Raw genomic sequence first — 72089 nt, 5'->3', positions numbered from 1 at the left:
AGGAAATTAAAGGTGAGAGTTGGTCAAATTTGTATTGAATATTGTTGCAAAACGATGGCGGCGCATTTAAGATTCCATCTTTCTGACTATCAGGATTTTGAGATAAGTTGAGAAACTGTGATAATTGAATAATTCAAAATTTCAAGGCTTTCCACGAAAATTTATATACGTTTCCAAAGGTGATTGCTGCGTTTGCTTCAGGGTTCAGATCAAAGTAGCGACAGGCCAAAAGGGCTAGACTTGAGCAGGGCTTGACGATTGGATCAGCTTTGCCAACCGTGAACACCAGAGCTTGATCTGTCTTAACTACAGGGGTATAAGTTCTGGCAACAGCCACACATGCTCCAGCTTCTTTCAGATTGATGATGGGATCGTGAAGGATCCAGTCTGTGCTATTACTGAAGCACCAATTGAACTGTCCTGCACACCCTTGCCGCGTCCCACTCGTCCAGTACACGCCAAATTGTTCTAAATTTCAATAGAAAATTTAACAACAGCTCCTTTTGCAATATTTTATGATTTTCTGAATTGAAACTTGTCAGTTTTACCTAATTGCAAATTATTTTGTTGTCTCACATAATAAAGTGTAGGAATGGAATTTCGTGCGTAAGAAATTGGACGCATCCCTAAAGAGCAGCACGTTTTCCAATTTTCGTTCCACGTCACCTATGTTAAAAAATTCCATTACTGCCTTAAAATTACGGAGAAAGAGATAATACCCTTCTATTTCCTATCAAATATATTTCATGACTTTCATTCTTCTTCTCTGGTCTCGGCTTTAGAAAAACTCCAAAATCTTGGGGGTCTATTCGGCTTAAAGGTAATAAATAACATTTGAATTTTCTTTTGTTACTTTTCAGCTGCAATTTGTTTTCACCAATTTTTTGAAACAAGCGTGTCTGAAAAAAATTACTTTTATTTTAATTACTTAATAGAAAAATAATTTTAAAAAGACATTAATTTTGCAAAGAGCTTCATTAGGGCACAACGCTGATTTGCAATTGTACTATAAATTAGAACAAGTATTGAAATAATTAGTTTTCTAAAGATTTTATCTTATAAAATTGTAGTTACTTCACATAAGAATTTGAGTTTTTCGTCACAAGCTAAAGGCTCCAGAGGCTCTGTAGGAGAAGTCAAGTTTGGCAAGTTAACAGCGACACATTTATTCCTTTTTATAAAAGATGTGTTGCTTTGAAAATTGTACTTGGAATACTTTTTCTTCGAGCACCAAATGACTTTGTTCAGGTCAGAAACAACTCCACTTGTCCAAAACTCTAATTTATGATCGTTAAAATTAGGTAATAATTGTGAATTTGAACAATTATTTTAGATACTAGAGTCTCTTCCAGGATTCAGTGGGCGATATTCCACAGGCAATCCACCTATTACTCGCCCTGAAAATAACCGAAATTTTTACTGAAATAATTCATTTAAGAATATCAGCCAGTTATTACTATCAATAATCCAAGAACTCAGATATTCGGAAATCGTATTTAATTTCTCTTTTAAGTTTCCCATAGATATGAGCTCCATTCTCCGCATCAAGCATATTTTGGAAGCGTTTTCATAAGTCATCTGTGATTTTTTGCTTTAAACTGTTGCACTGCCTTCTAATTTAATTACTTCAATATCTCCTTTGTAATACACACGTCCTCCCGATTGGATTTCATAGCCAGTTAGACTTCCTTTTGAAATCAAAAGCTGCGTAGCCCTCGCTTCATTTTTATCATAATGATTATCATATTTTTATTGCGATAGACTGTTCTTACAATTTTGATCTTTGACAAAATCTAGATAATACATAAATTCAGGCGGATCCAATATTAAATTTGCATATTATATTCAATAAAATTTAAACATCACCTCCTGGAATGAAATTCTGTGAAACGTCCTGTTCATGTAAAAAATTAATTTATCATTTTGATTCTTTGAAAATTTAATTAAAAATTACATTTCTGATCGAGTTGTAGACAGAACAATTGGCATTACTTGGTTTTTTGGTACTCGTCTTCCCTTCAATGGCCTTTAACATGTACCAAAAATGTCATGTTAAATTACAATACCTCATATTTCGAAAGATTAACATACCAATATAGTTGACAACAAACCCAATATAATAATCTGCAATAGTTTCATATTGAAGGAATTGCTGTTGTTAACTAAATTGCCACGCAGCTGCCTATTTAGCATCAGTTGAAGCGTCGGATGTAGCTGATGTTTTGACGTCCACACACAATCATACTAAAATTTATTGCTACTTCCGTTTTCAATTGACACAGGAAATCAATTTAGTAGTATTTATGCTTTTGCGTAGTCAACTTTAGAAAATAATTCTTCATATGAATAGAAATACATAATTGATATAGAAAAAAATTATTAAAATATTATTAAAAATCGTAAATTTTTTTCATAAATATATTGACATGATGTTTGAAAAAGCTCAAAAATATAATAAAACAGACGCAAATTTTGAGTCTTTTGTAGTGCATCCGTTGTACACGCTCTTCCGTTCTGGAGTTTTGAAAGCCAAATGATACAGCCACGCAGTTGTTTTCAGTAGAATTTCTCATTGTTGTTGATATTATTAAATTTTCTGTGCTTTTTCATTATAAAATTACAAAAGTTGACATATATTTTTAATAATTCATTGCCCCGTCTTTTTACTTATTTCTCAAAGGAAAAGTTTCTTTTCCACACCATTTGATACCTGCAGTACCGTATTAAATACGGTAAATTTTACTAAAAGAAAATTTTGGAACAATTCAATGTTAAATAAATTCATCTTGCAGATTCCAGTCTGTTTTGTTTCTATTTATCCCAACAAAATTAAATAGGTTTTATTCATCTTGTGAGTTTAAAAAAATTCTATTTATTAATTTAAAAAAGTATAATTTGTATTCTCACTTGAATCGAAGCCGTGATTATATATTATAACATTATGTTTTTAAATTTAAACAGACCTCAATTACTTACAATTTGATGTCGGAAGGTCATTTATCTCAGTTCACTCACGTCTCATTCAGAATGGATTTTTAATGAGGGCTAAAAGTTGTTCGTGATTAGCGTGTTGGCGGGAGCAAGTTGGCCGAAGCGCGCACCTCCATCAATAAAATTCCTAATGAACCGCGAGCGTGTCTGCCTGCAAGGCTCTCCAATTTATGACTTGCAGAAAAGGAAGGGTGGGCATGTAAGAAACCGCCGGCGGCTCATTTGAAAATTCGTGTGATACTTTCTGTGCGGGCGCGACAATGGCGAAACTCAATTTCCTTGATGAGGCGCAACCGACTCGTAATTACTGGATGGCGAAATTGACTCGTCACCTCATAATTCAGACGCCGCGGCTTTGTTTTATCCCAGAGTATAGTCGATAGGACCAGAGCGGAGGATAAGAAAGAGGAAAAAATCGCGTTTCCCCGGGAAATCAGTCAAATAGAGTGCACGGGATCAATCTATCAATGCCGTGGCGATTCTCAAATTCGTGCCTCCGCCATTACGTCAGGCCCAGAAAATCCTTCTCTCTCTTTTGTGCTCCTCCTGCGAAAAGGCAGATGAAGTAATCGAGCCCCGACTCGATTTTTCTTCCGCCCTGGTCTGATTGTAATGAGGACAGCCAAACGTCAGCCGCGTCTGAAATATTGCCGAGCCAGAAGAAGTATGTCGGCCGGTGCTGCTCCCAGCAGAAAACGAGTTAAACTGTGCTGAGAGAGCGAACGAGACGGACGGAAAAGAGGAAAAGAGAGACCAAATGACATGCCAGAACAGCGCAATTACTTCTTTATTGCCCTGCCAGCAGCGCCCTCGTCTCGTGAAACGTTTATTGGATTTTAATTTACAGTTCTAAAACGATTGCACTGCGCTCGAGAATTTTCCAAATTATAATAAATTAAGAACATAGGAGAAGGTTTCAAAATATAAATGAGAATGAAAAAGAAATAGTTATGAAATTGGTAAAATTGGTGCAAAGTAAAGAGGGCCTCTCATTACCTATGAAATAAAAATAAAATTATTTCTACTTGGCATGCGTTTTCTAAAAGTACACTTCAATTATTATATTTTTCTAATTACCTGCAAAATATGTTATTACTTTTGAGCAAATATTTATCTCGGAATAGCGATTTATTTTGGTTTGAATATCAACACACTCCAAATTTTTTTTAAATTCTTACCATATATAATATATGTGAAGATCTTAAGGTATAAGGTAACTTACTACCGCGGACACTTACTACCCGGTATTTTACTACCCGCTGTGGGGAGAGGCGCTGGCGATATGGGCGATGTATCGTTCAGGTATCGAATCGTTAGCGGCGGATATTTACTACCCCGGGGAATACTTAACAGAAAAGTTAAACTTAACAACTTTCTTTTTGTTTTTTATTTATAATAATACATGTTTTGAACTCGTGAAAAGTAGAAGTGTAAAATATAAAAAAAATTTATAATTGACAAAAATAAATTTGTTTCCGGTTAATAATAAAATTTAAATTACTAAATGGGACCAAAAATTAAGCAAAATTTACATTTTGCAGTTCTTCGTCAACTTTCAAAATCGCAGGACATCCAATTTTACCTGCATAAAGCAAATAATAAAAAGGCAAACGATTTCTGCTTGGTAGCGGCATACGTATATAATGCAATCCTGCAAAATTTTGTTGTACACGTACTCGTAATTCCTGTAGATTAACTTTGGCCGCCCTTTCGTCGAGTTAATCACCTGCAGTTCCATTTTACACACTCACCTCTCACCAACTGGTGCTTAAAACTCTTGGATTATTCCAAGCAGCCTTTGTAAAATTATAAAAATGCAATCCCCTGCGAATCTCACATTGTCCATACATTTTCGAACGAAACCGTATTTCACAAATACCTATACACTACAGTGTTCGGTAATTTCAACAATTTCTTCTCTCCTCAGGAGTAATATGCCTTCTCATCAACATATTCATTCAAAATTATTTTCAAAATTTTTTATTATTATATTTTATATTATTACAGCACTTAATTTATTTAAATATTTCTTACTTCACATTTAGTAATTTAAATATTTATTATTATTAATCGGAAACAAATTTATTCATAAAAAAGAAAATTGTTAAGTATTCCCCGGGGTAGTAAATATCCGCCGCTAACGATTCGATACCTGAACGATACATCGCCCATTTCGCCAGCGCCTCTCCCCACAGCGGGTAGTAAAATACCGGGTAGTAAGTGTCCGCGGTAGTAAGTATCAGCAATCCGATCTTAACAGGCTCAATTTATTTTTACCATTTTATTTTGTATTCAAAAGAAATAAATTTTGGACTATCTGCTATCTGTTTTCCTTTCCACCATCATAAAATTAAGTTAATAGTCTACTTTTTAAAGTTCAAAAAAGGAACTTCAGAGAAAAGCACTGCTTTTTCATAAAATGATAATGAAGTAAGTTTCAGTGTCAGTTGAAGATTAATTAGAGTTGCTCTAGTTCAGCACCATGGAACATGAAAGCCTCTCGTGCATTTTTCTTTGGCCCTCGTTCGGTCGGGGCCAATAAATCACGTTTTATCAAAGGCGGCGTGTTAAGGAGAAGAAGAGAAGTTCGCACGCAGAACACACTCTCACTTTCTCGCGCATAGACTCTTTTTGTTCACGCTGCGGTTTCATTGTTCGGCGCGAACGCCTAGATGCTACTGTACAGTGTAATTAGCGTCAGCGGAGAGGACAAAGTTTGTGTGTGCGTTGAATTCAATTAGCCGCGCGATAACTCAGCCGGTAGGCCAGGCCCCAATAAATATGATCACGTGCCCGAATTAATTTGCCTACACGCGGGATCTTATCTCTCGCACGCTCTCTCTCAACTTGGATATATATTTACACCAGAGGGAGAGAGCAGGCCTTAATTGCCTGTTATAAGTCAAGGAAAGACGGCGAGATGCACGTATATTGAATGCATGTATCGTTTAGCAACACTGTAATAAAAAAAAAAATCTGCATCATATCATAACATAACGATTGGGAAAACGTGTGATTTTTTTCAAAGTTACCTTAGTTTTAAAGAGGTTAAAGAGATGATAATAAATTGAGATATCTTGAATGTTGAAGGTTAGGGGAATAAGTTTTTCCTTTACAATGTTGTACTTTATTAAAAAAGGCATGATGATCTGAATTTATAACATTCTCCAAAAAGTGGGGAAACGGTGTAATTTTCGAGTATTCATAAATCCCCACTATTCCAAAAATGTGGACTTTTGACCTCGCTTTCTGCATCTATACCTCAGGAAGAAATGTTGCAAAAATATCTTTCGAAAAAAATTCATAAAATTACTGATGTATAATAAATAATATTTTATATGAATGAGTCAAAAATATAATTGATGCAATTGTAGGTTAAATATTTATTTAGTTTAATTACGTTAGAAAAACGTATAAAACATTATTAATGTTCATTTGCATTTTAACTCCATGTAAAGACCGTTTTAACCTTGGGTGTCGTCGAACGGTACATGGATCCAATATGGGCCGACGGGATCGCAACGCAATTAAACATTTTCCAAGGAAGAGAGAGGGCCGAGCGAGCGATTTATGGCGCGACACACAAGAGAAGAAGGCCTCTCCGCCGAGAGAGAGAAGGATCGTTATTGCTAAACATACATATAAAATACATACACAGGTGGGTGGCGCGCCTTTTAAACGGAAATGAGCACAGTTTAGAAAAGATGAATGCGACAGCAGAGATAACGAGAGAGTCGGGCGAGCCGAAGAAGAAGAAGAAAAGCCTCTGGGTGCACTCGCAGCAACGAAATTTAGTGCCATTTTATTTGTTTCTTATCTGGCCGTGTGTGTGTCTCTCACCTTCCACTCTTATCTGACAACTCTTTTTGGCCCCCTGCCACCAAAAGTGCGGGGCAAGAGACGCGCAATTTTTGCTCGCTCGGCCATAAATTTGAAACCTGTGGCGGCGCTCGGCGTTAAATTTTAATTCATCTCTCTCGCCATCATAACTCCTTTTATTTTTGGCTCGACGCTCGTAAAAATAAATTGCATTGTCATACGGAGGTACAGCGAGCAAGACGTGCAGAATTTCACTTTGTACGCAGGGCGATGGTTCCTCCGAGGATTGCAGCCCGAATCGTTTACGGCCTACTTTGGCCTGGCCCGCCTCAATTTTTGGCCCTGCTTGTTTTGCTGAGGAAAAATAACAAAATGCACTTGCTTGCTATTCCCTGATACGCACCGGCAATAAAACTCGGGCCCGGCCTAGATGGAATAGGTGGAATTACAGCTGGTGTGTATAAAGACGCCCACATCTCCCATTTATACCCTTCCGCTGAGTAACACAACAAATAAAATAGTACAACGTTGACTTTCGATTAGAAAACAAGCCACGGTGCCAACAGCTAAGAAAACAATATTTATAAATATTGAATTTAAAATTTGTGACACAAGTAAACGTTAATACAAGCACATTATAAATTAACAATGCATTTATAATTTGAAAAATAATTTATGAAGTTTTGTTAATATTTTATTTGTTGTTTTTATTTAAGTAATTTTTAATGTAAATGAAAATAAGTGTATATTAAAAATAAATCAATTTGTCTAATTTATATATTATTTAATAAAAATATAATAGGATTTTAATATAATAATTATGGAAACGGGATAAATAATGATAATAATTTTTAAACATACACTGACTTATTAAACTGATGGGTTTTGCTTATTTCTTCAATTTTTAATAAATTAAATATTAAATAAGCAAAAATTTAATGTAAAATGAATAAATATATAGGCATTATATTTAATAGTGACTAAACTTAATAAGTACATATAAATATTTTGTAAAAAGGCCGTCGTCAATTTAAAAATTGAAGCATTAGTAATATATTAATGTAAACAGTTCGAAATCCAAAATTTTACTTAACCTACACTCTGCAGAGATAATTTTGAAATTTCTTTTGATATCAGTTTTAACAAAAGTGGCAATACCGGTTAAGTTGAGCGGCAACCTGTGCCCCCCGAGCGTGTGTTGGGAGTATTTTGGTAGAATATAGACTTCCCTTTCAGCGTGAGTGACAAGCGGATTGCATAATAAATCAGAAATAGGCACTCGCTCGCTCGGCGGCGGCGGTGCCAAAGTTTGCCACACGTTTGCAAAGTCGAATGTCACTCCGTACACCGAGACCGCCGGGTAATAACTCGCGAGTCCATGAATAATTTAACAGGTGAGAAAGAAATAAGCAGTTTTATCAGGGCTGCTGCACCGCTGGAAATGACAATCCAATTGCCGAGCGCAGCACACAATAATAACTTATTGCAAAGTGGGTCTTTTGCTGCTTTTTCTTTGGCGAGTGAGCGCGAAATGCAATTTCTCAGCCGTCGACATCGGCCTGTGCACAGATTGCCATCGGGCCGTGTCAAGTGAGCCTTCTTCTCCGCCCTCGCTGCTGCTGCTTCTTCTTCTTCTTTTTCGAAATTTCATTCTGGTGTAATGGGGCGCGATAAAAAAGAGATCTCTCGCCCGCCCACCCGCGCGCAAAACGAAACGTCAGCCGCAATAACAGATATGCCAGCATTTTCACCGCGAGCGCGCGCTCAAGTAATAAAACCCTATGAAAAGTGTCATGAATGTTTGTTGACAACACACCGCCTGCCTCCACACAACAAAGTTATCATTACGCGTCGCGCGCCAACTGAGCCCCGCCATCTTTTTGTAATTATATCAGTTTAAATGTCAAACTTTTATTTTCCGGCGTCCCCTCGCTTTTTACGACTTCAGAAAGTTCATTTGTATCCTTGGTGGAAAGGTCGGCCACGCTTTTTATGCCATGCTCTCTATGCTGCAACTAATTTGAACTCGAGAAATGTGTGTTTTTCAGTTATAATTGAAAACTTTTTTTATTTAAGTACACGAGACTGTTAGTGGGTGAAAATATTGAAATAATACAAGGTGTGATTAGTAATACTATACAAAAATGAATCTTAGTTTTTTTTTTATTTAATAAGAGTATAAACCATTATTTTATGTAGTATACATAGTAAAACAAAATTATTATATATTTGCACAAAAAAAAATCTTTTTAATTTCAATTGTATTTCACTTAATTTAATCGATTTAATCTCTTTTAAATTAAATTTTGGAAATATCTATTTTTAGCGATAAAAAAACATCAATTAGTAGTTGATTTATTTAATATTGATCAATGTATGTCATTCTATTTTCATATAAAATAATTAACATAGATTTTCCTGAGGTGAGCATTATTATTTTAAGTTAAAAATATGGATAAGACGCCGCTATAATATGTACTTGTTTGCAATTGTGAAAACTTCAATTTTAGTTTAATTATATATTGTTAATGTTGAATCCCGATATTAAAAAAATTATAATAATATATTATAAATAATTATTGAGCCACAGAGAAGAGACTAGACATTTTTATCACATTAATTGAAAGAATTAAAATTTATTGCTTATATTTAAAAATAAATGCATAACTATGTCGTTTAGGATATGAAAACACACATCGTTTACTCTTGAATGATTTTGTTGTGTTTCAATATTTAAGTATTTTACAAGTCATTTTAAAATACAAAATTTCACTCTGCATAAATTTCCAGAATGATTTTGACGCAGAAGGTGTAAATTTTGTTAAAATAAATTTTATTGTTTGTTCAAATGGTTTAAGGTTCCACTTTCATTCTCCGGAAGGGAATTAGAGCGAGCCAGCCATCAGCTCCGGGCACACCCTTATTATTTTGCCACCTTTCTGTTGATTTTGCACGATTTGCCGAGGTGCGCGCCGCTCTCTCTATCATTCCGGCGAGCAGGAATATTTGTTTGGATGTCGCAAATTGAGTTTGCTCTGCATCATAAGCTTTTGTTTGGATTTGGCAGTAGCGGAGGCAGCGGGTAATGGGAGTGTGTGTGCGAATGCCGGGCGCCAGTCGAATGGAATTTTTAACGAGCACACGAGAGAGATGGAAAGAGAAAACCTTTCTTTCTCTCTCTCACCTCCATAACAATGTCAGATGATTGAGTTTGCCCCGTGAAAAGAACATAAAGTTCGACAATCTCGTCACGTGCCATAAATCTTAACCATATAGTGTAGCTCGTGAAAGGATGCTGTGAATAAGTAATGAACGCTCTTATTATCGCCGAATTTTATCCGCCGCTGCTTTTATGACTCTTCTGCTCTTTGTTTTCCTAAGTGGGCGCACACACGCATTTGCGATCCGCAGTTTCCTTGTAGCAAAAATCTCTCGCCGTTGTATTTTCATAGTTTTACGACAGCGTGAGCCGGCTTTTATTTTACGGCCCTAAACGTAAAGTGATCTCAAAGTCAACTCTGTCAAACTCGTTCATTAACTTTGATTAAATCTCGAGTACATCGTCTCTTGTTTCTTTTGTCGCAAGCTAATTATAATAATATCAAATTTTTGTTGGCGTCCAAAATTGGACGGAAATTTTTTTTTAAATTTTTGTTATTATTTATAATTGACGTTTAATTTATGTTTGTAAAACATTATATAATTATTACCAAATTATTTAAATGGCGACATATTATTTATTTTAATAATTATATTTATACAATTTAAATTAACCGTTCACTTTCTTTAAGGTGACTTATTTTAAATAAATTTGGCAAATTGAAATTTTGTATTGTAAAGGCATTGACTTTTACATTAAAAACTGCTTCAAGCATCCTTGAATTCCTTGTCTCTACTCATTACGTGAAGTCAAAGAGAAATGAAGATTTTGAAAATATTAATATAAAAATTTTTGGTAGCCAATATATATAACGAATGGTTTTTGTTTTAGAATTATGATTGGTTGATAATATTTTTTTATTAAATTTATTTATCATAATTTTAATTACACTAATATCAAAACTAGTATTTTTTTTTATTAATTTCAACCAGCGTATGTGTCTCTCTCATTAATTCGCGAGCTAGAGTTTTACGAGGCACATTATACAATCTTTTTGACGCCGTTCTCGTCGAGATTTATGAGCTTTCGAAAGCAAAAAGTCCCTAGCCGAAAGGCAAGGCTGCCTTCACTCATCTATCCATTCATTATGCAGCAGAGTGAAGGAGTGAAACTTTGGGTGAGAGAAAAATTGCATTAATTAATTATACAGAGGCCAAAAACAAAACAAACGGCGGCAGTGAGAGAAAGGAGCGAAAACGAAAAGAGTTTTCGCTGTGAGTGGTGCGGCATTAAAAGTGAAGTATGAGATTCAGCAGGTGTCAGGCGAGCAGGCGAGCTCCCTTTTGCTTCTTTTCATCTCGATTTAATCACTTCGTCGCCGCTTTTCCCCTTTAATCCATCTGCGTGTGTCTCTTTCTCTGCCACGCGGCGGCCGCCGGCGACACCCTCAACTTTCCCAGCTTAGAGGTGAATTAGCTGCACATTAGGCTGCCAGTGGGAGATGCCAAGCAATTTTAATCAGCGCCGCACCCGCGCCGACCATTGTGCCGCTCCTGCCAAACTATTAATTAGTGTTGACATTTTTTATTAATTAAAAAAGTTGCTCCGACCCCGCATCAATCACACCCTCAAATTTGGCACCCTCTTCTCCCTTCAATTCCCCGCACTCTTCACAAAGTTGAGAGTTCAGAACTGTAAAAATTTTTGTTTAAAAGAGGAAAATTCTACTTTTTAACCTTTTCATATTTGAATGATTTTTTTCTTATGATTAAGTTAATTTGATCTTTTATTTTGCGTGTGTCCAAGATAAACTTCATTAAATCATGTAATCTATGCTGAAATTATTAAAAAATGAACAAATATTGACTAAATTTAAGAAAATGAAATTTACATTATAAATGAGAAAAGCAATATATTTATAACTTAGGTAATAAATATTTTTAAAGCACTTAAAAGATATTTAGAAGCACCATAAAAATATCTATCTATCATTGAATTGATATAAATTCGGGGAAAAATATTCATTAATGCAGCATCCGTTGCCAACTGTGGTCATGTCACGTCCGATTAAGCCGATTCGTAATCGAATGACGCGCCATGCCTTCTGTGTACGAACGAAAAATCAGAGCTGCACATCACCACACACGCGAGTTACTTCCGCTCCGCCAACCGCATGGTCGAAATGCATTTTTTGCCAGCGGAAGCGACTCGTTTCGCGAAAATAAATTGTCATCCACAGGCAGCGCGCGGGCGATGGGGTCGAAGGAAAGTTTGCTAAGCGACAATGACGCGCGGCTTTTCCATGCATTCGACTGGAAACAACAACAACAATACTCTCTCTGCTCACGCATGCATGCATGCATTATTAGAAGAGCAAGAGAAGAAAGGGCCGACACATCCATAATTCATATCAGCCCGCCATGAATATAAGTTTCGAGTATCAAATGTAGTAATATTGGCCATTAAATGTTATATGGGCGCTGGCAGTGCATTATGACAGCTTTGCAGCGCGATATTGCTTTTTTCCAATACATACACACGCAGCAGCGCTTTTTTTCTCTGGTCGGTCGAGATTGCCTGCCTGGCTCGGAGAAAATAATGTACACATTGAAATATAACCTGCCAGCCGCGCGGCCGGTCTCTTTCTTTATTCATCTCTCGGACGAGGGATTTTCTTCTCGGAAGTGGATGGGAAAGACAGTCCGACAAGCTGCAACCCTGAAAATTGCTTTGAAATGATCTCGTTGCAACCTCAAGACTGCTGCTTTATCATTTTTTTGTTTTTCTGTTTGATAGTTTGTGATTAATTGATTCCGGAAAGTCTGCTCATTGCAATTGTATCATTAAAACTAATATGTGAGAGAAGCTTTTGTACGATTTGACATAATTTGGAACACTTTTTTGGCCAGTTTCTGTCAGTTTGACAGAAACTGACTTTTATCAAATAGTAAGCGCCAATAATGATTACAATTTTTATAATTCACAATTTTATAAGTTTAGATCAAATAAATAATACAAAATAAATCACAGAAAAATTGCCACTCATCGAAATTTCTCAATTTTGATAATTCCTCTTTGACTGCTCATTAAAATCTGTAATTTGAGCACGGTTCGTAAAAACCAGTTTGTGGTGAGCGAGAGCAAATATATCATTCGGAAAACATTTCCGGGTCGCTTTCGTTTTTGGCGTACATACATGAGCGAGCTGCCCCTGTTGATCATCAGATTGGATTTGCCACTCACTGCGTGCTGGACACTCGCCCGAAAGGTCGCATCGACCTGATTGAGTCGGCGGGGGTGTTCGTCGGCAGGCGCACGCAAACACAATCCATTAATTCTGGAAACCGGCGGGTGGGTGGGTGGGTGGGTAGGTTGTTGAATCAGCGCCGAGCTCCTCCGTTTCCTTTATCTCGGCCCGACCACTCAAATATTCATACCCATCCTTCTCTCTCCGGTTCAAATGCAGAAAATGACGAATGCGTTTCAGCGGAAAAAGAAAATCATGCCGCCGCGCAGCGAGAAGAGAGAAGAATGGCAGTATGGATCGCTGCCGACGATGATGGGTATTATCCCTCGAACAGGAGCACTTCTTCTCCCACGTTGATGGGTTTAAGTACATTTCAATGATCAATATTTGATTCTGACAAACTGCACCTCCCTCGCACTCAAAACACACACAGAGCGTCTCGCATTTCCATCTATATACGTTTGATCTTGTTTCCTCCTGCCAGAAGCAGATATAAATAAATCTAGTAAAACACAATTTGCAAAGTAGTATATAATTAAAAATATTATTTTTTAATTGTTGGCATAATTTTTGCTGTGGATAAATGAGAACGACAGAAAACCAATTCAGCATAATCATTTCATTTGTCAATAGCTTGAATTGAGAATACGCGCAAACCTGGCACAAACTATTTTTGAGGGGTTTTCACAAGGTTTTAAAGAAATCTACATGGTATGAATAAAACTTTTCAATTTTTCATATCACCATATTTTTTAACCATTCAAATCTTTTCAATGAGAATTTTATAAATAATTAATATCAAATCGCCATAAATTGCAATCAAATATTTTCTCTTGAGAGTAAATTACATCACCTCAGTCCTCATCTTGCATAGATGAACAAATTTAATATAAATTATAATTTTAATATAAAATAAGATATTTTTTATAAGATAAGATATTATGCTTCAAGCTCATAAACTACAATTATAATTATTAAAAAAAGGTTATTTTGCATATATAATATTGTTATTTGAAGAATATAAATGAATAAAATAAAATAAATTATATAATTAATATTTTTTATCAAATTGTATAATTTTAAGTTATATAACAAAGAATGTAATCGCGCATTTTTTTTTTTTTTTAATAAATAACGACTTTTAAAACCAAAATAATTGGTTTATTCTGCTTCATCTTTGGCATTTTTCACACTTTCATTTTGAATCAGGAATAACAAATCTTAGAACCACGTCAATCGGCGTCAATCTTCATCTCGCTCACTGGTAAACAGACAGATGGAGTTTTCACGTGTGGCATGCCACTTGATCGGGAAATGAAAGCGTTGCGTGGAACAGCAAGAGTTACAAGCGCGCGCGCCCTTTCACTTCCTCTTTGTCCGGCGCCGCGCCCCTGGTCATATTGACACTGCGAGAGTGATGGACCACTTTGGGGCAGCCCTATTTGAATAGAGCTTTTAGCGCGGGACACAAATAAATGTTATGCACTGGCCGGCTACAAATCAATTATCCCTCCACTTTGGTGTGTAACAACGCTGGCCCGGGGGTGAAATTTTTCCATCTCTCTCTTTTGTGCCGAGACGAAACCCAAAACCACGCGAGCAAACGATATTAATATCACACACAGGGAAAACCTCCCGTCGGTCCCTGCCATGCACAATGCCTGTCAATAAAATGTATAAGAGAATTATCATGTGTTACATCGAATTTTCCCCCTTTCTTATGTATTGAAATGCCGCTCAATCAGCGGATCAATTTTGAGAGCTTCTGCGTTGAGTGCCCGGTCTGTTATATTTGGATGGGTCGTTCTCCTTCGATTCTTCGCCAAATTGAAGAAGAGGAACTGCTTGTCAAACACCAGTCAGGCAAAAATAAAATTATCCAAACGAGTGGATTATGGCTGGCGTTTTCCTTGATCATTAATAAGTATTCCGTTCTCTATTGATCCAATTTTAGAATAAGCAACAAAGCAACAGATTTTCCTTCAAGAAATCTGGAGCTGTCAGCAGAATGTCAACATAGTTACTAAAAAATTACCCCCTTTATGCCTTCCTTTTTGTATTTCGCTTATGCTATAGGGAAAAAAAGTAGTAAAAAAAATGCACTCCACGGGATTTAATTTGTAAAAATGGCGTTAGAAAACAAAATTAATTATGTATAAGTCCCAGAAGTTTTGAGTCTGAAATTTAGTTTCATTATATAATAATATAAATTAAAGCACTTTTACATTTGATTTACAAATACATTCCCAATTTTAATTCTACACCAATCGTCAAAAAGCGTACTTGAGTTTTTTAGTACATAGTTTTTTTAATACATTTGTAGAGTATGGTGTCTTATCTTTGCTACGTTTAGGTATTTACGTGGTAACGCTGTATTTTTCCCAATTAATGTTTAAAAAATTGATAGAATTAATGAAATGTAAATATAAATCAAAAGGATATATCTTTGGAAATTATGCATGAATAATTATTTTTGTTCTTTCACTCTGACCGATAAAAGCATTTAAAAATTTCTCTCAATTTTAATCTCCCGCTGGTAATTTTCATCCGGAAAAGGATTAATATTCGCTCTTTGACAATGAGGCTGGTTGATCGATTCGCTTTGAAGGTCAGAGGCACACAAAAACTGATTCATGACGGGGCAAGTGGTTTTACGTGGTCGTCCGCTCGCTCGCTTGCTAGGTATAAATATATAAAACGCGGTGGATGTTGCTAAGCCAGGCGGAGGGTGGGTGTGCTTGTGTGGCGAGCCGGATTTTTGATGCCGCTAACCAAATATCAAACAGGTCTCTCTCTCTCTCTCTCACACACACACACACAGAGAGCAGAGAGAGAGTTGCTTGCTTTATGTATGCTTTATTGGCCGGATAAAATCTACCTGTTAGAATATTATTATGCCGGCGCTGAAAATTCGCGGGAGAAAGTGAAAAGCGTCGTGTATAGAAAGAGAGGATTTCTGCCGCCACCTTCGCCACCCTATTGATTTAGGCCAGCTTGATGCGAAATTGAATGGTAATGCCCCTCTCGAATATGGGGAGCTGGAAATTTATACATGCGTCGGTGTTTGCGCATATTGGACCAGGATTTTGAACAAACAAACCGTTCAAACGCAAACGTTCAGCGAGCGCGCCTCAATCGGCGTCAATTTGCTTTGTGACGATAATTGGACTGGGTGTGTTTGAACAAAAATCGCCGTGTTTTCCCTAAATCAATCAATTAATTAGAAAATGATTTTCTGCCAGCGAGCAAACCTGAACGTATGCCCAACTCAAAAGGGTCGGCTTGCGGGCTTGAAGCCCGGAAATCAATATTTCCTGCGCGATTGAAAGAATTGTTGGTTTTTATCATCTAAACATCACATTCAAAATTGTTCCTGCTAGGAAAATAAAATAATATAATAACCATTTAATTTTAAAATTCTAAATTATTATCATGAACTTTTTCATATCTGGAAAATTAACGGAGCAAATTTAATTTTGCTTGCTACCTTAAAATTGTACACGGAAATTGCATGGATGGTTGCTCACAATCAGAAGTATAAATAAAAACGAAAAAACATTAAGAATCTAAATTATTTGGGCAAAATAAGTAGAAAAATGGATGATTTCTTAAAAAAAACTGCAATGTTATTTCATGCATTGTTAATTAACTAATAATTAATTTTGAACTAAACTAAACAGGATAAACAAAATACTGTGTAAACAAGAGCTGCAGGTGCTGGAAGACGTAAAAATATCAATTTTTACATTCTTTTACACGATTTTTCACAATATTATGCTATTAAATTTGATCTGTTAACTATTTCCTAACTCTTTTAAAGGCGTCGTTTTAATAAGGCAAATGGTTTTTAAAATAATCATTGTATTAAAACAATAATAATTATTATTGATTGATGCTACTTTAATTTGCATGTAATTTATATTCTGTTATTCTTGTGAGTTAATAATTTTTACAAAAATTACTTGTCTTCGAAAAGGAATTATTGTTTCGATTCATCATTTTTATTTTCAATAATTGCGCTTATAAAACCTTCCTAAAGTTTTAAACGAAATTAACATAGAATATCCCTCTCGAGGTGAAAAATTATTAAACTGCAATTGTAGTCCCAGCAAGCAACTCGTATTTTTGTAAACATGGTAACAAGTGTTTCCAACAGGTTGGAAGAAAAAGTTAAAATAACGCAGATCACTTTGGCTCATTTGAATCTGTGTGCAGCGCAGCAATTGAGTCTTTCGCTGACCGTCAAAATATATTTTATTTCCATATATATGGTTTATTATTTTTTTCAATAATGCGATATCGGGAAATTGGAAAATGGGAGGACGCTGCAGGTGGTGCGGCCGACGGTTGTTATCACGTAGAAAATTAGAGGCTCCTAAGGAAATAGGCTGGCCACACCCTTCGGCGGTGTGCAAATGGTCATATATCATCAGGCGGCCCTTCATCATCATTTCTCCACCGTCGCCGTCGCTCTCTCGCTCGCGGCGCGTCCGATATAAAAATATAACGATCAATAACTAATCGGTGTACACACTCGGCTCTCACACACACACACACACGCTCTGCTGACTGTGATTTACGTCATGTACGAGTATTGAAAGAAGAATGGACGAGCAGGAAAATCCACCGCAGGCAGAATAACAAAGAACGCACATTCTCGCACACTCACAAACACACGCGATGGAACGTTATGCGCGCGTGTTTTTGTGTGTGATTTTCTCGAAAAGCCAACAATAGCTTTTTGTGCAGCGCAGGCTCACGCCATTACCGGAAAATATTTTCGATATTAATGATTGCCCTGGAGATCGTTATCCAAGGCATCATGACATTCAACGCTGAAATTTGCATTCGACGTTTGTCATACTTCGTTGCTACCGGAGTGATGGATTTGAGGCGGAAAACACATGTGTAATCTCTTTTATTATGGTTATTATACTGAATTTTAATATTTATTTTTTAATAAACGTGGGACTTTTATTTGATTTAAATGAGGGAAAAAATTATAATATTTTTGATTTTATTCCTTAGTAGCACAAATGGCTTAAAAACTTGCTATTTTAAATAATAAACTTTAATATTATAATAATATCTGATTATATTTAAAAAAAAAAAAAAATGATATATTGTTATTTCATAAAGGTATTTAAATTTTATATATTTTTATAAAAAAAATTTTATTTCTTTAAAAGAATTATACCAATTTAAGTGTTAGATTTTTTATTTTCGCAAATCATCAACCAAAATTTTACAAGAAGATGATCTATATACTGAATACTGATGTTAAACACACAATTGATATAAATTTACTTGTACTACACATTAACTAGAGCTTATTATGAGCAAAACTAAAGTTCAATGTCAATTTCACTACTTTCAGTAAATAATAAATTTAAGAAAGTTAATATTGAGTGATATAAACCTTCGATTTATTAATTCAAATTTAATAATTAATATGAGACATATTTAATTTTAGTTTCACATTAATGCTTCTTAATAGTTTTAGTAAAATAGCAACTGTTTCCACCAGGCTAATAAATAACAAGAGTTATAAATTACAATTATTACTATTTTTTTTTATCTTTCACAGGATTGACCAAAATTGCTAACTGCCTGAATTTTCAAATATTCTCACAATTTTTTTATTATTATTATTGTTGATTATTTGTCCAAATTGTTACATCACATTGTTTACAAACAAATTGTTATAATTAAAATTTCTTATAATTAAACAATTTTTTTTCAGCAAATTCAGTTTTTAAAAATATGTTTGCGATTATCTAAATTAAATAAATTAATATGTAAATTACAGTCGCTATGGGATTTTTTTAAATATTTTATTTCTGTTGTACAAATTTTACTCTTCTATCCCTTGCCTGGGGGCTGAATAGGGCAAGCTACACTATGGAGGCAGCTTCTTCTTAAAACTGGATCCTATAACATGCTATAACACTGGCATGCGTATCAGGGAGGAGTTTCCGGAATTTAAACAAAAAGTAATAAATGCAGATAAATTGCAAAGAAGAATTATGTATCATTATTTTTTCAATTGGCATTATATTTGAAGTCTATTTTAGCATATAATAGGAATGATGAATATAAAATTATATTTATTTATTGATATTTGATTCTAATCCTGTACTGAATTTTTCAATTATATTAACAAGTTAGCTCAACTTTTTTACCAATCAATGTCTACCTTTTGTATTGGTTGAAAATTTTTTATTGTATTAATATTTAGGTTTAAAAATTGTTTGGAAAAAAAACTATTTGCTCTAAAAAAGGAGGGGAAAAATTCAATGTGACCTTTTTGGTAGCAAGAATCACAGTAGCCATTTATAAAAAAATCCAAAGTCTAATTAAGCCATAACGGGATGCAAATTGCGCCATAATCATCCAGTCACACGAAAAGATTCTATCAAGCGGCAGGGCACATAACGAGCTGGTTGTGAGTGAAAATTGGCCAGGACGCAAAAAGCAGCAGCAGTAATGTGCTTATCAGCACCACTAAGTAATTTCTCCCGCCACAAGCGTATAACATGTGTGTGATTTATAATAATTCAACACGCCCATAATTACCTGGAGCCAGAAAAAAATGCAAGGAATTCGTTAGGGAGGGATGGAGAGAGGAAGATAAGCTCGGGAAAATAATTACGGTGGGCACGCGGAAAATTAATTTGTCTCTAATTTTTATTTCGCGTTCGAAGGCGCGATTACGGGGTGGTGCGTCCGTGAACGAATTAAGCCGGGCGGTGCTGCCCCTGCAGGGTTGAGCACCACCGGCTTTACTTCGCGAAAGCACAGTGGCACGCCATTCATCGGAAAAAGGTGGAACTATGGCGGCGCATGCAGACGCGCCCAGGCGGCCGCGCTCTTCAATTATTCGTGACTCGACTCACTCGTGCAATTTTTAAGCCGCAAATTTCAAACGCCCTCTCGTCGCGTATTTTGGCAAATGAGGGCCGGCCAAAGCGGCACCAGAGGACCGGCCGCCCCAAATGCAGCTCGCTCTCGCTAACCAGCAGCTCATCTCGGTCCAAATACGAGGCAACAAGTGGCCACTTTTGCCAACTATTTTGCTCAATTTTGGGAAAACTTGGGACTGTTTGAATGCACTATAGGCGTGTATTTTGCCGGTTGAAAATTATGAAATTGTCAAATAGCTATTTCACAATATAATTCAATTTTTTCACTTTATTATAGAAGTATTCAAAATAGGATTTTTAAATCATTTTTGCTTGATTTTTTTTCCAAAATTATTTGTGGAATAAGTAAAAACTTTGTGTAAATAATGATTTATTGGGTGACCTTTTTACTCAAATAAATTCTTCAAAAGCATAAAAACCCTTGTTTGTCGCAGAAAAAAATTAGAAAATAAATCAAAATCTGTAATTCTTATTGTTAATTTGTACAAATTTTCAGTATTTTACGGTCATACCCAATACATAATTTATTATAAAATTTGAATAAATATATATAACCCTCCTATACCCTAACCCTCACACAATACAGTATTTCCGTGCTGTAATATTCTCTTTCAAAACGTCTGCATTATTAATAAATAAAAACGAAATAATATATTGGAATGTTTGCTTAAATTTGTAAATTCATTGCTAAAAAGAAACTCGATTGATATTTAAGGGCTAAATTCATTAGATATTTCTAAAAAGAATATTTGTATTCATAAATTAAACGTTAGCGTTGCGATCTAGAAACAAATATTAAATTCAGAACTATGGGTGCATGGGCGTGTCTTTTTATTTGTTGTATTAAAAATTTTCATAGCCTTAAACATTAATTTACAATGCATTGCGAATGATTCAAATCGTAATTACTAATTAATATACACTGAAGAAAAACTATTTAAGGTGTTTTAGATTTACAGCTAAATAAGAAAATTAAGTACAATAATTTATAGTTTGTAAAGAAATATGCATACGTAAAACTATGCCTTTTGATTTTGCAAGGTACAACGAATTCTAAGATAAAAATATTTCTTTTAGGAATATAAAAAATAATTTATATAACTAAGTTTAATTCTTAAATATATTATATTGCATTAGAAAAAAAAATAAATGAAATGAAATATGTTATTACTTATTAGTGTTCTTCATATTTACAATCATAGTATTATCCTGGGCCATGCTGTCCAGTAAGCGCGAGTCAACTTGTTAAATTCAACAATTGACAACAATAAAAAAATTGCAATTTGATGAATCAATAATTTTCACTTTAGAATACGCTGCGACTTGAAAAACGGCCCGTCTTCAATTTGAGAGAAATTGCGCAAAAATGGGCTGGGCAATTGCGCGTAACGCAATAAATAAATAATCGCCTCTCGGTGGCTCGCACGTCGGTAAGCGGCTCAAAAGTTATTTCCGCCTGGTGGACCGGAGATAGAAAACGCTTGGCCCGGCGGCGGCGGCGGCAGACTTAAATGCATGCACATAACCTGTGGAGCACTACACTGATGATGACTCGCATTTATACATATTTTATATCGGTACTTTGCTCTCGCGCAATCCTCTTTCACCGCCGATGCACGCGGCTCTGATGACACACGGCAATGATGAATTGCTGCGCAAACGGAACCAAAGCACGTCAAGTGAAATTGCACTCTCGCGGCAGCGGTGGCGGAGGACGCGGATATTACGTGAAAATGAAGCCAGACCTCGACGCTTGTGTGTGTGCAATTCATAATGTATGACGTGCGCTTTGCAAATGCCGCGGATAATAACTCCCCTCCGAGCATCGAGCAGACAGCACACATGAAAAATGTCCTCCTGCGCGCGACCAGCAAGAAGTCGAAGCACTAAAAAAGCGGCGGCTCTTAAATTTCCTTCTGTTCAAAAGCCGACCGTTTTTGAAATTGAGGAAGCAAACCTGTGCCGGCCTCTTGTAAATTTACGTGAATTTCTCGAATGTCTATATGTCTCACTTATTACTTGAAATTGTATTTTCATAAATTTCTTTCTATAATTTACATTTTTATAATATCGACGAGTGAGAAATTAAAATTAATTTGGTTTCTATTCATTAATTTTAATATAATATTATGATACACGCATTTTAGTACAATGCTTAAAATTTGCATTTTCATTCAATAAATACTGTATTTATAAACCAGTTTGAATTTAAAATTAAAATATTGTTTGGAAATGAAAATAAACAGTTCCAGCAAACCGCTGAACACCTTTTGGAGATCCTTTCCTTTATTTCATTTTTAATTTATATAATAATTAAATATGTACTGGCAAAAAATTGCCTAAAAATTGGATATGAATTACAATGATTTTTAAATATTTTTTTCACGACTTCCCAGTTTCAGCGTTCTTTTTTTATGCTTTTTATTTCATTTGCTCTTTGGAGTGGCACCTAGCTATGCACTTAGAGAATCAAGTAAAAATAAGACAACAGATTATAATTCGGAATGTTAAAAGTAAAGTCAAGCAAGTGAATAATGTAGAACTATGTACTTGAACCAACTTACTCAATATAACTTTATTTTACGAAAAAAAAATAATTAATATTTGTTTACTTTAACAGTTTGAAATTGATTTAGTAGAAGCAAAATAAACTTTAACCGTCCCATGGTAAAAAATTGTATTGCTCGTTACCAACGTAAATCAAATTTCACTTTTCATGCAACCTAAATTGTTATCCCTGCCTTTCTCATGTATCTCGTTTTGCATTCATATAATTGATAGCGCCAACTTTCTCGGTGTCACAAGCGAGCGCCGTTTGCTAAAGAGACGAATGCCCTGCGCAAGAAAAGTTGGGGCTAAACCCACAAGTTTCCCAGCAACGCATAAAACCGCCGAAAAACTATGATCGTTGCGCGCAAATTATATATGGAAGTGCTTCAATGCGATGAAATATTCCCGCTCGACATCCAACTTTGAACGAGAAAACTTTAAAAAACACTCGCGTCCCCAAAATTATTACCGCGATAGAAAAAGAGGCGAGGGGTGCGCAAAAAAAGTTTTTTGCCTCTCGTGTGTCTCAAGAAGTAGTGTGTTTAGATTTATACGTAATTTCTTGAACTTTCCTCCGAGTTTCGTTCGTCGTAATAATGTCATCAGCAGCGCGCGGTTTTACCCCGGGAGAGACGTTGAATATTTATAAAGGCACATAAATGTCTGTGTCGCGACGCAGAGACTCGTGTGATAGATGAGAAGTTGATGCTTAAATCACATTTATTATTACGACCGGCACTCTGCTAGGGGGAGCATGGCCAGCCACGTTATTTAATAAGAAAACTGTCAACAATAAAAATTCAGCAGCGCAGCCATACAATATTATATTTCGGTCCCAAATCGTTCCTGCTTCTCCTCTCCTGTCTTTTTGAACAATATTTTTAATAATTCCCACTCCGTTTTTTTTTTTACTGACGATATTTTAAGCGGCCTATTTCGTGATGAATTTCACTAAAAACGCCTTCTGTTGCTAGCTGGCTGTTTATGCAAACCGCCGAGCACCGATGACGCGCGGATTGCCTAGCCTCTTTTATTATTTTCATAAGCGTCACCGCCACAAGTTCCTCTCTTCCATCCCATCGCATGACGAAATAAATCACTGAAAGATGATGGGAATTATATTTAGAAAAATATATCTTTTGTCTATGCAGATGTCTGCCGGAATGAGGAAAAATAAATTCTAAATTGTTGTTAATGGGCCAGTCGAATTTATTGCCAGAACGGGTGCATTAATTTGAGATAAAATTATTTTGAGAGCGACCCTTTGAATTCGTTTTCAGAACTTTTTAATGGTAATAAACCCACCCAATTGAGATAACAACTTGAGGATTATGCCTCCATTTTGATAAGTTAATGCAGAGGGCCGTTTTCTACATTATGACCGAGAGAAAAAGCATTTGTGAAATCAATTTTAATTTAAACCTAGAGATAAGAAATAAAAAGGACTTTCATGACTACTTGTTCTCTTTGAATTTCCTCCGTATAATTACGTTTTCATGTCTGTCTGACTTGTGATTTTACATTTAAAAGAGGGTAAAATGTTGCATGTACGATTAGGAAAGTTAAATTTTAGTGATTTCCATTGTAGATTATTAAGTAGATTTGTAACTTCCATTTCATTCGGCAAGTTTCTTGAAATAATAAAATTTTCTTGGTCTGCCAAATTATATTTCATAAAGCACTTGATCAGAATCCTGTTAATTTGATTAATCTGCTTGAATTTTGGTAGCAACGATTGGAAATAATTAATTTAATATTTTTCAACATTTATAATTACATCCAGAACGAGGTTTTTTTTTAAATTTAATTTATGAACAACCATAATCTTTTGAATAACATATTGCTATTTCAATTTTTTTATTCGAATGCAAAGAAATTTTTACCAAAATCAAATCAATTATTGCTAAATTTTTCGTCAACATTTTCAATTTTATTAAAATTTAATGTGTTTAATTATTGTGTTATTTTCTATTTAAAATAGTTAAGTTGGTTTAAATGTTGATAATGCATTCAAATATGTGCAAATTAACTTATTTATTCATCCATTTTCCTCTGATTGTATCTTGAAAATTTCATATCATTGTATTGAAAGATTTTTGTTCAGTCAGTACTGCCGAAAATCAATAATTCATTGCGAGTTGCTCATTTCGATTGGAAGGATGAGCGCCAGTTCTGGCTGGGTCGTAAAAGCACTCAACAGCCACTCTCTTAAGACGTGTACAATTTCTTGCATATCTCGCGCTCCTGCTGAAAAGCACACAATGGAATTCATTGAGCGGCGACGGCGGCGGCGAGCGATATGCACGGAATAATACCATAAAATTTTAATCGCGCGCCTCTCTGCAAATATATCCTCGGCAAAAAGAGCGGTCGTAAAAGCTGCGCGAAATTGCATTTGGAGTGTGCACTAGAGGATGCATTTTATTGCCCTGCCTGCACCTTGTTTCTCAGCAACAGGAAGCAGCGAGACACAATTATCATGGCGCCATCTCGCAATTGTGGCGCCGTATCTGCTTATTAATGGCCAGTTACAAGGAGCACACCACCCGACACCAAAGCTGAGCGCCGTCTGAGAAATTTCGCCGAAACTTCAGCACAGTCCTTCTAAACTGCATATTTTTAATTGTTTATTTATTTAAATAATTTCAATTGTTTTTAAATCTTCAGGCCAAGACAAAGTCTTGTCGGCCTGTGCCCTTTTATGGTGCTGCAGAAGGCACCAACCAATTTTATCTCTTTTATTTTGTGAAGGAAAAAGAAATGAAAGCTGTGTTTAATGCTCTTGAAACAAGGAAACAGTTGTTTAAAAATTTATTTTTCGTTTTCCCAATTAAATCATAAAAAAATTCAACAATTAAATTCAAACACTCCATAAGAATAATACATTTTGTCATATTATTCTATATTGTGGCACATACAAACACAAATTTAATAAAAATAGATTATTTTTAAATTTTAATTGTTTTATTATTTAATTAAGAATCTTAAATAAATTTATATAAAATGTTTTATATTAAATATTTCAATTTTGTAACATATTTTTCAGTAATTTTGGGTAATTAAAAATCTTAATGCTAAAATTTTTTATTAATTTTTAATTGGATTTATATTTAAATTTCACCTTTATTAATACCGCGACTGAAAATATATCCTTTTATTATTAATCTTTTGTGAAGGTTATATTTACTTGCTGCGTATTGTTGGTAGTGTGAATTTAATTATTATTATTGATTAAATCTAATAGGTATTCCTGCCCATAATGACCATACATTATATTGCATACGTTAAGTAAACATCTTAAACAATTTAGTACAAATTATCATAATTCAGAAAAAAAAAAATCATAATTCAGAAGGAACAAGCCAAAGGCTTTAACAATTACAACTACCATTATGCAGTCCCTTGCATTGTTTTATTCTAAGCAATTGATACAAATTGCAAAAAAAAGTTAAAAACTTGTTATGATGATGCTTTTGTTTTTCATTTTGAGCAGAAGCCTTGCATTTAGACAGCCTGATGCTGCCAACGGGACTGATCCTTTTTTTATTTTGCTCATTTTTATGACTTTTAAATAGATGCGCTTGGTCTTGAGTTTTACTTTTTCTCTCTTAAATCTTAGCCTCGATTTCAGTCCTCATTAACTTGCTTTTCCTTTTCCTGCTTTGAGCAAAAATTCCTATTAAAATCACAATTAAGCTCATACTTTGAATAAACTGATATTTGAAAGTTGAGAATGCAAGTCAGTGAAAAGGACGTAACCGGATCGGAGGGTGTTGTTGTGTGCAATAAAATGCATGCCATGCAGCGAGCGCAGGGCGCGCGCGACTGGTGATAAACAAGTGCCACGCCATAAGTCACTGCGGATGATTTGAATTTTTAATCAAACACCCGTTTCGCTCGCCCTCGCTGGAGAGGCGAGCGCGCGCGCCACGTTCAGCAGGTCGTAAATTAAAATTTTATCTCGTGCGGTTTGCAATCTGCACGCATGCAATTAAAGGCCCGGTGTGCATGCGTCCGACGTTTGGCGGCGGCGGGCAGGAAATCAAAATGCAGACAAGAAAGAGAGAGACTGCTGCTCTCCTTCCATTTCCGCCATCGGTCAGCCCCCGACGTCGTGCGGGGTCTGTTGCCACCCCACGGCCTGCGTCTGAATGGCAAACGTCAAAAATACAGATTGATTCCGATAAAAAGCAGTTTGTGCGGCACGATAAAGTTTCTTTGTTGATTCAAAAAGCATGAGCAGTCGAAGTAAAAGGTCCAGTGAGAAGTTCCAGATTTTTTTTTTACCTTCTTTTATCAAAGCACAAGAAATATTAAGTGCTGAACTTCTAGTTTTCTTAAAAATTACACATGATACAAAAGACAAGAAAAGTTCAATTGCTACATTAATCATTTTTTGCTGGAAAATGTATTTATAATAAACTATTTTATTCTTGCTATTGAAAGCAATGTCTACCGCTTGGGAGAGGTTGTTAGAGCCAAAGCAATTCTTTTTCTTAACTTTTTTTGTTTGTATGCCACGTTCAAAACATCAAAATATAATAATCATTTGAAGAAAACCAATTTAACATCCTTTGCTTGCAGGGTTACCTTTTTGTAAAAAAAAAAAAATAATATTACCTTGCTGACAGTGATTTTCTTTTCATATAAATTAAACTTTTTTTTAGCAATTTTGTAAAGTTAATAAAAACTTTAACAATTATTTTAATAATGACAGCGTACAGTGATAAAAATTAAACTATTTAATGCAAGCGTCATTGCATAAATAATGATTAAAATCGAATTTTTTTAATGCATGATTGATGCATTTGGGAATTAATAGCCGAGCAATAAATTAAATTAAAGAAGTTAATGCAACTAAATAAATTGTTAATTAATATCAAATATGTAAAAAGATTCTTTATTCCTTTTTTTACCATTTTTAATATTTTTGAACAATTAATGTAATATAAAATTTTAATATTATTAAAATATTGAAAGCTGTCTATTATCTTTGGCATACACTGTTTGACCAATATTTTTTCTGTAAAAAGAAATAAAATTTATATTAGATACACACCAAGCAGCAAACAGTCCTATATTCTTGGTTAGAAAATAATTCTGCATTGTAGAGCATGTCAAAAGTAAGTTGTAATTAATTACGTGTGTAAATACGTTTATTGACACGAAAATCAGATACAAAGTGTAGAATGAAAATGGTTTAGTTAAATATTATATGAATTATAAAAATTAAATTTTTTTGTCTTGTTTCCTCTTCAAAATCTACTTTCGTTGATTTTGACTGGATTACTCTGATAACTATTTTGTGTCCTTTAAATTTATACGCTGTACTACAATATATTCTACAATTTGCATTTACTTGGAGGGGACTCAAATAAAACTGTACTTGGAACGTACTTGGTAGGTGCTCAAGAATAGCCACCCCTAATGGCGCACCACTCACAGTCGGCCTGAATATACAAACGTTAATTAAATCTGCGAGAGAGAGTGTGTGTGTGTATTTGAATGCAGATGAGAAGTTGAATCATCAGTGGAGAGTAGAGAAGGGTATAAATATAGCCGCACGCAGCCAGTGGTCACTGCAGCGTGATTAATGGAGTCTGCTCACGCCACTCGCCGGGCCGACTGTTATTTCTTGACTGGACTGCGGGATAATACAGAGTGTGTGTCCACAGAGAGTGAATATATTATAATTTACGGTGCCACACACCTGCCCGCTGCGTAATCATTTAGCCGATCAATCTGTCATCCGAGCGTGTCTCGCTGCTTTGTTATTTCAATTTGCAGCCGCGCTGATTGCTGGTGTGATTGGTGCAATTGCAGCACATAATTTCAGCTAATATTGGGCATTTGAATATTTATTTGCGAGCAAATTCAATAAACATCTAGTACGTCGAGATTGAATTTTCATAATGAAATGCTAAAGCAAACACAACAATATTATTAAATCTGAGCTTGGAGAAATTATGACTACAGAATATTAATATTATTATATTGAGATAAAGATTAATATGAGCATCACCTTTAATCATTCAGTTTTTAACGACTTCTGATTTAATTGAATTTAATCAAATTCCCATAAATTTAGATTGATTAACACTATTCTAAATAAATTTTTTCTTTTACAATACCATGAGCATAGACTAAAATTTTAAGTTAATCTGCTATTTATAACTCAAACTCAAACATAAGAAAATTATTTTTTATTAAAAATTTTAAAAGTGATGCTATCAGACTGATTTACTGAAATTTTTTATTAAAAAATTTCTATTATCGCTCAATTTATGTTTTTATCAAAATAATTGTTTCATTTTCAATGTATAGAAAATGCTTTGATAAAAAGACCAAAAAAATAGAGAGGAAGGGGAATAAATTCACAATACTCTGTCAAGAAGAATAAAATTTTATTTGAATCTGCTTGAATCCAACTAGAACAATGATTTTCTTTTAATTCAATAACTCTAGGTATGTACAAAGTAGTAAAAAACCATTTGATATTTTTCTTCAAAAAAAGTCAAGGAACCTTTTCAATATCTTTATTACTATCGTTGGTCATTAACAAGACCAAAATAAAATCCACACAGAGCTCTTGAACTCGGCCTTCTAGCTTTTAGCCGTAGTGATAAAAATGGCAAATCGGTATAGCCAGAGAGTAAACTTGAAGGAAACAAATGTACAATTATTTTTGTGCTCGGTGTGCGCACTACTCTTCGCTAATGACGTCAAGAAAGGGTCTCTGATAAACACGAAATTATTTGACGTCAGCAGAGAGTGCAGAAGGTCATTAGGTGATGGGGCCGTGTCTCGAGTGACTTACTACGCGTGCGATGCGTCCGTTGATAAGGGCGCTCGCGCGACACCCCCGGCAGGGTGCATCTCTTTTGCGAGCATTAAGTCACCCTGATAACGACCCTCTTTCCTTTGAGCACATTAGGCAGCGATGCAAAGCGTGTGTGTGTGATTTGCTTCTTCTGCACGCCCCGTCAATAAAACCGTCAGTTGTTGGGGGTGATGTGCGTGAGTGAAATAAATTTGTTGCGTGCCTCAATTAAACCGCTCTAGGGGATGATTGATTTCTGCCGGGGCGTAATTAGCGTCTTGCGGAGCTCGTCAGGTGCAAAATTAGAAATCGGAGAAAACGTGTTGCAGCCGATTGATATCGCAAATCCGAAAATAAACCTTGTTGGCAGCACAACCAGCCACTCTAAATGTCATCGTCTTGCAGGTAATTAAGCTTGAAATTTTGATGGGAAAGTCGATTTAATATTTTGCTTTTGAATTTCTTATGTAATGTTACAAAAATATTAAACATAAATTTTCCAAGGATTAATTAAACATACCTAAATATATTTTAACAACAACATTTTACACTTTTTAAAGTTTATATAATTATTTGAAACGTTTTTACAGATTATTTATTTTAGTACGTTCATTTTGAATTTTTATAAAAAAAAAATTTCTTATTATATCAAGGATTTTTTAACTCATAGTTTTAAAAGTAAAACAATTAAAGTAAATCCAAGCCTTGCTAAATAATATGATGAATCCTACAATTAGAATTTTATGCTGCAAGTTTTTTATGGATTTACGTTTCAGATACTTTAATATAAAAATACTGATATGATGTTAATTCAAATTTATTATATTATAACATTAAATTTTTTTCTATAAGATTGTGCAAAAATTTATTAAATTAGGGCATCGTGAAGAATTTATCATCCATAACCATGAAACTGATAAGAAAGCTTCATACTGAAAAAAAAACTTAATTTTTATCAATGAAACAATTGTGTATAAAAATCATTCAAAGCTTTATTATTTTTCTTTTTCTCCACATAAGAAGAAGCCGGCGGAAAGAACACATCCTCACATTTTTCTCCTCCCCAGTGAAAAATTGCTCATGCAAATCACGCGAACCTGTGGCATTAAGATTTTTATATGAATTCCTGCCGTAAGGAAATGATGCGAGCGTACGAAAGAAGATGAATTCACGTGTGTGTGGATGCGGGCAGCGAAAGGGAAAAAGACAGACCAGTGGTGTGAGAGTTTTCGCAACGACAGGATGTTCCCGCGTTCGAATGCTTGTAGTTTCCGGTGTCTGCGCGAGATATGGCCTGCGAGGTGCTAGAGAAAAAGACATGGCACCAGGCCCAACCAACATTCGTCCGTGTTCCCATACGGATATAAACCACCCTTGGAGCGCGGCACATATTGCCAACGGGACTTGAACCAAGGTCCGTCGACCGGATAGGTAGCACGAAAGGGAATGGACAGACAAGGCCAAGCACGCAAGTTTAAAATCATATTAAAAAAAAATATATAAAGTAGACAATTTGGTTAATAATTTATAAAAATTTATAATTTTTGCAATATTATTTACAAAATGTTGTTTTACATTAATTATTATCTTTAATTATGCTTACAATAAATTAAATTTAAATAGATCAAAATAAATTTAAAAAAATAAATATTTTCCATCTTAGTCTTGATTTATTGAAAATATAATTATGTGGAGATTTATTGTTTATTTATTTAAAATAAAGTAATAAATATATATAAAATGCATGCCTTGAATTACATGTGCTTTAAATTGAAGGATTAAAAGGTTAAAATAATCATTTTCGTCCACTTGCTGTCTGATTATGTTGCTTTCATTATTACAAAATTTTAAAATTGCCTTCTGTTATAATCAATTGAGACACTACAACACAAAATTTTATTCTTAATTATCTCTTATTCAACAAAATTAAATTTACCATGAAGGTTCTTCTAAAACTGTAATATCAAATTTGAATTTTGTATAATTGAAATTAAAATGAAATTCTAAGCCCCTGAACTTTGCAGACCTTTTTGAGGAAGGGATTTTGCAGGCAATTTGGCTGCCGATTTGTTGACACTGCTCTGGACGAAGGAGCCAAGAAAAATCTCGCGCAATTGCTTAGCTTCCCAAAGTTTGTTATCCCAAGCTAGTTAGATAAGTCCATGACGAATGTTGGCCTCGGCTTATCTGGTGGAACTGCACTCGTTGGCAGTGGAATTTCAGACCAGCCGCACTCTATCATGCTCTTTCTCTCTCGCACAGCGTAACACCGCACGATGGATGATGCATGTAAACACTGCAGTGTTGGCGTGACTGATTTTCCACCCGACGTGAATACACATTCGCCGCCCAATCCAACAATCTGTGCCAAATTTTGGCCCCATAAATAACAATACGCGAGCAGCTCCGCGCCGCAAATATTGCGATAAATTATACAACACCTGACTTTTCAGAGAGTACAACCACCGTTCTGACAACTCGTTTTGCACTCGCTCGCGATACGTTCCATTCTACTCACATAGACTGTTGGAGAGCTTAAATTCCATTTGTCTTTCTTTGCTACTTATCTCGCAACATCTTGTCTGCAGAGATCATAAATTCGCAAAAAGAATGATTTTTTTTCTGGAAAATTTGTTACAAATAATATAGTGCAAACATCTGTAAAAAACGATTTCATTTTTAAATAATATGTATATTTATAAGCAAAAATATATATTTTTTCGACGTTCTTCCTCATTTATAATCAGAATTTTTGTCACATAAATTGCTTAAAATCAATTGTATTAAAAACAATTTAATGTGTATATTGAATAAAAATGAGATCATAATTATGAAAACCAGAAAAGCTTAGATACTTGAAAACTTTTTAATGAAAAGATTATTATGTACGTCTAAGCGTTTGAAAAAAATGGAGCGTTTTATAAATTTAAAATTAAATTATTACTTACACAAATGACGTGCAATGACGTGAAAATTAAAGGAAAAAACTATTATATAACTCTTTTCTAAAGAAACACGAAATTTCATTTAAATTTATAATGATCCAAGGTTGAATTTCTTTCGGAATTTAAATCGCTCTAATTTTCACACCACCTTGGGAACGCCTAGGTCACATTCCAAGCTAATTCACCGGCTGCATCTTAATTAAGAATCGCAGTTGTTGATAAGCATTGTGAGAAATTCGTCACGTTTTCTCCAAACAACAGCCCCCACTTCATTAAAACAATGCGGATTTCTTGACAGGTCTATACCCACCGTCACGAATGTGTACAAGTTATTCACTCCTTTTAAAAGTTTTCACTCAAAAAGTTAGACGCAACTCGGGCTTTTTCTGCCAGAAAGCAAAACGCTGTTTTCATTTCCACTGGCTGATGCAAAACTTATTTGAATATCCCTCCTGAGCCTGAAAAAAGAAACAACTGTTGGAAAAGAGAAAGATTTCTAAAAAAATAAATAGTCGCCATGCTAATGAGTGCATGTGCGGCTTTCGCGCGCGCCTTATCAAAAGCTGAAACTTAATGCTTGAGATACTTCGTAAATTATGAAAATGTATTCTATCGCGGCAGGGCGATCTCGAGGGCCAATTAGCATCTGGCCCTAACATGACATTAAAGGTGTGCGTTCGCCATTTGCATAATCGCAGCTGGACAGGATTTGGTGTATATTTCCATATATGCAGTCGCGCAGAGGAAAGGAAAACGCAGAGCACGCGTCGCCTTTGTGTCCAAATCGCAATCGGGGCCACAATCAAAGGACACTGCTCGCCCCTAATTATTTCAAATACACGGTTGGCGTGATCAACAGCTAGTGACTTTTACTCACCCAATCCTTGACTTCTGCTCGAAAATGCGATTATCATTTCAAATGTGTACCGTTGAGCCAGAGATAAAAGGCACTAAAATTGAAATGCAATAATATTATGCACATTCAGGGTTTTAAAAGTAATGAAAGCCTTCAAATTCTGTATTCTTCATCACGAAAGTTTGATTGTAATTCATATAGAGTCTTGAAAATAAATATTTTCAGATTCTTACACCAAGTAAGACATTGATAGGAGATTGAACTTTATTGAGTTATTATGGTTATTAAATATTTATTTGTTAAGATGCGCCACCACAATTTGTAAAATATTAACTTCATTTCAGAAAACGTTTTAACAATATAGCTTACCTTTTAATTTATACTATCTTAGCTTTCATATCTAAAAGTTATAAGTTGTTTGTTCTATTAATATGTTTTATTAATCTTTCTTCAAATAAAAAATGTGAATGATTTTAATTTAAACAAAAAATAAATTTATTTTAAAAATAAAAATGCATAGTAACATTATAAATCAATTAAAAGAGAAATGCTTTTAAATAAAATTTTTTAATAAAATGATATTCTTTTTTTCTACCATTCTTGACGGTAATGCGTGCGTTGCGTTATCTGCGGCTGTGTGAGAAAAATTGAAAGATAAGAATCAAAGTCACATAGAGCGCCGGCGGTGGCACACGCGCGGTCGCTTGACTTTTTGATACCAATTTTGGTGGAAAGAGACGCAAACTGCATGTTAATGATGCGTGCTAAAGTTCACCGCTGATTACCTGGGGTGGGCAGAAACGAGAGAATTATTCCAAAATACTACTTCCTCGTCGTCACCGCCGCAGTTATTATAAGTGCGTGTACTTTATCCAGCGGCGGCAGCTGATTACGAAAAACCACGTTCGCTCCCCAGCAGTGTATACCCCTTGTCAGCAGGCAACCACCTCTTTTTTTCTAATTCGCCGAAAATGCGATATACTGCTTCTTTAAAATGCTACGTTGTGTGCTGGGAAATTTGAATACGAGACTGCAAATTTTGCGGTAGAAACCGTGTATTTGTGCAGTACTTTGGCCAAAGGTAAACACGTGAATGCGCCCGCTGGCACGACATGAATTAATTTTGGCTCCGCTCGTAACGCAATACCGTCGTTAAATTTTACTTCAACTTTGCGTAAACTCACATATAACTTCCGTGTTTCAAAAGCGTCTGCATGTTGATTTAAAAATTTAAATGGAAAACTAACTAAAAGAAACCATATTTAGCGTGTTCTCTTTTATTCAACAATTGAGGTCGATTTTATGGAGGAAAAAGAATAGAACCACACCTAACCTCGATGAAAAAACGAAAAATTAAGGACAACTGCTGACCACAGCAGGCCACCTTTTTGACTCATATTTTATTTTTAAAGATCTTATATTTTTCTCTCATTTATTGATTGAGGTGAATGCTTTTTTTATAAATAAAATTAATTTTTATATATGTGAAGTAAATTCTGTGACAAAAAAAAAAATCCCCAAAAACTTAACTAGCAAAAAAAGATTGTCTCTTGTTTTTTTTTATGTTTAACTAATCTTAACAAATGAATGTAAATAACAACAAAACTCCACAATGTCCCTAATGTAAATCGTAAAACATGAAATTTTTAACTATTTTTAAATAATCTAACAAAAGAAAAATTATTTATGATTTTGATTTGCGTGCCTCATATTTGGTATACATTTTTGAAGAAATTTTAATAAATGTTAACCCATTTAAATAATTTTGTTTCTAAACCTTCGGAAAAAAAATTTAACAATTTTTCTTTATTGTTTGCAAGTACGTAGAGCTAAAATTCTGCTTATGTTTCTTTAGGTGGGGATCGGGAGTAGAGAAAGGATAAATTATTTTTTGCCCTTCAGTGGACTCGTGTTTGCTTGATTACACACACCAGATGAATATTGGAAGCATAGAGCGTCTCTACCGCACACTTGCTGGAAACTCCCAAACTCGCATTATGCATTCAAATCGGATTATATATCCACAGAGAAATAATAGCTTCTTTCAATTTCGGCGAGAGCAATCCGGCGCCGATATGCAAATCTATATTGGATCGAATAAATAAATTCGAGCACGGTCTATTTCGGCCTTCCGAGATAGCAAATTACGCGCGAGGGGCCGATTTATGGCCACCAGACACACACCGCCAAAATAAATTTGTTTGTTTTTGTGCGCAGCCACTGGTGTGTTTATTCTCTCGGCCGCTTTTTTCGCATCCAACAGTTACATATTATTTTTTTTACGAATTCATTGTTGGCTTTATGGCAGTCACTTCCGGCGCGAAATAGCTGCCGACTTTCGCAGTCATTTTGGCCCTTTGTTATCGTGCTTGTGTTGCTTCTTTTTTCTTCCGAAATTTTTCGCCGCCCCGCCGAATATCAAATCATCTGCATGCGAAACACAAAGGAGAGAAACTCTCTGCGTATGAAAAGATGATGAAGATGAGAGAGAAGCCCACCCCGCCCGGTTTTTTATGGCTCACGCATCACGCCCTTGATGATGTGTGGCGGTGTCAGATTTCACTTTTCGATCCATTTCACTCTCATGGTTGGTGTCAGATCTTTAATCTGCGCACATATTTCACGTGGTAGATAAAGAGTGCGATCCCACGGACGCGCACGCCGCTATCTGATGATGAGTTTGTTTAAAATTATGATCTGTGGGTGTGAGAGTGAGATTGTTTCACGCGTGCACAACTACGATGGTTTCAAAACGGCTTGTTTTATGGTGGAAAAATGATTTGTTCAAAAATCGTACAAAGCTTTATTTCCAAATTTTTTTTATTGATAGGTGAAAATATTCAAATATATTATGGATTATGGAGTGCAAAATAACAGTGCAGTTTCATACAAACTTTATATTTAACAAATATCCAAGTACTTCAACACAAATTCCTTAATAAAAATTACTTTTGAATGATTTACTGGATATTAAGCTAAATTATTTTGGCATAGAATTGGATTTTTTTACATTTTTACTACCCATTATAACAGGTAGCCAAGTTTTCTAAATTTAAATACGATCATTTATGGGTTCCAGATGAATTTAAATTTAAAAGCATATCATTGAACTCATTCATATCGTTAACTTTTAATGCTTTTAATGGAACCTTTGTTTATTTATTTCTTTATGCTCCATTCAGATTTTGATGAGAACAAATAAAATCATAAATCAAAATCTTAAGTTCTTGCCAATGGATAAGTAAAAATTAAACCAACTTAGCCCTAGCAAAGCAAATTATACATCAACTTAATTAAATTTTTAGATTTTTTAAATAATAATTTATGCTTTTGGCATTGCATTTAATTATTATTATTAATTAAAGTAACAAAAATAACAAATTAGACGGCCTAAAATTACAACATGTTCGACAATTAATTTGTTTTTCAATTTATTTTACACCACAATGGTGATCGTCAAACTCTATTTATTTTAGTCTGCAAAACATTTAAAAGTATAATTTTTTGAACTGCAGTTTTTCAGTGTATAAGATAATAATTATATGATAATTATGTCACTTTATAGTTAATGATCTAAATAAATAACAAATTTAAAAAATATTTGTAAATATATAAATAAATTATTGTTAAAATTGCTAAAAATATCTTCTATTATCATTAATAAAGTTTAATGTTTTTTAACAAAAAAATCTATTTAAGAGATTGATCACAAATATTAGCATTGCATTCAGTGTAACACGACATCAACACTGCCATTGTCTGTGTATTACTCGCTTACACAATTGCAAATGCTATCATTTTTGTACACTCGCTATCAACAGAGCGATCGGTCATGAATCATGGGGGTCAAATCACTCACATATCATGTATGTCTTCATACGAGCAGTTCGTGCACCACTCTCAATGTTTATATTTGTCCAAATCACCCACCCACCGGCCGTTAATTTCGCTCTCTCTCACGGTCGCACAAAACGCACGCATCAATCAACAAAAGCGATAATCACGTGCATGCATTTGATCAAACACACTCTCTGCACGTATTTATATAGGCGCGTGTGCCACACCGAGAGTTAATGCAAGGTACACGTGTTGGTTATGAGCAAAGTCAAAATCGGCGTGTGACACGTGAACCTGTAAATACGACAACGACCACCCCAGCAGCAGTGCAAACACACGGCATTTTCTGTTGAAGCGGCGAAATCAACCACGACAAAAGAGGGGCTAATGACAAATTGTATATGCTTGTAATCGACACTCACATGCTTGCATGAATTTTGATTAACTTGTGAATGGAATTGAGAGAGAGCTCCGTTTAAAAATTTTATTATTTTTATTATGAGATTCTCACATTAATTAACAATTATTGTTCTTCTTGATATAATTGGTTAAAATGTTGAAATATTCTTAATAATTTCAATTGTTTGATTAAGCAGAAGAAGAAATACTGAAGTGAATATTCAGTAGCTCCTGAAAATTGTAGGTTTGTGTAAAAAATAACTGACAGAAGTTAAGTATTCATAGAATTTATGTCTGAAAAGCGTGCAAGCACAACCTAGAGAATTTTCTGTCTACTCACTAATCTGTCTTTTTTCCCTCAAATGGAGGTGGCACTGGTTAAAAAAGGTACATTAAAAAAGTCATAATGTAACAAGAGAGAATTGAATTTGCCAGCCGAAAGGGCACGGGACGGCGCACAATATGAATACCTTATTAGGCGTGTTGTTTATCGCGACTCAAAGTCAACAATAAATCCGGCAATTTAGTGCCGCCCAAGTGGAAGCGGTCCAATTTCATGATTTTACATATCGGACAAATATTTTATTCAAATTAATGCCGCCTTTTGTGGCAGAATAACCGACTGGCTTTTGCTATGAAGTTTTTTTTGCTGCGCTATTTGATAACGAGAGAAGCCGAGGTTAACAGTTAGTTATTGATGCCCTAATGTCATGCACGAACAGGAAAAAAACACCACAAATAAAATATAAACACTATCTGAAGCTACAGACTAATAATTACCATCAACAATGCGATTGGCCTTGATCGCAAAAGGTTGTACTGCGCAGCAGAATAGAAAAAAACTGCTAAATTTATACCAAGCTTTATTTTAAAAGTCATATTAAAAAATGTATTATTTGCAAAGATAAATAAATTATAATTATATTTATTTTTTTTAATATAAAAGGCTTTATCTTATTTTTTAAAGTTGAAATTAATTTTTTTGTATTAATTTTTACTGCAGCATCCACATTGTTATAATAAAATTAACATCAGCCCACCTTAATCATTATAATAATATTAAATTTATTTTTTACGTTTCAATAAATTTAAATATAAATTGCACGAACAAAGTAAATATTTAATCAAATTATGAAAAATATTGTATCCTTTGAGTGTCTTGTTGATTAAAAGTAATGTAATTTATTGACCACAATTTGTAATACAATATTTCTTAATATGTGTTCACCGTGGCGGCCGTGAATCTTTTGATTTCAGGTGTTTCAGCAAACCTCTATTCTAGGTTTTGATACGCTTTCTGCTCATGTCTCCATTTTGCAGTTTTGTTTTATTTACTCTTAAGTAGAATAAACAATGAAAATAATAAAAGGATGAATGCCGAAATAAAGGTAAATTTTTTTTATTGTTTAAAACATATACATATAATGGATCTTGTAGAGCGTATAAAAAAAATCAAATTCAAGTATTATTAATATTATTATTATTGTCTATTATTCAAATTTACTGCACCTTGTTGAGCACCTTCTCATTAATGTTTTTTTTTCTCTAATTCGGACGTTAATTAAAAATAAGGAAAATAATTAATTGATAATTTTATAGTTCATTTTCTCAGAAATTTCCTTTTTCTTCATTAGTTTAATTTTAACTGCGGAGCTGAAAGTTGATAATATCTTTTACAAATATATTTTCTTGCCAATTCTGTGCCAATTTTCTTCAACCTTCCAATTTTGATATCGCCTTAAAATGCAATGCGAGTAAAAAACAACGAAACGTGCAATATCACTCGTTGAAAAATCGCTGGCCTCTCTTTGTGCCTTGTCCGCATTCGAGATTCAGAGGCCGATTAAAAACTCTCTCTGTCATACATAGACACACACGCCAAAGCAGGTAGTAAATGCACACACGTGTGTACATAAGTTGATACATTTGCTTATACTATATAGTGCGATAAAAAAGCACGGAATAAAACAACAGCAGAAACAGTGGAACACACGAGAGATAAAAATAAACAGCGAGAGCCAAAAGCGACCCTATCAATAACTATATGAAATTGCTGCTAAATTATGCAAATAATGTGCGGCGAATGAGTGTGTGTGCGCATAAATATTTATTAACGGCCAGAGTAAAATGTGTTACTCCTTTGGCCCCTTTTTGATCTCGGAAATTGGTCTCTCTGCGAAATCCCGAGCATAATTCATGAGTAGCAGCATTTATGGCTGCAATATCAAATAACGCGGAGAGCTGGAAAGAAATAAAAACTGTCACCACCTGGCCGCTTTATATAATCAGGTAAATAAATTTGGCTCTTAATTGAGCTTACTCTCGAGGTGCTCGTTTTGATCACTCTTGGCTTTTACGACTCCGGCGCGGCTCCATTTCTCTCTCCAAGGAAAATTTTATGGCTCAATAAATAAACACGTAAATGTGCTAATTTATCACGTTTCCGATTTTCCCACAAAGTTTAGGATCTCTCCGAAAGGTGCAATTAGCATATAAATTATTTTCTGCTAGCGCTGCAGGGACATATATCATACAGATATTAACTGCATGAGAAGGGTTTGAATTCAGGACAACATATTCCATTATTAAATATTAATTCTTTAATAACAAAATCATCGGAGGAATGAGGAATATTTTTTAATATATTTTTGAATGTCCTAATTATCCAATTCATGAAAAACTGTAAGCGTATTTGAAAGTCACAGTGAAGAACTCTTTAAAATATTTATAATAATAGAAACCTAAACTGTTTTAAGTAAACCTTATAATTGTAATCCAATTTAATTTTTATCAAGGCATAATTTTTTTAACTGTTAAAAACTGCAATTAGCAATTTAAATATTAGAAATCTCTACAGTTTGAGAAAAAAAAACAACAATATATAACATGCAGTTATTACAAAAATATTCTCGACCCAAAAAGGTGTGTTGAATAATGGTGGCAAAAAATTGGCACAAAATTTTTAGATTGCAGGAAAAGATTTCGAAAAAAAGGTATTATTTTGTTAATATTTTTTAATTTTCTTAAAAATTCGAAAAAAAATGGCAGATTCATTTTTAACTATGCGTGTTGCATGTAAATGAAGAATTCAAATCGACATCAAAATTGTTTAACCACTATGAAATTAACACGCGAAAACTAAATTTGTCATTGAATTACAAAATATAATTTAACATACATTTTTAATTTAATCATGTAAATTTCTACAAAATCGAACCATAATAATAAAAAAAATAATGATTCCAAAAATGATATTTCATATTTGTTTTTGCTCTCAAACAATATTATTTTCCAACTAATTGTAAATCAAAAACGAAAAGTGGGAGCGAGAATTAAAGGAAGTCAACAGGGGGAGTGTGGCGCGCGTGTTGAAAAACGGTGCTTTCGTTTTTCTCTCGGCGGTGGTCGGAAGCGAATGAGTTGTGGCCGCACTGTGTGTCCCTGCTAAAAAAGGCGAGCATCAATTTGCATGGGAGTGAGTAATAAGTCTCTCGCATTTTGCCGCACACACGCCACCCATGCAGCCGAATAGGAAGGAAACCTATACACTGATCTCTCTTCCGGTCCAGCCAACCAGTTACGCCTCACTGCCGACCAGCCAGAATATTTTATATCTATCCGGCGATATCCAGCTGAGCTCGCAAAGACCGCTCTTTTCTTAATTCGGCATAATTTATGAGAATTGCCGTGTGCACGTTCAATCCGAGATTTACTGCTTCAAATTTGGGTCCGCCCATAAATCCCTCGCAGTTCTTTCAACTCTCCTCAAAACTAGATTCCACGTGTGGAAAATCAGCTAGACGAAAATAAAGGCTGAAATTATTATTTATATTATATCGATGCCTATTATTTGTTTGCAGTAAGTTTGTTCTTTCCATATATAATGAAAGAAATGAAAATAAAATATTTAAAATTGATTAAAAAATTTATTTTTAAACATAATTGAGGATTTTATTAAAAAAAAAACAAAACTTTGATAATTCTGATATAATAAAATTACTACAAAATTGCTATATTAAACACAGAGGTGGGAATTTTATAATTTGGTGTGAGCAATAAAAAATTTAAATATTTATATAATAATCTATATGTACTGTGGGTGATTATTTCATAAATTTTGAAATTAACACAATAATAGGCAATAATAAGTGTAATGTCTTCATTAGACGCATTTATGTCTAATGAAGAATTATTGAAAGAAAAAAAAATACAAAAATTATATAATTTTTCAGAGATATTATTGATTACAAATATTGAACTTACAAAATTTTCCAGTCATGCGTCCAATAATAAGGGTAAATATTTTTATTTTCTTCATTAATCAAATGTAATTTGTTGTTTTTATAGGATTTGTATTTTTTTTATATATAGACTTTTAACTATTCAAAAGATTTCCTATGAAAGTTTGACTGACTCGCGTATTAAGTTCAGAAACTTGCATTCATATTTTTTGTTTTCGCATGCGAAAAGTAGTTTCGCCGCAGAATGAAATCTCCCATATCATGCTCACATTCAACCCCATATTTTTATAGCTCTTCTTCAGCACCCCAACACCGAACCGCTCCAAATTCCAATTTAAAGTTTTCCCAGCCAACAGCGGCACACACACACATTTCAATAACGCAATACCATCGCTTTTGCCGAGAAGCAATCAGATAAAAGCACGGATAACACACATGTATATTAAATTTAAAAACTGCACGACTCGGCTGCTTTTTGTTGAAAATATTATGGCCCTGCTCACGCCTACTTTATGGCCTGCCAGACTTTTGACTTTGATATTAAAACTGCCTCCATTACTTTTTTTCCGCCCAATTTTCTATTTTCTGTGTGCTGACGAAGGCACTACTTTTTTTGCCAACTCTCACAGACACGTGCTCGCGGTACGTTTGCATAATAAATAATTTTTCCGTGGCATCTGCGCTGATACGGCCCCCGTGTGTTATATTTTGACTGAATTTCATTTTTTCTCCTTTGACATCGCATGACCCACAACAGTAAATATGTAAAAAAGTAGAAAAGCTGCTGCTGGTTGCGGTTTAATTTTTTGATAGGCCAGACACACAGAGAGGGATGAGCAGCAAACAATAAAAATTGAGTGTGCGCCCCATAAAAAAATCAAGGCTCGCTGCGGCGGAATATGGAAATTCGCCCACATCAATCAAAGCCGCTTCGCGACCCTAATTGCCGCCATTTGTTTAACAGTCGATTTTTATGCGGCTGTTCCGCGACTGTTTTGACTGAATTTTCTTGAGGGAACCGCAACAGTTGTAAATAACTTTCCGGTTGCTGTTTCCAGAATGGATCTTACTCTTTTTTTCAAAATCACTAAACACAAAATTCGCCTGCTTGTCAATCGTTCAGCTGTTGTTTTCCAATAAAATGGCAAGCACGTAACGTAAACTGAATGATGAGCTCAATTTTGCTGATTGAATTTGTCAAAAAATTACATACATTATTTTTAATTTTTCTGGTTTTAATGTTGAAAACGTAAACATTTTTATTTAAGGTTATTTTTTTGTATTTTTTACATTTTATCATTACTAGTTATAAAAAATGCTCTATCAAATTTTAAAAATTATATCTTATATTTAAAACATGTAAATTATATATGTAGTCATTTTGTATTAAAAAAATTAGTTAAACTGCTAACAAAAAAATTTATATCACACCCAAATTTCTCTGTTTACAAATTTAAAATTGATTACACGTTGAATCCTCAATACTAAAATCATCAAGAGATTTATTTTTGACATTGATATTTCCACTAAAGATACATTTTAGTTATAAAATTAATAAACTGATTATTCTTCCCGAAATTAAATAATTTTCAACACGAAATAATAGAAGAATAAAAACCAATAATTTGATACTTTCTCGAGCTATAGAAGAGCACTGTTGTAAACAAATTTGAAAATTCAATATTAAGATTTCTTGTGAAATTGCTAAGGATTTTCTTGATCAGTAAGGGTTTGCTTTGACAAATAAGTCTTTCTTATCTGAATTGAATTAAAAAGTTTGAAATTATTTCTTTTGGATTGAAACCTTGAAACTGTTCTTTGCAGCAATAATTGTAGATTGAAACGGCTCACCCGGTAGTAAATGTAATACAACGGAGGAAGCGCTCAATGTCTGCCGTAATTTAATGCTGCTGATGGATGACAAACAGGATATCAGCTGCTCGCGGAGGATCGCAGTGTGGGTGTGAGAAACCACCTGATATGCCATGCATGAACAGCGCGTTGTAAACCGAGGACGACCGTAACACTCTGCGTTTTGTAGGCACTTCAATAGAATCCAATCGTATTTTGTGTTTGTAAAAAAATTAATATCATAATTAATCAAACGTAAAAAGTTTATTAAATTCAATAAAAAATTTCAAAATTAATGATAGTGTTGATGTATATTATATCAACGGACAAAATAAATAAAATATAAAATATTTATACCTAAAGTGTGGCTCAATCATTATTTTTGAAAAGAGAAATTTTTCTTAGATTTTCCATGACCGTTTTATTTTAAAATGATGCAATAATATATTTTTGTTTAGTGTTATTTTATATAGTGTGGCATTTTTTTATTGCTTATATTTTTATGTTTTAAAAATTTCAGATCACTTGTTATAAAAGTTGAGAATTTGAATATTTTGTATTGACGAGGCAAACACATTTATTAAAATATTCCCTTCTTTCTTGAAGGAAATAAAAGCAGACGTTTTTTTTCAAATGCCATTTGCTTTTTTCTCAAGTGTCTCAACTTTTCACCCCGGAAATGGGACCATTTGACACTACATGCTATCACAAATTTTCGGCTACTTTTCAAGAAGCAAATCGGCAGGAAAACAGCCATACATTTATTTCACTGCTGCATTGCACGTAATGCAAACACAAATCGCCATGCAATTTGCCTATACGCATATTTTTGAACATTTAGATAGGGCGAAGCATGTGGGGGGTGCCACAGCGAGCGGTATAATGAATTGATAAAAATGCACACGAGAGAAAAGGAGCTAATGGTGTGTGCTGTGCAACAAACAGCGAGAAAGAGCATTGCCTGGTGGCCAAAATATCACATGGCCTGTGTCGGCGGCACACGCGCGCCGTTCCGCTCCGTCGGCGCCACTTCCTCCGCAGGAAGGCCCCATCGCATGCCGCTCGCTGCCCAGGACTGGACCCTTCGCCCCATTTCCTTCCCTGCGGCAGGTCTCTTTCTCTCACTTTGCCACGGGGAAGCGCATAAATATAAAAGAGAATGAAATATATCGGAGGATGAGGCCGTCGTGGGAACAGCGTGTGTGCTGCTGATTGCTCTTAATTTATGGTCTTGCTCGCACAGTATTTGTTTTGAATCACCGACTAGAGGGCGTTCAACAATGACAAGTTCTCCTTTTGTGACCAAAGTTCAAGAGTGGATTGAGAAATAATTTATGTTGATTTTTAAGAAAAATCATTTTGCTCATATATTTATTAAATCCATATATTTCTGCAGATTATGATCAGTATTTTAAATTCTCAATTTTTTATTCAATTATGTACATAATCTTAATATTGCTTTAAATAATTGAAAGATAATATTTACCCAACAGCAAAAATATCAACTTCATTATCAGTTTTTAAAACCAATAACTTTAGTTTGTGAGAGAAAAATATTTATATACTGATCATTTAATGCACTCATTTCTCAATTAACAGTACGCTTTTGAAAATTTTGTAAGTGTAAGTACCTTTTAAAACAGAAAGCATTATTTAGAATTATTACAAAATATTAATGCTATATATTATATGGAACAGACAAAATTCACAATTTATTTAAAAAATACATTATATTAAATAATAAACATCAGTAAATATTTGTAAAAATCTAAAAACCTTTAGTTCTTAATTGTATTAGTCTTTTTTTATAAAATAGAAAGATTAAAATTCTAAATTAATGTGAATTTATCATATATACTGTGTTGCTCTTATTTATTAGAATATTCAGGATTTTTAATAGCATTAATTAATCCTGCTAAAAAAAATGTCAAGCATTTCAGATTAATTTGCCATATTCTTAGAACTAATAGAAAAATTCACAATAACGAAAAGGAAAGTTTACAGATTATAAAAATTTAACTTATAACCTCATCTTGCACATTTTTAATCTTAATTTTGGCAGTCATTGAAAAGATCTCTTTTACCCACACGTAAATTTGTGAATTGCGCCCAAGTGCCCACGTTTCATTTTTTCGCGTTCAGCGGCGCCTCCGCGAGCCGTGGGCGTCTCACGAAGCATGCGATAGGCGTGGTTTGGGCGCGATGGGCGTTGCACCGTATTTTGGACACAATATGATTTCATCCCCCTACAACAAGGGATGATTTGCGCGCGCATTATCACAATGCGGCGAGGGGAATACTACGAGAGTGTGGAAGAGGAGCCGCCGCTGCCGCCGCCGCCGTGCACATGCAGAGCGTGCATAAAAAATACAACACACACAAACTGAGCGAGCGACCGACAGACCGCGCTCTTTAATCAGCAGGGGTAGCGCGGCCAGGGGAGGGGGGAGCGAGCGGACGGGACAGCAGCACGTGCTTCGCACTCTCAGTCTTGTTCCACGCGCCCAACAAGCAAGAAATGGGCGATCGGCTCCTGCGCTGGCACCACCACCGAGACACGCCGCAACCCTTCCCACGCGGAGCCTGAACTGTCCGTTCGCGTGCGAGAGCCCGAAACCGTCCTTCAACCAACAAACAATTTTTCTACTCGCCTACTCTCATACATATTTTTTCACTCCTCGAAAGGAAAGCACCGAAAATGCCTCGCTGCCTGATGGCCAAGAAGTGGAAGTACCCGTGGGACCGCGAGAAGGCGGCGGCCGCCGCTGCCGCCTCCGCCGCCGCCTCCGACGAAGAGAAAAAGGCCGAGCAGCAGTCTCAGGAGTCGTCGGCCCAACAGCCTCCTCCGTCCTCGTCGGCTTCGAGCTCGACCAGCACCACCACTCGTCTCGGCTGGGGCCCCTCCAGCCCCACGGCGGGCGCCACTGCCCCCAGTCCGCCTCCAAATGCTCCCGGAACTCCTGAGAGGGTGGCCGTTCTCTACAACGGTGAGTCAAAATTATTTAACACCATTTAATGTTATTATTATTATTTTTTTAATTCATGCTCGACCGGTTGCCGCAAATTTCCGGAACCCCTTGATAAATTATGAACACAAATTTGTAGGAGACGAACAGAAAAATTTAATGTTTCAAAATTTGAAAGCCTTGAATGATGAGCATAATATATAAATTACTTACTTAATGTAATATATATGGAAATAATTACATTTTAAATTCTTGATGAAAACACTTTTAATTTTTACTTTTGATAAAATTTACTCTCTAATTAATTAAAAGATTTAAATTTAATTTATTGATCAGTATAATGTCAGTCAATAATATACAATTAGGACAATGAAGTTGTCGAATTTTTAACTGACTTTAATTTTTTTCTGATCTTATTGCCTATTCCTTTTAAATACGTTGTAATTTAATAATGTATTTTATAAATATTTTAATTAAAATTGCTCATTTAGTTGCTTTAATTTTCTCACTAAAATTTTAAATCACAGCCGTGGTTTATCTGCTAATCTTCCTTCAAAAACTTTTGGAACTCGCTTATCTCAATAACTCATAAATCTGTATGCGCTCGAGCCAATTTCGAAAAAGTAATAAATCGCGACGCCGAAACGAGCATCCACGGACGTAAATCATTTGACAAGCGCGCGGTCTTTCGACTTTTCGAGGGTCAAAAACTTGACGATTAATGCAGCAAGTGGGGCCACGAGAACCCTCTCTTTAATAATTTTAAGCCTCGGATCTCGAGTCTGCCGAGAGAGAAATCGATATTATATGAAAGTTTGTGTGCGAGTGTGAGAGAGAGAGAACGAACGCTCTTCTTCATTCTCTCTCTCTCTCTCTGTATATATGAATTGCAGCTCACCCCATGCACACACGCGCCTTTGTAGCGAGCATTCCCGCACAACCACCCCTGTGTGTGCGTTCCTACTACAAAACACTACCAGCAGCAGCAGCAGTCGCGGCAACAGGCCAAAACCCCAACCCTGCTCAACCTCCCAATTGTGCACTATATCACCACAAGCGGCGGCTCCTTCTGTACATGCATATAAAAAATAAAACGGCGTCGCGGAAAATGAAGCAAAGCAGGGCCGCCGGCATTCCATAATTTATAAAGATTGCGCTCTCCCGCTCGGAATTTTATTGCCTCTGTCTGGCCGAATTACCCGCCCAGATATGAAAACAAAGAGACAAAGGATGCGAATTTCTCGCATTCCGCTCCACTTGAGCTCCGCCTGCGGCGCGAGCTGCTAGGCAATCCGCCCAACGTCAGCGTCAAACTTGTTGCCTAACTGTCAAATTCTGTTTGCGAAGAGGAAAGAGAGATATATAGAGAGCTCTGGGAAATTCATACAAGTGTCTCCGCTACAAATGATCTTTGGCTTTTGTATCTGATGTGATTGTAAATTTAATTAATTAATTATTTATAAAGTTAAAAAAAAGTTTTCGATCTAATTGATGTAAATGAAGAAAAATCTTTATTATAAAATAAAACAGTTCAACTATTGGCATATATTTTGCTAAAATTTACAAGAGAAATAAAAAAGTATATTTCACAGTAGTAATTAAATTTGCTTTTGAAACAGATGTGCATTTTTTAAATGAAAAATTGTTGCTATTTTATTGATAAATAATTTAACGTTCTACAAAAAATTTATTACTAGAATATTATTAGAACAAAAATTAAATTTTGATATCAGTTACATAGTTTCTCTTAAATTAAGTATGTAATTCATGTAATTTTTAATAAGTTGCAAAATAATATGTATTGATATATCACAGAGGCAATCACTGTCCATGGCAAGATACATCGATCATCTATTCAAAGTAATTATACATTTATACTGATATTAATATAACATTATTAAATAAATATGTTAAAGATGAGGACATTTGGAATATTTAAAAGCAATTCCAACTAACAAATAGCTCTATTTTCTATTCCAAGCACGGAAATATTAAAAAGCAAAATTTATCATCTGACGTATATAATTTCTCTGGCCGCAAACTCTTTCATTGCCGCAATAAAAAATTGGCCAACGAGTGAGTTTATATTTAACAACGAAAAAGTTGTGCCTGCGCTCCACGGAGGACAGAGTGCAAAGTGACTTTTGGCAGTCGATGTTGTTGTTTTTAGCATATTATATGGTCGTATGACGGCATTATACAGCTTACAAGTGGCCGTGCAATATAAACAGCGGCGGAATTCAAGCGACTCTGTGAGCGCCGCCGACCGACCAACTCGACAGTATAAATTTCACAAGCCACTTTATGCTCGGCTGCTGCACAGTGCAGTCTCTTTTTCAGCAGCTTTAAAACTTTTATACATTCAGTTGTTCAGTGTAACTTGAATAATCCAACAGGGCATAGTAAAGTTTTAAAGTACATTCGCCATAAACTTTCAATATTACATGTTATTCCTGCTTGAGAAGAAAAGTGGCCCGTTTCTTGCAGAATGTGTTTTAACACTCGTCTGCACTCTTCTTCCATACTCCAGAGACCATCACAATCAACGAGATTGCTTTTGTTAAAAAAAAAAATGTGCAATGCAGATTTTTCATGCAAAAGTGTTATGGCTTTTTCCCTTGTAAGCGGCCGATCTATAAATCACAATAATTCAGCAGCACATGTTGCCTGCGATAAATCAATACGTGGTTGGGCTTACGCAAACATAATCAGGTGCTACGCCATGTGCACGGCACACGTTATTGGTCTGTATAATTAATACCTGCAATTATCCATAATTGATAGTGGTTATTATCAATGTGTTGCTGAACGCGGCTGGACAGAGAGCGCCGCACGGTTCTAATTGTAAGTGTAATGGGCGCGGCCAGTGTGCAATCTAGATCGTAATTCGCACGACAAGCTGTTGAAAACGGTCACACTTAATGGGGAAAAAAGAACAAAGGGTTGAATCTGCATATCTATAATCTAGAACACATTCAAAAAATATCGATCAAAAATAATGCGGAGTGCCTTTGATTAAAAATATGGTTTAATTTCATTTAATATATGAACATAAGCAACACAAGTTAAAAAAAAATGCTTCTTTTAATGTTTCTAGTCTCACTTAATTTTGATTGTCTGAACATTAATTATTTTGACAAAATTAAAAAATTAAGTTTCAAATGCACCCTGAACAGCACTAATATCAAGAATCTGGCCAGCACCAGAGACGCTCAAATTTATATATGTAATTGTTTTCATAAAAGTCAATATCTGGATATAGAAATAAATTTATGGCTCCTGTTTATCAAGACATTCAAAGAATTTAGCATAATATAAAATAAATTCTGCATAAAATAAAGTAAATTAGGTTTAAATTAAACCACATGTTATTCTATTCAACTCCTAAAAAAAAAATTAGGCAAAAAAACCGATTTTTATCTGAAAATAAAATCGGCTTATTTTTCTAGCCGAGAGCAAACCTTTTCAAATTAATTAATATTTTTTGTAAAATAAATTACAAGACATTTTATAACCGGCAATTTTTTAATTGCACGTTTTTTTTTTAAACTGATGTATTTGAATTTAGTTTTAATTTTCATGAGAAGCATAAAATACATTACTCTCCGCATTCCAAAGCCAGCTAAACGAATTTAATTAAGCCAATTTAGATTGTCAAACAAATCATGACGGGCCCATTACCCCAAAGTGCAAATGCGCGTCGGAATTCGCTCATGCTTTCCAAGACATTAATCGATTTGTCGCTAATTAATTTTAATTGCGAGCCACGGTCTCTCTTGAATGGTGCATGCACAACTTGAGCGCGAGACCACCAACATCTGCATACAACCCAAGGGGCTCGAGGTTCAGAACTTGACGCACATAAAGCACTTTGCTGGCATCCCAGAGGAATGCATTGTGTGTCATTCATAAATTATAGATTACACGGCACGACGCGGAAACGCGCGCGCCGCTTTCCCAGCTGCCACCGCTTAAATTCTCAGCCAGACATTATACTACATTCGACCTTATTTTATATAAATTTTGAAATACATGTATAAAATTCACCACATGGAAGTTTATGCTCAGCAAGCCGAGCCGAGAGGTGGTGCGCGCTGGAGAGAGAAGAAGAAGTTGAGCGCCGAGCGAGCAGGTCTCTAAGGAGGCGCAACAAATAATCCTGCAGCGCTAAACACACAATATACACCTCTTTGTTTTCTCGAGTTGAGGCGGAAAGTAGATGGGGTAGAATTATTTGAAAAGCGGTTTAATCCTAATGAAGATTCACGACTGGAAATTAATTTTGTTGAAATTTTTAATGCATTGACTGCGATTAACTATCAAGTTTCATTGAATTTATTAACTTAATTTTATTACTTATTTCAAATATTTTCAATCTATCCAATGTTTTGTAAAATTACAATAAGAAAAGAATTTACTCAATCTACTTTAATTAATTTATGTGGCTCACATCTCATATAAATGTTACTGAATCACGTTAATTTTATAAAACTTTTGATAATTTATGTCGTCACAACAGTAGTTTTTTAAAGAAATTAGCATGAAAATCGTTTATATTAAATTAAACTTGAAATTTACAAAAACTTAAAATGCAATAAAATATAAAAAAAATAAAAGTTTTAAATTATATTCTTATAAAAAAATTTAAAAAATATAATTACAAACTTAACCATATTATATAAATTTGAATGTTAGAGTTTATTTAAATAAAAGTAATTACTTCTTGTCGTAGCAAAGCTATAATATTAATAAAACAATTCTAAAAACTCATTTTCTGATCTCTCAGAGGCCTCATTTCGCTAACTAAGTAGGGTATACGTTAATAGAGGCCCACGAAATATCCGAGCGCAGCATAAATTTGGCGAATTTCAACACGTGATCACCCAGATTAGGCGCTAACACGGGCTCCACTTAATATCCAAGCGCGCGAGCCTATTCCGGCTGCAAATCACGTTCCGCCGTTATGAAGGCCTAATGCATAACAGCCTGCCACAATTTACAATAACGATAATCTCATGTGTGTGTGTGTGAGCCAAGTAAATAGGTAGTGCATGCGAGAGGCAGAGCCGTGCACTCGTAAGTCGCGTAATTTATGCATCGCGCCGCCTGCAATAAAGGTCATAAAGGGTTCGTATCACCCGGCCAGAGCCACCCGAATATGAAGGCCTGTGTGTTATATTGGCGGCTTATCAGCGCCGCGTTTTGAAGCTTGCTCTTATGCTGATGAAGATTTCATTACCCTGCACGGGTCAATTTAATTAAGATATGCGCATGATTATATGCGAAGCAAGCAAGGTAAAGTTCTGAAGTTTACACCGAAGTAACGTGCAGCCGGCTCGCATGCAACATTCATAAAGTTTTTTTAAAGGGACTTGTTTGATCCTCTGGATGGTCAAGATGCAAATGAGCAGGCTTTGAATATTTCAATTTAAATTCACTTTTAACTTTTAAAGTTGCTCAATGGTTATAATTTTGCAGCAAAAAGTATCAATATTGATATTAATGAAAGAAATTAAACAAAAATCTTATTATTTTAGAGAAGGATTATTTTTTCCAAATAAGATTTCTCAATTTTTTAAAATATTACGGTTCAAATGTTTCCAGATTTAAAATTTAATTCTAGGAAATTTTTAAATAGTCATTTTAACAATTATTTTAAAACTAAAAAAAAGCGCGAAAATTTACTTCTAAACAAAAACCAAAACTATTATTAAAAATATTTGTTACCCCTTGTAATAAGCATCATCATTAATTTCATTTTATTGCATTATTATATACAATTTTTTTCAATTTTAAGTCTAATTTATATTCGTAAATATTGTTCCTTATTTTAATTTCACTGTGTTTTATATAAAATTCATATACCAGAATTGCATCTAAATTTTTTGTAGAAGTCGTTGTGAATAAACTTGGCATGGTTATTCCAAACATTTTTCAACAACGAGGCGCGTTATTATTCCATATCATAGAACAATGGCGCATTCACCCCCTAGTCATTCCCGAGCCAGACACATCCTCGGAATGCCATTCTGCGTCCGCCCGACAACCATTCAGCTCGACCAGAATTAAATTTCTCGGAAACCAAAACAACAATATCAAGGCTCGCCCTCGGCGCAATATCGCTGCACTCACACACCATTTATTTTGCATTTAAGCCCCGTGCTCATTAACAAACCGAGAGCCGGCCGGCTTAAGTGGTAAATTACGCCACCCAGCGTGCGCAACACAACAACGAGAAGAAAATATATATGCAGCTAGGCGTGGGGCGCAGCTCACATAAATTATTGCCTGCAACGCACGACAATCGAAACCCCTTGACTCTGTCCGGGTGCACCGCATTTCGAGACAAAGAGTTGAGATAAGAACCACAACCCTAATGACGCTTTTCGAGTGAGAGAGAAAAAAATAATCAGCACTGAGTTAGACCCTTGATTTATGCTTACATGCAGGGGAAATCAAGCAACAATCTGATGAATTATTAATGAATAATAATGTGCATAACACCCTACGAACCTTAACGCAGAAGGTTTAATTTTAATTATTATTATAATTTTTTTTTTCAAAATTCCATTCATTAATAGCTTTCAATCTATCTAACTCTTGCATGTTTTAATAATAATAAAATATAGCTTCATACTATTTATTATGCCTTTTAAAAGTTTGTTTCTCAGGCTGCATAACCTTCTTGGGATAAAATTAAATTAAAACTAATTTTTCGTATGCTGGTGGTTGTGGTTTGCATATTTACTATTATTTTTCAATTAAATTTCAACTTTAATTAATTATAGAGGTGGAGAATAAATTAATTGGCTATCGATAAAGGAAAACGAACGGTGATAAGACGGATATCGCCATTCCCATCAGCGATATCAGGCGATAAGGGTGCCGCCCATTTGTAGGTGACGTAAAGTGGAGCACAGGCGTAGGGCGGTACCCAGATGACGAGGAGGGGCGGCGGTGCCGGTCCACGCACCCAGATGTGTTCTCCAGCATCAGTACGTAGCGGTGCACTGCCTCTGGACCACGTACCGCCGCCTCAGCACAAATTCTCCGGCCGGCCATGAGCTAAAAAAACCACCAGCAGATCCGTCATGGTAAGCGCCAAAGCAGAAAAATCGATGCACGTCTGTCCGTGCGCCATTTTTTTAAGTGCATGCTCGTAATCCGCGAAATCTACAAAGTGCCCGTCGCCTTTATTTTTTGCTACAAGCCCGTCTAGCTCTTTCGTTAAAAATTTCGCCGGTCTCGAGTAATTAAATTCCTCCGCCTAAAAAATTAATACTGGTTAATGCCCATTTTATTTACGATTTTGCGGCACGCAAATTGCCTAGATGCGGTAAAAAACTGGCAAACAAATTTTAACAAAATGAGCAAAAAAAAATTATAAAAAAACTGGTTTAATATGCACAAACCAACCTTGTTTTTAAAAATGGAACAAAAATTGTTCTGGAAAATGTAAAAATTGGTGATAAAATGAAGATTTGGGCCACCCTTGAAATCGCGGCCGCCATATTGTGCAGCTAAAGTGTCGTCTCTAGTTGTTTGAAATTTACATTCTCGCGTGCTAATTATTGCTTCAGACCCATGCTGGTTCGTTCTGTACTATTTTCAATTAGCCTGCTCGCACATAAATACGTACGTACTCGATTTACATTAAGTGCTCAGCACCATACACTCTCTTCGGCTCTCTGCGTTGCACATACAATAAAGAAACTGCTTTATTACACGCCGTACACGCAATCCTCATCAGCCTGTGCATTTTTTTTATGCTCCCACGGTGGGTGACTAATTTAGTCTTACTTAATCTACATGTAAATGGCCACCTGAAATAAACGTGTGTATATCGATCGATCGATTGTTGCTGATGCATAAAGTGGTTTTCCGTTCTATGCCACCAACTGAAAAACAAATAAAACTTGCAACGAGTCCCGAATACTAATTTGGAAATCACTGCGGTATACAAATTTGAGAGAATTAACGACCGCGAGGAAATTTTGCAGTGGATTTATGTCCTCGAAGAGAGGCCAGTGCTCTTTTCGTTCTTTTGGAAAGTATAAAATAATAATAGTACGTCTAATGGGCTAACGAAAACCATAAAGCAAGAATTTTATTCTCTTTCCGCGGTATTTGCATTTTGCCTCGATAAAAGGCATACAACAAGACATTTGCATTAAAACAAAATTTATTTTAGCACACACCAGCACAACTTGGTGCTTATCGCATCAAATCAAATGGAGTTGTACGAATTCGGCCCGCGAACCAGAAACACACACATTTTAATCACTTTTCATATAAAAATCCACGAAAAGTATAGCCACACGCCATAACTCATAGCACTTAATAACAATAATTTAATGATAACAATTATCACCGCAGAAGCCTACTTTGAATCGAAAAAAAACTCTCTCTGACCTTTTTAGCAGAGCACAATAAATTATCATAATAAAAATGGTATAATTTACAATACGATTAAGCGAAAGGACATAATTTGTAGTTACGCATATACGTGTATTCGTGACTACTTGCTTATTTATATTTTCCTCGTCCGGATTTAAATGCACACGATTTTCTAATGAATTATTTATTTCGTGAAAGCGAAAGTGTCATGCTTTTACAAAAAAAGGCACGCACTCGATCTATCGCACTTAATTAAAATCTCCACCTGGAGAGAGAGAAAAAAATGAAAATTATTATATTATCATTCTGCAAGTAAGTCACGTACACGTGCACAAAATATATGAGAGCTCGCGTGTCTTTCGTCGCACACACGTGATCACTCCGTAGAGAAGGGGTTAATCACCAAATTAACGCGATTATTCCAAGCGGAGAGAGTGTGTGCGCGATAAAATTATTTGTCATATCACAGTTTGTGCAGCAAGCCACCCTACTAGCTCTCGAACGAAAATGGCGGTGAATATAATTGCGTCATAAATTGTCGTGTTTTATTAAAGCGGCGAAGCTCCATTTTAATAATACGCAACATTAAGAGCATTAATTTTACACACGTAGCGATAACGGATGGAGAGGAATATGCATTTCGCTGAGTGGTGTTGCGATATTTATGTCTCAAAGTCAGAGCCAAAGTGGCCGTAAAGGGGTCTTAAATAAATAACGACTTTAATTTGCTAAAATGAGAACAATATTAAACGTTACAATTTTCACAAAAATGAACATTTCTGTCTGAAAATCATTAAATTAATGAAATCGAATGTTTATAAAAAAAAAAATTATTTTCACTCAAAAATCAGGAACACGCTATTTTTTTCAAGTTTAATTTGATTTGACGAATACTGATATTTCATTAAAACATAATCTTTTATTTCATTATTTAATAATCAAACCCATAATCTACCCCAACTTGGAAACAAAAAATTAAATTTGATATTTAGCTAAAATAAAATATGGCTATGACTTCTCTTAAATCTGGAAATTACAACAATTTCATATTTATTTAAAAAAAAAAGGACCGATTGTAATTGCAAAATGCGCAGGTGGTCTGAAAATCATCGCTTTGACGCATGCGCAGATTTAAAATTTTGAATGTAATCTGTCACTCAATTTGCATTTTTCCATCCAGCCACTCTTGACGCGAGTTATTATTTTAATTCTTCGCCCTTGATGAGCAGTCAGCGCACAAACGCCAAAAGTTGCCCGGAGATTAGTTTGAAAATTTACAGCCTGCCCGTCTGCGCTAATTTGCATACAAATTAGTGCGGCATTAGCCGAAAAAGATGAGTGTGTTATCAAAATATAATTCATGCGTCACTCACTCTCTCTGCAGATTCGTTAGTGCAAATTAACTCGCCCCACACATCAAACGTTAATTAATTAAAATTTGGCGAGTGAACACATGTGTTGCATTTCAAGACAATGTCGTTGACATTGTGCTGCTCTGATTGTTTGGACGGGCATTAATTAAATGCGGGAAGTGACAGCTGCGCCTGTGAACCACGCCACCCGCACCGTAATCCGTTGATGCTCAACTGCTGATGGATGCATCAAACAAACACACGCTGCTCGCACACAGTCAAGCCGAATAGAATGGAATAAAAAAAGAAGAAAATCTCTCTCTCACCCCCGTTCATTTATTCAGCCTGTCTGAATTCTGATGCATCGATTTAGAGAGAGAGGAGCCATCAGTTACCGTATCGATTGGCGTGACAAAAGCGCGCGTGGCCTGCAGTACCACTGCTGTGGGAGCTCTTCTCGCGCGCCCCATCGATCGCTTATATACTGTTGCGCTGCTCTGACGCTTTTTGTTTCCCAAAGTAGCCTTCGGATTTTTTCCAGAACTTTTAAGCCCTTGAGAAATCTTTTTTACGGCCAGTTTTTATTGAGAAAAAGTGATATTCGTTCCTCAAGAATTTTGAATTTGCCCAATATTTACTTTGAGAGACAAGATTTTCCATTGTTTGAACAGATTGACATTAGCACGCTTGATATATTTTATAAATAAATTTAAATTAATTTAAAAATCAATGTAAAATTATAACAAATTTAAATTTAAAAAAAAAATCCTTCAGAACTATTTTGTTACTTAATCTTTCGAATTATCGTTTTTTTTTAATTAGGTTTTTTTTGTAATTATGTCACTTCTGCAATTTAAATGCACTATATAATCCTTTCGTTCGTTTTTTCAATTGAAACTGGAGAGTGAGTTTGTCGGTTTCTATCTATGCAAATCGATAAATCACGCGAGTGGAAAATCGCCCCCGCTCTCGTGCCACGAGGGTAATTAATAAAATTTCAACCAGCAGCTTAATGCGCTTTGGGAGAGAGGCAAACTTTCTTTCTACACAGCAGGGCAGAGCAAATTGGCGTTGCTGCTCTTTTTTAATTTAAAATGCTCGGCCGCGTTTCGGCAGCTACGGCGTATATAAGAATGCCAGTGAATTAAGGCCCCGTGCCTGCGTCGGCCATAAAATGTGCCTCTCGGACAATCAGAAGGACTAAAATGAGAGGCCGGCAGCGGAAGCAGAGCGCACAGGCAGTTTAATTAGACCCTTCAACCCTCTCTCTCCAGCCTAATCTAGATTACTGCTCCCGTCGCATATTCCCTCTCTCTGCGTTAAAGAAGAAAAGCAGCCGCTGCAGCCAGCAGTGTAACTTCTGTTGTCTACATGTGATTAAACAAGTTCGCTCACTCGGGGCGAATTCGTAAATTAAACCTTTTATTGCTTTATAAAAACAAAAGGAGAACCTCCACCCTTGTTTGCGGAGAGAGAAGAACCAGCAAAAGGAAACATTAAAAAGTTTTATATATTTTCAGCCTAGGTTCTAATGGTTTCAGATAAAATTTTTGAATCGATAATAATCAAATTTTTGTTTAAAATAATAAAGTTTTTGAATGCATTATTAAAAAACAGTTTTTACTTTGTAGCTAACACAAATAACTGTGAAATTATTTTATTAATAATGTAATTATAAATTATTAAGTAAAAACCTTGAATTAAAGGACTTTATAATTCTGAAAATCACATTGTATTTTAAATTGTCCATTAATCAAAGCAATCAAATTGTCAAGCCCATTATCGAGGTTGGCCCGCGAAATCGCATTAACGCGCCGTAGCAACAATGTAAATGCAACAGTCGGACGGCAGCAATAAAAAGAGCGGCTGGCGCGGTGGCTCCATTCACCCCAGCAAGCAGTTTCTCTCTCTCTCGCTCCGTATTCAGCCATCTTGGTTCCCAGCAGCTCACCATTATGCCTCGGCGTGCTGCTGGATTTTTGGCACAGTTCCAACTTCAATACCGTCAGCGAGCTACTGCCTCGCGCCGCCGCTGCACGCCTGCCTATACACTCAACCCTTTGCTGCATGCGATGTAATTGATCCATGCATTGATCGGCAATTTCCAATCAGACCCGAATTCGTGTCAAGACCAAGCGAATAATTCAATAAAAACCTGATTTTTTCCAAACAATTTTCATCATGCGCAAAATTAATTATTTGCGGACGCATTTGCGGATAACAAAGCGGCGTTTTCAATTTAATTTAAAATTAAAATATTGTCATAATCCCGCGGGTGGCGGCCCGTGCGACCAATTATCTGCGCACACGCCGTATGAATTACACAGCCCGACAATAAACTGACATGTCATGCATGTAAAATGCAAATCCTTTGATCATCAACTATATTTAAATGTGCACAATACCGTGATGGATACACGTAAATAGTGGCCGCCAAATTACACACGGGCCGCATTAAACCACACTGTTGACTGCCTTCGAATATAATAATTGCCGTTCTGCTCAGAGAGAGAACATACATTATTATAGGAATTCATCGGCGGACACACACAAAGGGGCATTATTTGTATCTGCTTTCGCAGTGGGTGGAATAACAATTTACGTGAGAATAATAGTGGCAGAAATAATAGAATCTCTTCTTGCTTTGAGACGAGAGAGAGTTTCTTCCAGGGGAGAATAATTGTGCGGGCATATCTATCTTCTTATTCCAAGTCAGTGCACACCGCTCTCCCTTGCCTGCTCAAACAAGCCCCCATATTTTCCTTGAGAAACATACAAATGAGTATTTGCTCAGCAAATTCAGCAGTTTGTTCAAGAGAAAAATCCAACCCTCCTGTTCTTGGGGAGATTTTTTTTAAGCGAGTTTGCATTTTTAATTTGAATAAATGATAGAGGAATAATTGCGTCAGAATTCATTAATGCTGCGAGCAAAAAGTTGGCGAGCGCGCGAGCAGGAAACAAATTAAAATTTTAACGACACCTGAGGGGCCCAGGCACCGCGAAGTTTTAATTCAACGGCGCGCTGTCCCTTTTTGTGCCTTGTTTCTAGTATGATGGATTGCCCGTCACTGCAGTGTCAACACATGCCAAGGGGGTGGGTTTTCGCTCGCTGCTGGGGCGAGAGATTCGCACGCGTTATTCCATCAAAGTGTGTTTCTCGACGGCTGCTACAAAGTATAATATTAGTGCTCGGCGGGAATTTCGGCTGCTGCTGAAATTAAAGCACGCCTTTGAAAATACGTACCCTGTCATGTTTCTCCTTTGGCACCGCCGACACACTCCATCATTTTAACACAAGGGCTAATTAATTAATCGTTAATTAAATTTCAACAAATTAATATAAAAATAAAAAAATGAAATAACAAATCAACATTTAAATTTTAATAATTTTTTCACTTTTTACATTTCTAATTAATTTTATTTTATATCATATAAATATTATAATAATAGTTTGTCAAAATTGCTATTATTTAATGTTGAACAAAATTTCATATGCAATATTTAATCCAAAATTTTTTTTTTAAATAAAAATTTTTTTCAATAATAAATTTTTTAATCTTTAAAAGTAATAAATTATCTTCAATGCATGCTACTTTTTTTCTTCATGTTCATGATGTCATTAAATATTTTCTATGATATAAAAATTCAGAAATATTTACCTGGTTGTGAATTTGAATATGATTTTTAATTTATACGCATTAAATTAATCCTGAATGAGCTGATTGCTAAGTTTGGCCGCGATGTAAAATCATCTCTGTGCCACATCGCGCGCGCGCTCCCCCTTCGCTTTATTCTTTTTAAATGATTATTCCAACACATATTCGAGACGACAAACACGGCAGACGAGGGGTGCATGCCGTGCAGCCAGCGTACGTTTTTATTCCACCTGGCGGAATTTACTATACGCGGCGCGTGCAGTCGTCTGCAACCAGTAGTGCCGCTCCTCCCTCTCGCGCAGCATTATTTTCCCGCGAACAAAAGAGCTGCAACAATGAGCACCTGGAGTTTATACCGATGCATATATGCAGGGGGGACAGCAAAAGGGATCAAGACACCAGGGCATATCTGTGCAGATTCGCCAGCCGCAGATGTTAATCATCTGCCTAGGTGTAAAAATAAATGCGCTCATACGAAAAATAATAACAATAACAGCACAAACGAGCGACCAGTTGTCGTCTTATTTGTGCAGAAATATATAACACACACAAAAGCTTCGCGATAGTGATCGCCGCCGACAACAACTACAACTCTGCTGGCGTGCGATAAATCCGTCTGTGAATATTTGATGAGGTTTATTTTTCATTAAGCCGCTCAATTATTTACAAGAGTGCCTTTTATAGTGCGCCGCCTGAGCAATAAATCATGTTCGCTTATTAAAATTTCAAAAACAACTCCCGTGTGCGTCAATAATACGCAGCGAGAGAGCAAATATGTAAGGAAAGGAAAGGGGTCGAGGAGGAAATTAATGTGTTGAGTGAGAGAGAAGAAAAGTAATGGAAAGGAGGGGGTCATGCGATCCGTGATCCGTAACGAGGATTTTGCGAGTGTTCAACAAGCTACACATTAATATTGTATGATGCATAGGAGGCTTTATTGTTTCCATCTCGCTCTCACTCGGCTCGCTCGTTCGCTCGCAGCTTGCATGACCTCACGGCGGCGGAGCAAAAAGTACCGCTATAATATGGAATATTAGAGCAGACCCGTGTTTGCCCCGGCCTCCAGCTGTTGTACAGAACCTCCACCGGGGAGATGCTATTCTGCACACTTGTGCAGAATCTATTCGGAAAATAATAAAAGGCATTCCGTCCTATAAATAACAATAAAATCGATTCGTATGCCAGGCAATCAGAGGCTGAATTTTTAAACAGGCAGCTGCGCGAACGGTATTATGCATTAAATTTGCAGGCCGGCGAGCATGAATAAAACATCCAATTTGCAGTATACACCAAATTTCGCAACCTGCAATTTTTTATAATTTTTTTATATGTAGTTTATTTATATTTTTAAATTTTATTTTGGTAGACAATTTTTATTGAATTTAAATGATTTGATTTTTTAGGTATCGGCCAAAATAAATTTTTATTTTTTTTTTAAGCTGCTGTTGCTGGATTGTACTTTTTTTTTAATAATTAATGCATTAAATATTATACAAAAAAAGTAATAAATGTATTCATAAAATGATGATTTTTTTTTAAATTATAGTTTTGATTATTTATAAATTTTTTTAACCTTGTTCCTTTTTTATGTTGCAGGCTACGTCCAGGAGCTCTCACACGGTCTGAGCTTTCCCTATCTGTCGCACCGCGGCCCTCCTCCTCCGTCACACCATCACCACCACCACCACCATCATGTTCCACCTGGGGTTTTGCTACATCGAGGGGACGAAGGCTACCAGTTCCCGCCAGAGGCCTACCACCACTACCCTCCAACCTACCTAGCAGACCCGCACCGCTACGAGGAGCGATGGGCTGAACACCACCAGCCCAACCCACCCCCACTTGCTCCTGCTCCCCTCCCTCCCCGCAAGTCCTTGGCCATGTGTTACACCAGCACAGGGGCAGCACTTTCACTGCCACCGAAGAAGAAGGACATTTACCGGCCGTACTCGCTGCAAGACCCAGTCAAGCCTAGTCACAAAGATCTCAGCGCAGCACACGCCATCTTGGATCTCAGTGCGTCTAGTCAACCCGACCTTTCGTCCGGCAACGCATCGAGTTGCGACGAACGACCACCTTCGACGGTGCCACCCTCTCCGACGCCATCTTGCAAAACGGTGGCGTACACCTATGAGGCCTTTTTCGTGAGCGATGGGCGCTCGAAGCGCAAAGCCACCTCTCTTGGCTCGGTCTCACCGATCCGAGGGGAGAGCTCTGAGAAGCCCAAGTACACGTGTCCAGAGTGCGGCAAGCAGTACGCAACGTCGTCCAACCTGTCCAGACACAAACAGACGCACCGGAGTCTGGACTCGCAGTCGGCCAAGAAGTGTCCCACCTGCAACAAGGCGTACGTCAGCATGCCCGCCCTGGCCATGCATGTGCTCACCCACAACCTCAGTCACAAGTGCAACGTGTGTGGCAAGGCCTTCTCGCGACCCTGGCTACTCCAAGGTCACCTCAGGTCACACACTGGTGAGAAGCCCTACGGTTGCGCCCACTGTGGAAAGGCCTTCGCAGACCGGTCCAACCTCAGGGCCCACATGCAGACGCACTCGGCGGCCAAGAACTTTCGCTGCAAGCGATGTGATAAGTCGTTCGCCCTCAAGTCCTACCTGAACAAGCACTACGAGTCGGCCTGCTTCAAGGACAGTCCATCGGGCGTCTTGACGCCACCCAGTTCGCCAGGCGACGCCATTGTCTGCTGCTCACAGTCGAACAGCTCGGACCTGCACCTGCTGCAGTCACCGCAGTATCCCCCTCCACTTCCCCTCCACCCTGGAGTCTACGCTGCTTGAATTTCGCACGCTTTGCATCTCTCATCTCAACTCAGTCTTCTACTTTGATGGACTCTTCTCTACTTTCCGTTTTTCCGCCAATTATGTTCCGCGTCTGCCATATTGCATTGTAGTACGCTTTATATGAGTAACACGGTTCAATACGATTCTTTTGAACTTTAGGTGTGTTTATTTTGCTGAAACATCGTTCAAAAAGGTACACTCTCAAACAAAAATATGAAAACAGTCAAAAACGCATATTTACAAAACGCGCATCACGCTTTTTATAAGATAATATACATAAAAAAGAGAAGACGTTTTTAATGAATTATGAAACGCAAGTGCCCTAAAAGTAAAAAATTGAAATGATTTTCTCACCAAAGTAAAAATGAAAATTTTTGATAAAACAATATTGTCGAATTGCATGTTATTTTTACAGACGGTCACTTAAGCATTGTTAAAAAGTGAAAAACAAGTTTTGTGAAAACAGGGTTCATTGTTCAAGGACGGATGATGAAAAAAATCCAAGAGAAAAAAAACAGTTTTGACTTCAAAAGTACGATTTTGGAGGCCATTAAGCGAATGGTGACATAAAAAAATGCACATTGCCTTTTTAGATAAATTTTTTTGATAAAGAGTATTTTTCACACAACGACCATATTAAATGGATGTCACACCCATAAATCATCCCCTTAAAAACAAAAGATAATAAAGAAAAAAGTAGCGTTATTCAGTTTTGATACTCGGAACGAAATTTATTGCGAATAAAATAAACGATCGCGCGCGGCGGCGTTTGAGAAAAAAAATTAACGAGCGGCGTTATAATTAAAATTTCATGCTCAGCTTCGGGGAGAAATAACAGCAACATCGCGCAATAAACTTCGCCGCCGGGTATACACATTTAGGTGTAATTAGTTCCAAAACCATTATGAACGTAGTCGAACACAAAAAGCAACGATTTGCTGTGAAAATTAATGCGGACAGTGGAAAAACAAAAATAATATTTACTTTTGTGGTTTGCGTGGCGACTTAAATAGAAGCCAACCAGTTGATTTTAAGCATTCAACAAATGTTCACTTTTGCGAAAAAGGAACAAAAGTTTCAGTCACAACGAAATAAAGATTGCCGTAGTCACGCTCGTCAGACTGCATCGATGCGTCTCGGGCACTTAGTGCTTAGCGGATTTAAGGAAATTAAATTAACTCACACACACACGCGTATATATTTAACTCACACACACACGTACACTCACTATAAAATATAGGATTGTAGCTCACAAATATATTACGAACACTCACACATATACACCAGCTCAATTATTTTACATATTATGACAACAGCATGCCATCAAACGCTGCTGTCGTATTGTATGCATTTTCAATTATCCGCCGACAAACGCGCAACAGAAATCTAATATGCAAATCGATTAATTGAGTTAGCTCAGCTGGCTAATTTATGCAACGAGAGGAGAGCGCAGAGTGAAATCGATTTTGCGCGCGGGGCTGCTCTCGGCCGCGCTTCTGGTGAGTAATATGCAAAATAAGTTGACGCTGCCATAATGAAATTCACGACGAAAAAAAACATAATGATATATTTGAGAAAAAGAAAGTTATTTGAAAAATAAAACGATGCATTTATTGAAATTGTAAACAACAAAATAAATTTAATAAGTCTGAGCATGCATAATTTTTTAGAAAAACCACAACGAAAAACGCAATAAAAAATTTACATAGCAACGAATATAGAGCGTGCGCGTTATTTGAATTTTGAAAATGACATTTTGAAAGAAGAAAAAATATTAAAATAGAAATCCAAGAGAGCACTTTTCAATACTTAGTAATGGCTTATTGAACTAGTCTCTAAATAAATTACTCATGTACCCTTGTATGGTGAACGAAATATTAAAAATGATCTCCAACTTCGAATGCATTCCAAAGTCATATATTTAAAAATGATAAGCATTTAATTAAGACACGAGTTTAGCGTTCTAGTAGCAGTAACTAGTCGAGATTTGAGCATTGAAAAGACAAACGCGTCTCTGTAAATACTTGTAAACCCCTTTACTTAGCACTTAAGAAAAATTGTTTAACTATTTCTTAAAGAAAGTACTTTAATTTTGACGGTGCTTTTCTGCGCCAAAAAGATACGCGGCAAGAAATACTTAACCAAAACTGTAAATATAGCACAGCTGAATTTTTGGTCCTTTCCCCACCCAAACCGAATTCTATATATTATATTTATATTGGCGAAACTCGATGCCAGAGAGTCATTAGCGAATCCATATGTATGTGAGTATAATTGTTACCCGAGCCTGACATAAAAATTTTCCGGCACGAGAGAGGGCTTTTGCCTGCAAATTAAAACACCCTGCAATCCTTTTAACGAAATTTCCCACAATGGACCGCTGTGGAAATATTGTGAAAGTCGGTTTTTGCGGCCGGTTTGTTTGGCGTATAATGCATAAGTCACTTGATAGCTCTTTCTCTGTGCGACGACTACGGGGAACGGCGGCGGCGGCGGTCCTGAACAAACATTTTCGCTGCCGGAATGTATGTATAAGAACGGGGCGCTTGTGCAAGCCGACCATATACACAAACTGAGTGACCCCTTGTTGTACTCTCTTGACTGGGGTATAGAATGGCCTCCCTCGGCTTTATGTCAATCTTGAGTACACAGAAGGCACGGTAAATAATTTATACATGCCTCCAGAGTTCATCAAGATTTCTCTTTTAACTCGATATTCTGAGTACTATTCTCGCTTTCCCTTTCTTCTCTCTCTCGCTCGGCGATGCGCGCCTGTTGATTTTTCCCTTCGCCTTCCTCTCATGAAAAATCCAACGTTTTCTCGAGTAATTTGCTCGATTTCTTCTTCTGCCTGTTTCGTGCGAGCGCGCGCACGATTCTCTCTTTCTCCATTTCCTCATTCGGCTATCACGTTTCTGACTTTCCTATCTGCTCTTCTTTCTTCTCTCTCCTATCGTCTTTCCTATCTACTTTCTATCCCCTGGCTCACAAGAAAAAGCGAGTAAAAGCATTGCATGCAAATAATTTACCCGCAAAATAAATGTGCACACGCCCCTACCTCTTCTTTCTCAATCTTCTTTTCCGATTTCCACTTTTAGGTGAACTCTGTTGCAGGTTTAAAAATGTATGATTCTCTCTATTTGACTCTCTGCTTCGTTTTTTTCGCAAATATATTTAAAATGGAAGAGTGAAAATCTAGTCACAAGATAAATAACTCAAGTTTAGCGATTTCTGCTATTAACTTGCAATTATAATTATTATTCAACTTAAGATTTAAGATTGGCTAGATGATACATGGAACAAATGGAGATTTTTGAGAAAATGTTTCGCTTTTCCCTTTTGCAGAAAAATTGTTTTCGGTTTGTCCGTGTAATTCGAATTTACGAGGAAGACTAAAGACTAGTTACTTCTTTTTTATTATTTGATCTCGCGTATGTATTCCTATTTTTATGGCCGCGTCGTTGGTATAAGAGCCAAAACCAATTTTCTAAAACTTTGCCGAATTATTTTATCTGCGCCTTTTGGCACATGTTTGAGCGAGTTAATCTCGAGAGCAGACTCAAGTGGTTTTAGTTAGTGTAAGTAGCTATTTGTTTTTGTACTTTTATGATTATTTGGATGGAGAGAGAGAGAGAGATGCTCTCTGTCATTTCAGGTCATGACTCTTGTTATTCTCCAAGCTTCTCTTGCATTTATTCAATTGTATAATACATATACTCTCGCGCAGAAAACAAAGAGAAAAGTGGAGGCGAACATTCCGTTTTATGATAACCAATTTAGTTTATTATCTAGTCTGAAGCCATAAAAACTCGTTCCAGCTCTACGACAACTAGTCTCGTTTTATACACATACCTTCCGATTCACTCACCTTTATGGAGAGAGCAATAATCAAGAAAATTTCGCAACGAATTTTACTCCCACAAATAAACAACGATTTTTGCATTCACTGCTTTATTTAACTGATTGTTTTTTTTTTCAGTCCGAACGAAAGAAAGAATCGAACGCAGCTTGAATGCACTTAAATAATAAGCTAAGCAATAATTTTAAGAGGAATTATATTATGATTATATAAATTATTGTTGAAGCAATTTTAACTGGCCGGAAATCTGGGCAACATGATCGGATGAGCTCGGAACTCGCCAAGTTAGAAAAACCAGAGAGAATATTAGATTACATGCAATTATTTGAAAGTCAATTGTGAATAATTAAGAAGTTTTAGGACGCAGGGCGATTTCCAGTTCGCGGCATGACCCAGAAAGTGCCAGGTATTCACAAGCAATAATCTCGTAGTCTGGTCATAAGCAATAAGGAGTCAGGCGCGTGATCGCAATACAATTTTGACACGGCCGGCTCTCTTTGAGCAATAATTATGACCGCTATGAAGAAAACACTTAACGATTAAGGACAAACAAGTTATAATTCAAAATATTAACACTAAAATTAAGGAAAAAATATCAACGAGTAGGTAAATATAGACACCTGACTTAGACTGCCCATATTAACTTAAAAAAGTTGTTGACAAAAGAAAATTCTCAATTACGCATTAAAAAAATTACTGTACTGTTTATTGAAAATCATTATTACACAGTTTGTAACAATTTTGGTATTGTATTGAAAATTTATGTGCATAAATTTTTGTTCACAACGAAATCGTAGGATTGCTCAAAATGTTTGCATGCAGCAATATTTTCAAAATAAAACTCTCACTGTACTCACACAACGCAATTATTTTCAATTATATATATCCACAAATAAATGCCACATCCCGACGTGGTTCTGAAGTTACATGATTAGTCCGAGTAGTCGTCCAGTGATTCCGATCTATCGCATTGTAGGCCGTTTAATTAATAAATTGTTCTCTCGATCTCTACTAATGTACTTAAACTGTAACTCCCTTTCCCTGTTAGTTCCGCCGTCCACAGTTGAGAAATTAGCCACACAGAAGTCACCCAGACCCCAATTTTAAATTGAAGATGTCTGTTGTAAATAATGCGACCCGCCCACACCTTGTCGGTCGCATGTTTCGAAAGCTGCTGATTAGTCACGGCGGCGTAGCTGCAAGAAAATTGTGAACACGCGCATCTTGTTTAAACGCGGGGCAACTAATGTACTCTGGTAATAGCAAATTTTGTATTTATATTTTCATAATAAATAGTGTAGAAAACATTACAAAAAATATGTTATCAACGTGTTTGATTTCTGAGAAACATACCTTGCTGCGTTTCAATCTGATAAATTCACATAAATGCTGTTTTACTCCAGGCAACAGCTGATCTAGAGCTAAGATTAATAAATAAAAACAGGGTAAACAATAATCTGACTTTCCGGTGCAATTTTGCTATCAACGCGAGGCTATCAATTAAAAAAATTAAGACTTGAATTGCCCAGCGCTAACACGAATTCATAAAATCAATAATTAATTGTATGCTGTTCATAAGCTTTCATATAAAAAATTTTATTTTAAGTTAAAGAAAGCAACTACAGATTAAAAATATTTTGCTTTCAAACTATATAATATATATAATATATGGGCAGCAATTGCCTTTGTGATAGATCAATAAACACAATTTGCAACTATATAAGAAAAAAAATATACAGAAAGTAAATTTACAAAATAACAATTGTTGACATTTTTTAAATATAAAATTTATCCAATTTAGAATTTTTAATTAAAATAATTACTTTTATCCTGTTTTGATTTATTTATTTTGTCAATAATTTTATTTATTTATTTTATAATTATTCGACTTATTGCTTTAAGTTTTTTGCATTATATTCACAAACAGTATTTTTTTATTTTTCATATAAAAATATATATAATTCACACAAACAATCTTTTCATCAAATGTAATAGCAATGCTGGCTAATACTCTCTCCCTTTTGTTGTTGTCTTCTTTAGATAAAATTTAAAATTAAGCCATTAATTATTATTATTATTTATTAGTCCTCCTTCAATTTATAGAGAAATAAAAGATAAGACAACTGTAATAAAAATAAAAAGTATTGTTTAAATGAATCGAATGAAAAATAATAAATTTAAGTAACAGTACGAATTGATCTTCATAAGTATGCAGCCCGCAGGTCCGCCGTGTTTGCCAGGTTTGCATAAGCAGGCAGCGTCTTTGAAATCGACTACTTGGCGCCAGCTCGAGTCGTCGGAAGTGAGCTGAGGTCGGCGGCTCACGCGGGATTCGCAGTCGAGCGCGAGATAATCCGGCGCAGCAAAACTCGTCTAACTCCCTTGATACGGAGTGTGCGTATACATATATATTTTATATCTTGACACCGCGGCGCCGATTCTCAGCCCCTCTCGACTTCTCTTGCTCTTTAAAATCCACATAGGTGGGTGGGCGGCGGCGGCGGCGGTTCGAATCACGTCGTTGATTTATACCTTTGGAAATAAAACATACACGAGCGGCGGGCGAGGGAGAGAGAACTCGGCACGCAAAAGCCATTTCTTGCATTCGAGTTTTCACGCAGTGACAGACACACAATCAATTGCTTTCGTGTGTGTACCGAGTTTATTATTATTACATGCAAGGTATGGCCTATGCCTGCTTTCGGACGCGAACATAAACGAATTTTATTATCGCCGAAGAAGATTCGTGGCAATAAAAATGAAAATTCAAATAAGTTTTATTGCAATTAAACATGAACACACACCTTGTGGGAATAGAATGTGCGCTTTCGTGTGAGCTCGAAATTGAAGTAATTTTTATTTCCTTGTTTTGTCCATTTATACTGCTAATCTCGTTTGTTTAATTTTTTCACCTGCTGAAAATGAAATTTTTGTACGCAATTAGCTGCGTGTTACCATGTGGGCGAGGGCGATTCGAAGGCAGTTTGCTGATTTCGCTGTCAAATGCAAAATTAATTACTCTCGTGTCCAGACCGTGGGCGTTGAAATGCGGCTCAGGTGCAGGAGTTGAACGCACACAAGTTATAATTACTCGTATATACAAATGAGCATTCAGTCCTTGCTCTGGCTTGACGTCCGGCAGCCTCTTTCTCTCTCGTATTCATTGATGGTTTAAATATTAAATTACAGCGCACGCAGTCATTAGTGAGAGACGCGCGGTGAAAGGGTTGGTCGCCTCTTTCAATGCATGGTCGGTGGGCCCCAAGGACTCGCTAATGGGTGCGTACGTATATACGTCTCATTACGCCTTTTGACATCGAAATCCACTCTTTTTAAACAAAAATACATACAGCTGTTTTTATTTTAGTGAAGGTTTTGGCATGCAAAAGTGCAGCAGCCGAGGAGAGAATACCATAAATAAAATATTAATCAAATAATCATTAATTTTTTTCATGTGTTTTCCCTTTTTCTAGTGCTTAAAATGACGAATGTTTTTATTTATTTTGGAAAATAATAAAGATCAAAATTTGAACTTGTAATAATAAGATCATTGATCAATGATGATTTTATTTCATACGTTTAAAATATCTAGTTTACATGAAAACTTGATTAAAACCCACTTAGCAAGACAATTTTATGTTATCAAAGACTGGATTATGTTTTTTTTTTATAATAAAACTTAAAAATATCTTGAAAATAAAAAATCTCAGTCCAGAAATTTTTACTTTCAGTACTTTTTAGATCTTTGAAGTAAACAATCTCTTTATTACTGAAATTTGGAATTTATAAAATGTAAAATAGTTTTGAACTTAATTTTTTTTTACATTTTCTAGATATTCCTTAAGGAATAGTCAAATAAAGTCTTTACAACAAGGGTTTAAAATTCAATTTTTTTCGCAATAATGGCCAAAATTGGCTCATATTGTTTGAACGACCTGATTCGTCTATGTCAATTAAATTGCCATTAATAAACCGCGAATAATGAAAAAATAATTGAATATTTTCTTAAAATAATTTATGATTTGAAAATAATTTTGCTGCATTTTAACGCAGTGTAGAGATGAAATTTAATTTTAAAAATCTTAAGTACCACGTGAAGCAAGATTCAACGCAAATAATAGTGCTTGACGTAAATGTCGAAATCAGCGAGACCGCGTAATTATCCTCGTCATTATAATCGCAATTACAGCACGCGGCCGGGATTGCGGAGTTATTATTCCGGGTATAATCTCGGGAGTGCATAATTAGAGCGTTGTGACGAAACACGCAGGTTATTACGCGTGTGCGTACATTTTTCAAGCAGTCGGTTGCGTATCAAATGAGCGCGGCTGTCACAATGGCCGGGGCAGCAGCAAGCCAGAGCCTATTTAGCAACTGTTGAAAAAGCGAGAGATGATGAGTGGGTGCGAGAGGGTCAGATGACGAGAGCGCGCGCTATGACATCTGTCACGGCCGGCTGCCAGTCCGTCTCCTCTCGTATGTGGTATATTTCTAAATACGGCCGGCTCGCTCGCAAATGAGATGTTTGTGTCACCTCCAGCCCTTCTGATTTTTTCCGCCTCTAATGGGCCGGCCGCCGCCGCCGCGCCAAATTGGCCGCTTACTCCAGAGGCCGTCACATGCGTCTGTCTGGCCATTTGTCACGCACCTTCAAGCTCGACTGTGCGGCAACAGCAGCAATGACCAATTTTCTCGGAAATGGGCCCGCGGTCTGGGGAATTCGAGACGCTACATTAGCATTGGATTGGGAAACGTCCCCCAATTTGTTTCCTTGCGTTGGTCTTAGTTTATTTATCTCCATATTATTTTAGGGTTGAAATGAAAAAAGGAAAATTCTTGTGCAAATACAAATCCTTTATTAAAATAAATTCATGGATAAGTGACAAGTTTTAAAATTTTAAATCAAAATTTGTTCAAAAGAGAACAAATACATAAACATGAAAAAATAATGAATATTTATTTATTTTGGTTATATCCACTTCTTATATGAACTTAAATTAATAATCTCAACAGTCAGATTTATAGAATAAATATTTATAATATGTACCTTAATTTTTCTTTCGCTTTCTCTATGAAAAGATTATATCTGTGCATAGAACACTATAAAAAGAAAATTTTCAAAAAATATAAACTATTTTATGCAATTTAAGACACTTTGATTATCTTTACTGCTTTTGTTCTTTGTTCTCATTGAATTTAATTGAATTCAATTGCAAAAACATTAATTGTTTATCACACGGCAAACTTTGATGTTAACGAATCAATTAAGATAATCTAGAAAAATGTGAGATAAACAAATATTTTCCAGAAAAGCAGGAAATTTAAGTACACAGCCTTTTTTTATTGTTTGTGAAATTTCATTTTACAACTGACAACAGATAAAAATATATACTTCTTTTTTGTTTACTCAATGGACAGAGCAATGTAATTTAGAATTTCTTTAATACTTAGATCAAAAGTAAATCGACTGGAAAGGTACAAT

At 35.8% G+C, this 72089-nt stretch overlaps 1 protein-coding gene across 2 annotated transcripts; it reads left to right on the top strand.

Moving 5' to 3' along the window:
• Window positions 1-45952: 45952 nt before the first annotated feature.
• LOC132197078 (zinc finger protein 628) lies at window positions 45953-67422 on the top strand. Of its 2 annotated transcripts, none has more exons than XM_059620128.1 (2): window positions 45953-46566; window positions 61547-67422. In XM_059620128.1, the coding sequence occupies exons 1-2, from the start codon at window positions 46278-46280 to the stop codon at window positions 62743-62745; spliced, it is 1488 nt and encodes a 495-aa protein (XP_059476111.1). In that variant the 5' UTR covers window positions 45953-46277; the 3' UTR covers window positions 62746-67422. The 2 variants fall into 2 exon arrangements, 1 of the variants encoding a protein (XP_059476111.1); XR_009441816.1 differs by lacking the exon at window positions 45953-46566 and adding an exon at window positions 53525-53639 and having other exon boundaries at window positions 61547-61686.
• The last annotated feature ends 4667 nt before the right edge of the window (window positions 67423-72089 follow it).

Source organism: Neocloeon triangulifer, unplaced genomic scaffold (genome assembly GCF_031216515.1).
Source record: "Neocloeon triangulifer isolate White Clay Creek 2 clone unplaced genomic scaffold, ASM3121651v1 ptg000012l, whole genome shotgun sequence".
Lineage (NCBI taxonomy): Eukaryota > Metazoa > Arthropoda > Insecta > Ephemeroptera > Baetidae > Neocloeon > Neocloeon triangulifer.
The sequence above is the reverse complement of the archived record's forward strand: the minus strand, read 5'-3'. Positions and strand labels throughout refer to the sequence as shown.

Coding starts and splice junctions, on each gene's coding strand:
- LOC132197078 (XM_059620128.1), top strand. CDS start 46,278: ATGCCTCGCTGCCTGATGGCCAAGAAGTGGAAGTACCCGTGGGACCGC. Junction 46,567..61,546: donor GGTGGCCGTTCTCTACAACG/GTGAGTCAAAAT, acceptor TTTATGTTGCAG/GCTACGTCCAGGAGCTCTCA.